This window comes from Myzus persicae, unplaced genomic scaffold (assembly GCF_001856785.1).
Source record: "Myzus persicae strain clone G006 unplaced genomic scaffold, MPER_G0061.0, whole genome shotgun sequence".
Classification (NCBI taxonomy): Eukaryota; Metazoa; Arthropoda; class Insecta; order Hemiptera; family Aphididae; genus Myzus; species Myzus persicae.
The window spans coordinates 182,829-243,776 of NW_019101601.1; the positions used below are offsets into that span (position 1 = coordinate 182,829).

The window sequence follows — 60,948 nt, forward strand, 5'->3', positions numbered from 1 at the left end:
TGTTTTAAACTATGACGGCTATTGAATACCATATTAATTTGTTCGACTTATAAGGTTGGTCAAACCTGAACGATGGTTTTGGTTTAATCACCAAATTGCGAACATTTGGTATTCTTCGATTGGTGATTGGCTAAAAATGTCGGCCCGGGAAATTACCGTGTTACGTGCTCATAAAATATGTACTATAACAAATTATAATAATTTTCCATAAAATAAATTTTTTTCAGATATTGTGTATTATTTATAATTTAGTATAATATACGTTTAACTTATAAGGACCTAACTTATTATTATGACTACCCAAATCACCAACTAGATTCGCTTTCTTGACAACAAAGATAATAAAATTGAAAATCGCAGCAGTTTTACTGCCTCAAAAAGTGATAAATTTTTTTTAGTTCGATTTAGTTCGATTTTTTTACTTTAAAATCAGTACATTCATCGCTCTACTCAGAATATAAAACATTAAAACATATTTCATAAAAATGTTAACCGATAAATGAACTAATGTGTTCTACTTATAGTGCAGCCAAAATCGTGATACGAGTATACGACAACAAACAACGTAGACACGCAGTTAAATATTATCAAATAATTTGTAATCCAGGTACATCGGTTCAGAGTTCTATTCTGAGGATAGGCTCAAGGTGAATCCGCCGCTGTATTTTGCCGTTCAGACAAAATCTACTCGTGGACATATTATGAAATTAGTTAAATCGACAATAGATAAAATTCAAACTTATAATATTTCTAGCTAGAGAGCATTAATTAGTTCTAAGCCTATAAAATCGAGAAGGAAGATGTAAATAATTAGATGGGAATCAATTCTGCTCAACTTAATAAAATACCTTTTTTAAACAGGAACCAATTCGGCTTATCTTATTAAAATAAAATTTAAAGGTAGTAGTCAAGTATTATACGTAGTACCGGTGTTGGGAATTTGCGCGAAAACCTACATACACAAAATACAAGTTTTCCAATCAAAAGTTTTGAGAACCACACCTAATGCTCCTTGGTTTGTAGGTACGCAATAATGCACTGCACAACGACTTCCAGCTACCCACAATAACTGAGAACATAAAACAATTAACAATCAACTTTTTCGAACACATCAATTCTACTCAGTGCGAAATTGTATAGACTAAGTGAATCACTTTCTGGCTTCTGTACGCCGGCTTGAGCGTGGACGCCCACTATACCTGTTGTTATAACTATTATTTATTTAATTTTAACTTTCTCCTGATTGTAAATACTTTAAAACGTAGCCAATAGTATATTTTATTACTAATATTAATTACTAATTATAACTAACTGTTATTTATTTTTCAAATGCTAAAAAAATGTATTTAATTAACACTAAGTTGGGATGAAAAACGTCGGTGAAACTTTACTCAATAAAAAAAATAAAAAAATAAAGTAATATTATTAGCTGACAGACCGCTTTCACCCATAATCGTTTTCCTCTAACAATGATTTTATATAACTGATATGCAAATAACTCACTAGACACCTTATGTACAGCAGAGGGTTACCCACTTCTTATAATTTACTTACCCGGTGGACACGAATTGCGTATCAAAACAGGCAGACGAACCTTTTTGGACGAATTGCGTCCCGGACGCAATTCGTGTTACCTTTTAAGTTAACATTTTTTTCGAGCTTTCCAGTGGTTTCCAAATTTGTTTTTGATTTTGATATTTTTAAATTAAAAAAAAAAAAAACAAAAATAATAATTAAATATTTATCATTAACATAACAATGTTAAATGAAAACTTGTTTTTAATGGTTTGTACTTTTGGGCCGGAGCTATACATTATTTGCCGCGTTTCAAACGCTGCGTATTCCGCGGCATTTATTAAAAATAAACCAATGCTTTTTAGACAAAATCGATGGACACGATAGTATACACTTTACACCATAATGTATAATGTTAACACCACTGCAGTGATTAGATCAAATCAGATATAACAAATAAAATTATAGTGACACCAGAATTCAATTCCTACATTATTTTGGACTGGTCTGCGACCATATGCACAGTGTTCAATATTAAATTGAATTATTAATAATATTATTAGTTAAAACTTTTTATTAAAATGAAAAATGAACTTATTATGTCAACAATGTTAAGTGAAAAAGTTGAAATATTAAAAGTTGTTAATGATTTTAAATTTGGTTGTCACAATAATTACTCAAATGGAGATATTAGATGGAGGTGTACAAATAAAAACTGCAGAGCTCTTTTACGAATAGATGCTGAAGATAAAATAAAGGTTAGTGCCAGTAATTTAATTCACAATCACGATAAAATAGAAGTAAATATTCTGAATCGCTAAAAATTTAGTAATAGGTTAAAACGTAAAGAGATTATAGACGTATCAGAACGACCAAGTAAATGATTTCATACACAATTAAAAGAAGAAAACGTGACCACACTAACATTAACTGATGTTACATATATAAAAAATAATATGCACTATGCACGTAGAACCAGTTACCCTCAATTACCAAATAATATCAATAAAGTTCATTCTATTTTAAACTGAATAGAAATTAAAACTATAGACAACGAACAATTTATACTATTTAATAACTCTGACAATGGGATAGTTATGTTTTCATGTCAATCTAACTTGAGCTTTTTTAGTAAAATAAGTGTATTTTACGTAGATGATACTTTTGATTATTGTACTAAATTTGTCGGTCAGTTATTCACAATTCATGGATTACATAATGGTTTTTATATTCCACTTGTATTTTTTTTTATTAAAAGATAAGCAAACATTAAGTTACTTTGAAGCATTTAAAGCAATTAATCACGAAATAACCAAAATAAATGTGGGATTTACTCCAAAAATAATTTACGTGGATTTTGAAAAAGCAATACATAATGACATTAATAGAATATGGCCAACAACCTTAATAAGAGGTTGTCGATTTCATCTCAGCCAATCTTGGTGGAAAAAAATACAAGAACTAGGATTGGCTTCAGACTATATCCTAAATAATAAAATAGGCAAGTACTTAACATTGACGTTTGGATTATCTTTCCTAGAACCACACGAGGTTGGAGATTTTTTTTCGTTTGAAATGTCTGCTATTCAACCAGACGAACACAAAATTATAGAATCTACTAACTATTTAGTAGATACATACATAAGTGAAAATTCAATATTTCCTCCAGAATTGTGGGCAGAAAAAGTTGTAGCTCACAAAGAACAACGAATGCATGCGAATCTTTTCATTCGAAATTTAAAAAATTTTTTGATTCACCTCACCCGAATATATATAAATTTGTAGAAGTTTTAAAAAATATGCAAACTGATACTACAATATTAATAAGAAGTAGTCTAGAAAAACAACGAGTACCTAGAAAAGCAATAAGACAAAGAATACTATTTATAGAAAATAAAATTAAACAATTAAACAATAATAAAATTACAATTAAAGATTATGTTAACACATTAGCCAATACATTTAAATACAGAAAATGATATTATTATATTTTTACAATTCAATTTTAATTTTTTTTATAAATAAGTATGTTATTATGACTTATAATTTATATTATTATGATATTATTATATTTTTACAATTATTAAATTAAAATTTTTTTATATAACGACATATCTTTATTATGGCAATATCACTTTAAGAACCCCTAACAATAATTAACCGTAGATGAAAAGGTAACACGAATTGCGTCCGGGACGCAATTCGTGTGTACCCTACTTACCATAAATAATTTTAAAAAAAATACCTGTGCGTTTTATTTTTTATTTTCAACTTATGAATCATATGACTTAAATACAATTTTTGTACTATGCCTATTTTTTTAATTTACTTTAATAACAAATTTAAAAAAACCAACATATTTTTAACCTTTTGAGGCAGTCCTAATACTGCATGAAGCACTCCTGTAGTGGGTTGCCGAGCGGGCCAATCCCCCGATATTTTATCACTTGTAAAAAAAAAACATAAGCATGTGCTGTTTTATCAGAGATATTTGACTTTGGCCCCCTCTGTTTGTATTTCTACGAGCGCTCTTGGTATGAACTATGAAGTGATAAGGAAATCGCTTTTTGAAAAACAGGAACCGTTTAGGATTCACCTTTTTGTAAAACATGAGCGGTTTAAGAAAAATGGGAGCCGATTGCGCTATACCCATGCAACTCACCTACCAAATACATCGTAGGACGCAAGTACTACGAACTGATTACAACCGGTGGGATTCTAAATTATTGGGAAAAATGATATAGAGGAGCGTGATATTATACTACTTAAAAACTACTTTCCAAGCCCAATATTATTTTAACAGCCCCTCCTCCATTCATCAATTTTAAATATTACATTTCAGCTTAGTTATAACATGTTTGTTGCTACTTTATTATATTAAATATATAATATATGTAACTATGTAACACATAAGTGGATGTGCACTTATATTCACCCAATTTTTTGGAATTTTTCAGAATTACATTTCATAATATCATTAATTTTTTTTTACTTTCATTTCATTACATTTCAGTCAATTAAAAAAACAATTTTTTAAATTATGTAATTCCTATTGTTTACATAAATACCTTAATGTTTCAGTAGGGAATGAAAAAAAAACATTTTGAATGATAGTCTCTTAATTAGTGGTTCAGACGTGTTACGAGATATCTCGTGCGTCGTCGTGACCAAAAGTCCACTGTCGAACCCCCGCAAGCTCCGAGGGACCGTGTGGTAATCTTTCCTTCCCACGTGTCCACCATTATGAATTATTAATTACTGTAATCATTGTCTTTATGTCGAGTCGAAATACCCAAAATAGCCGAAAAACAGTTATGTACCATAACCAAGTCTTTTGTTCTTTCGTGTTATCCATATCACAATATTGATATGGCATAATCCGTCTGTTTCTCGTTCTGTTTTTGTTATGTGTCTCGCCACATTGTGCACTTGACGTTCCAACATTTTTTTCTCAATAAATACAATAATACAATCGTCAACAGTGTAGTATTATCGCCATTGCGACCACCTAGTCTCCTCATCATCGTCCATGGGTTTCATCGTCATTGAGACCCAAAACGACGTACATGTGTCGTCGTGCACCCACACAGCCACGCGCTCGAGTTCTCCATCCACCTAACCTAACCGTACGAGGAACAATCGGTGTAACACTCCAGTCAAGTCCGTAGAGGTGCTTCGTCCAAGAGCTGTCCGAACGCGTTACGTAAGACCACCAGCGATATTATATCATTGTGTGAGAAGTCGCTCAAGTCATGGTTTGTTCCGGCCTGCCATTGATCACATTGCCCGACTTCGAGATTGGTGCCAGAGCCGAATACGTAAGTCCGCCAGCAACGCTCAAAGTACCACCGGAATGAACCTTAATATTAAGTTAATTTTAAGTGTTGATGATTCATTGTAAATAAACTCTATGGTCATTGCACTACGACGATTCGGCCACAGGGCTCCCTGACCCCAACTAAGTTGTATTCTCCTATATCCCAAATCTGTAAATTCATCCTTCTTCGTTCCTTCCGATTGCCGCCATGGAGTTTCGTGTTCGCTCGGTTGCCTACTCGGTCGTGATCATGAGCAATATTCGCTGTGTATTGAGTTGCTTATCGACCTAACTTCCAGGGACAATTGAAACTCGAAAACAAACGACAGGTCCTTCACAAAAATTCGAACCACTACAAGACGGTTGTGTCAATAAAAATATCATTACTAGTCCACAGATGTATACAATAGTTTAATATATATATATATATATCTGTGTAGCGTGTACACTATTGAACTAGGCAAAGAACAATCGTGATGTAATATAAATAAACTATAATAAAAATAGCAAGGTCTAATACCATAGCCAAGATAATGAACTAATATCAAAAATATTTTTGAAAATTGTAAAATTTATTAGGATATCATTGAAAAAATGTAATCCACATCTAAATGAAAATTATTTCGAGCATTGGTTTTTGCCATATCCCCGTCTTCGCAAAAAAAAAATAAGGAGGAGCTTTGTACTTTGCACACCCCTTAAATTCGAGCACAAAAAATGCAAAGATTCCCCAAAAAAAGTTCATTGTTGCATTGAGTGTACTTGAAACATATTTATATCTTGAAAAGCTTCATGTCAAGCATTCTGGAAAAAAATGTAAATGCATCAAAATCCGAATCCTATACTAATAAGTTATTAGTGATAACCATCTACATTAACTGCTTTTTATCACTCTAATTATTTCAATAAAAAAATTGAAACAATATTATTTGCATACTTGCAGTACCTAATGGATGTTGAAAAAGTAAATGCATTTAAATTAAACTCATAAGCTAATTGTTAATTACAGATAAAGTAGGTGTTTATGTACACAACAGAAAAAACGATTTGTTTTCATATTGTTTTTATTTAAGAAATAAAAAAAATACTATGATAATAAGTACCTCTTCATCCCAAACCCTGATTTTCCCGAAACTAATGTTTAGGTATACCTAATAGTCCTAATATCTTCATGATGACCCAAAGATTTAAAACTAATTTCATGATTGCATTATAAATATATTGTAAATGCTGCCATGCTGATATTTTCAATCGAATATTGAAATAAAATACGTTGAATCGTTATGTAATTCAAGAGAGTTTGTGTATAAAATAAAAATAAAAATAAATTATACTATAAGTAGGTTTATATTATTAAATACTTAAAACACGCAGAATATGTAAAATAAGTCAAATCGTTTTATATAATTAAAATTTGTTTGTGTATAAAATAAAAAATATTATATTATGAGCAGCAGCTGAAAGCCGATTAATAACTGTAGGTAATTGCTGTCAGATCATGAATGCAATTCGAGCTCTTTAAGTTTGCAGGCGATTTGATCACTATCCTTTTGATCTGACTGCTGTTTCTTGTGTTTTAATTTCACAATAATACATGTCATGTTATCGACACCTTTTGAACGGCGTTCGGCCGAGAAACATCTGCTGAGTAACTGAAAATCGGATGTATTATTAATAACCTATTATGTATTATATACTCAAGACAATAAAATTATATTTTCTCCTCACTTTTTCGCAAACTGACGACAGTTGTATACCAGGTTCATGGATGTGATTTGCTATCAAGTCTACAGCAGCTTGACTACTTAATGTATCCCATATACCATCACATCCCAATACGATGAAATCGCCGTCTTCTGCGTTTAATACTCTGCCCTGTATATCGGGTAAAGCGATAACAACTTGTTCTGTTTCCAGGAGCAAAGAATTCTGCTTATACATGTGATCACCTATATTATACAATATACATAGTAATGGAGTATGTTCGATGAAAATATATTAATGAGTTGTCAGTAAAAAGGGAAAATAAAACTTTTACCGAAAGCTCGGGACAAATTTAGATCGCGATTGATTCGTCCGTCGTATGTAACTCTTGCTCCAGCTGCGCGAATTCTTAATAACTCTGGTTCATCCCTAGGCTTATGGTCTTTTGACATATCAATGGCTTTAGTGCCGTGAACAGCAACGACACACCTGGAGTCTCCAATGTTAGCCACATAAAGTTTTTTCTTGTCCACTAATAACGCCACGACTGCGGTGCAACCACTGTAAAAGCCATACTGTAAACATATAAAAATAATTTCTGTTACGTAAAATAAAAAAAAATATTAAGCTAAATTAAAGCTAAACATTAATATAAAATCAGTACCTAACTAAAGTTTTAATGCAAACATTGAGTCAAGTACATTATTTTATTTACGTTAATGTTTAGATTATTATGTTAAAATAATATAATCTATGTTCGATCGGTTTTATATACAGTAATTAATTTATGTCATATTTATCGTTGAAATAATAATCAGACAATAATCCTTATAATAATTATATAATTAATAATAAATAATTTGTCTGATAGCAAACAGGCAAATAACACAAATAAAAATAATTTCGAATTTCATGAAACATATTACTGTATGATAACATATATTATAAAATACAAATTATTAGTAATATTTACAATCTAACTAGTTACCATTTTGTATATGTCTTCATCATTGTTTTCGTTGTTGCCATCTGCATTGACGCCTAATTCAACGAGAAAATTGTAATAGATTTAAAGATTATTCAATAAGTAATATGTATTATAAGAATCCATTTTTAAAATAACATTAATAATGGTAGCTGTTATTGAGTAAGTGAAGCTTATAATTTAAAATCACACAAATTCGTATAAACTTAACAAAATAAATAAATTCACTACCAATTATATAGTATTGTATTACTTTAAAAAAAACGATTAAGAAGTGACCTTTGTTAGTTGATTCTTTTTTTGTCAATACCGCAAGCAAAAATTACATCACCGTTTCCGGTCAAGCCAATAATCAACTGCATTAAAAGTAGGTATATATTTTTTAAACGTACCACCTCCATTCGTTGGACCATCTTGTTCTGCAAGAATTTTCATTCTTTCCAAAGCAGTCTTGGAACGCAAATATAGGTCGAAATCTAAATAGGCGTTTTTCAGAGCATTTTCGTAATCGCCAACATTAAAAGATTGGTTTTTTATCATACTAGGTAACTCTTCAACTGCTAATCGAGCTACCTCAGCTCCACCGTGTCCATCAAATACACCAAAAAGCGACATGTTCTTGTCAAAGTCTAGTAGACTGAAGTGAGCATCCTTAAACGAGAATAATATAATAATAATAACCATACTATATTTTCGATACTCGATGTATAATAATAGATATATAAATATGACGCATCATTTAAACTCGTAATTATCCGTAAAACCATAAATGAAATTATTTATAGTTGTATAATATAATCGGTTAACATCTACTTATATTTCGTCTGTATACCTAATAATATATAGTTACTTTAGACCAGGGACTTGACCCTTTAATTTTTGTAGTTTTCGATTATGGTTCTGGTATACAATACTTTCATTAAAAATACTGGTTCCGGTTCCTGTTTTTGGAAAATTTAAATTAATAGTCAAGGTTAGGGGTTCCGGTAAAAGACAGTGCGGTGAATCAGTCACAAATTATAATGGAGATAAAAACAAAATTAATGATACATGTAAAACCCGATATGATTGGTTTAAAAATATAGGCACCGGTTATTTAAAAATATTTTAATTAGGTTCCGGTTTCCAATATTTTCTAGTTTTGTAAATTCTCGTTCTTGTTTAGAACATGAGACGTTACGCTGTCCATATAGCTACCAATGGCCAACTTGAACTTTCCAGAAAAACACCAAACACAAGTCGAGACCTTGTTAAGCCGGAATATCGTTTATTTGTTATTGAGGAGAGAGAGAAAAAAGTAAATAAATAATTATATGTACTGGTTACATGGGAGATAATTATATTGTTTTTAATTAGGGCCGAGAAAGCTAAAGACCCTGACTGAAATCATAATAGGTGGGGAATAACATAACATAGGTACACATACTATATACGCATAAACCATAAAAACATAGTTTAATGTCCCCACACACTGCAGCGGTGGCGTTGGCGTTACCACTGCCACCGCCAAGAAAAAAGAATTTTACCAGAAGTGTGTGTGGTCCTTTATATGATGAAACAATAATAATAATTGACCACAATAATGGTGACGATGATGATAATAATTTAGAACAACCTCGAGAGGGGGCACCGGCGTTCGTAGACGCCGAGGTACACATTACATAATAATAATTGTTTGAGTATTACTCATATACCGGCAAGATATATGTTATCAAAACATGATAATATAAAAAAAAAATAGCACCATCGTCCACTGATTCTGTCCACTCAGTGAAAAAGCCGTGGACACGGTTCATAGATGGTGCCTACTCCATGATCACACTTAAATAAATATATATATCAGGGACTGGTCGTTCTAGACGACCATCTGACCGGAAAAAGAACGAGAGTGAGTCGCCGTGGTGTTTTCTATATGGTATTATCTCACTGATAACGACGTCGGCGGCAAAATTAAGTGTATTTAATCTCTACAAATATAATATTATTAAATTGTATCAGTCACCACATACACTACGTCTTTTTGACATAGAAGCGACGATCATTGTTAGAATAATATGTGATATTGGAATTTGCATTAATTATTAGCAGGTTAAACGATATTGCAATTTTAAAATTAGATGAAAAATAATTGAATTTCGAAAACATGATCAACATTTTTTTGTCTATAATACAATCTTAATCAACTATTGAAGGGGAAAGTGAAAGTGTCGAAGCTAGTTTATAAGAAAGTTGTTATAGTTCAAAATGGATTATAATAATTATGTCAGTATATCACGATTTTCGTTTCAATGAAAAATACTACGTAATAAACATCACCAGCTTTAAGATACTCCAGAGTCTTATATTAACTACCTATCCGTAAATTGTATATTGTCGAGTTCCGATCGATCATCATTATAAACGACGAACGTACTATGTTGTCAGGAAATAAAGATTAAGCAATAATATACTTAAATATAATAAAATAAATTGAATTTGATATTTAAATATATTTAAATAAAACAAAAGTTATAATGTTGCAAAGATATAAAACAGTAAACATACGTAAGTACAATATAATAATGTAGGTATAAATATAATACTATTGAAACCTCTCCATAGCAGACACCATAAGGAATTATAAAAAAAATATTATAATTGTAATTATTATATATAATATTAATTTATATATTATCTATTATAGACACGCCTTTATTAAGTGGTGTCCGAAAAAAAATCCAATGGGTATAGTCCAGAAATGTCCACTAATAAAAAGGTTGTAATATAATCGCAACCGAAAAAATAATGAAAAGTATTATAAAATATGGTAATATAACCTTATATAGTTTTGGCAGTGTTCAATACATATACGTTATTAGTTAACTATAATAATAAAGTGAAATTTTTTTTTTTGGGGGGGGGGGGGATATTAAATGTTTCAGAAATCTGACCCTTCTTCTTCCCCTCTCAAATTACTTTCACTTATATTTAACTAATATATAACAATTAATTACTATATTAATAATTGTGCTATAATAATGTATAACGTTACTTCTTGTCTGACACGCCAACCCTGCATGGAACTGACCCCACACACCAACGTGTCATCTTCCATGTCTTCTGAGACTTTGTCGGTTATCGGATTGTCGAGGTAAGTACCCATGATGGTCAAATATGTGGATATGAATGATGCTGTTGTATTGTACAACAATAATAATAACGATAATAATAGTATGTGGATGAGAGGAGAACGATCTATACGAACGTTAGTCACCCTGTATCGAATGACAACAACTGAAATCATAACGACGACGGTCGGACGGCGTGGCAGCTGAATTTTTATCCGACAACAAGATGGGTCAGACTGCCAGAGGGGATATTATTATAGTGCAGTCGGCCCAGGTAAGTGCAACAGTCATAAGGTATAGCTATAATATTATTTTGGAAACATCGATGATTCACGTTTTCGTTATATCGATATTGTACCTAACAGGATAATATCGAGAATAAACTTTCAAAGAGGGTAAACGATTTTATATCGACTGTTAGTTTAATATTTTGACGATATAAGCTCATAATCGATTTTTAAAAAAACACCAAACTAGAATATTAATATAATATATTATACGCTTATATTTTATACTCCTATTTCGTAGGGTTAAGTAAGTCGTAAAATATTGTTGTTTTTTTTTTTTTATTCGAAAAATATAATTTCTACATTTCAACCGTAGGCTTATTTATACACGTATCGCTTGTAACATAAATCAAAGCACGGTGTATATTATAGATGCACACGGATGTCAAAATAGTTTAAAGGCGAGAAAAAAACCGGTTCCATCCAAGACTGTGGGAATTCGGGATCTCTGACTGCAGCTGCAGGAGATTAGAACTGGTTTCGGTGCGTTTGTATAATATTACTATATTATTATTATCGAATATAATAATATTATGGTGTTTTGTAATCGTGGATAATAAAATATCCTTGTCACATTTACTCCTATATATCTACGTCGTTCCTGTATTATAATAAATAGGCGTGCGGATGCAGCTAATGGCGCTTTCACTGCTCCTGACAATTTTTTTTTAATTCTGCGAGTGGGCTTATGAATATTTATTTAAAAAGCTTACATAGTAGGTACCTATGAATAATTAAATATTATTGAATTGATAATAAAAATAAACATGACATATAAAATATTTTCAATTTTGATGGTTATAAAAAATTATAAAATAATTCATCAAGGCGAGAAGTTTAAGTTAAGTCCGGCCAGTCTGGGTTTTATACTGTCAGACGTATCTGAATGTGTCTGACGCACGCATGTAGACACAGTCATGCACATTGTCCATTAGATGCCATAACCCTTTGGCATTATACATGCAAGGTATTATTACAGTGGCGTATTTAGGGTCGCGAAACCCAAAGTTTGAGAGCCCTAACTAATAACTTTTATAAGAAAATGTACAATAAGACTTATTTTGGAAAGTTAAGATTTAACAAATTATTGACGGGTTATATTTTTGATATAAAATATTTATAAATATTTGAGTGAAACATATAACACATTTGTAATATGAATACAAACGAGTCGGCTATTTAAAGACTTTTTTTATCTGAAGAACTAACGATTGTGTTTTGTTTTTTCGATGAAGACCACGTGAACTTCAATAATGTTCTATTTATTAGCATGAAGTCTTAACTTTTAACTCAAAGTATGTAAAAATGAATATACTTTAATTTTTTTCGGGATCTTATGAAACATTGTTTTATAAATAAAAAATAATAAATAAAATAATAAATCAACTATAAATTAAATACAAGTGATGTGGTTTATGAGATTCTTCTACTGTTATACGTTACAAACTAAAATAAAAAAAATAAACACTTTTGATTAATTAAAATTGTTTTCTATAATTTTTGAAATTACAAATGTCCTGTTTTTAAATATAAACCTATAGCTTCCATCTAATTCAGCTTGTACAATTATAATGTCTTGTATAAATATTGCCGTCGGATCTTGCATTCTCTCTCAAGATTTGCTGTTCAATTTTTTGTTAGCTAAATGGGTACATGCTTACCAAATACCAATCGACAGGTGTAGAAATGTTACTTATCTGTAATATTCGTACAATAGTCTATGTATACTAACCTTTTCGTCTATGTATACTTATTTAATAAACTCTTCATTACGCTTTCTAAAAAAAAATATTTAAAGTAATTTAAGAGAATTAAGTCATTACTTCGCTTTTTCAGACTTATTTATTTCCACATTTAATTTTTAACTTGAAATGGCAAGTACGAAATTTTCACGAACGAATTACGAATAGGTACTACTACACTTCTGTATACGACTACCTATATACAAATCGAGCTGGTTTCCATAAAATAATTATAAATTTAGAAAAAATATTGATTGAACTCTACGTATACATGCAATACAGCGTAATAGACATTTTGTACCACATCATATTTTATCACTTTTTATTAGTAAGGTGTACCTACGCTGCAAAATCTGGCAACGTCGCACGAAAAAAAGCAGGTGAAAATATTGAAAACGATTGCATTCGCGCAGGTGTGGAGAAAGGTATATATGTTCTCAAGCATGTATGACCGAAATATTTATGGTGCCTATTGAGGGAGGCTACAACAGCCAGACTACACGAACAGTCACAAAGCATTTGATGAATCGTCACTGAATGACCCTTCAACATATTTTAGTGGCCCATGGTGTGGCATTGTTCGTCCATTCAATTTTATCGAACCATTAAATTAATAAATTGTTCATGCAACCCGGTATCTTATTATTATTATATTTATACTGTTAACTGTTAATGGAAATGTGGCACTACTTCATTGCAGTATACCTAGGGTGCCATATTCCTAAATACACCACTGATAACCTATGTTAATACAAAATTATGTCTTAACGACCTTTTACGCTATACCATATTATAATTGAATGATGGGTATACCGTATAAATACGTGTAGGTACATCATTTTCACCTTGTGCTCCTGTCGATTCTCCCAATGAGGGAAATGCGTTAGCTGTTTATTGTACTATCAAGCCGGTTAAAAAATATGTTAGCTGTGCATCTGCAGACACAGAATCCTGCGCACACCCTGTATAATATTATATCAATATAAAGATAATCTATAGGCCATCGTCTGATTGGACAGGGCTCTTACAACGATTTCAGCGAGGTGCGTCGTGTTCGTTCGTGACAGTGAGAGGGTGCGAGGAAGGAGTGGGAATAGGTGTTGCACCTGCCCGGCGCGGCGTTCACCCGACACGCACCGCCTTTACACATATTAAATCTCCTCTCCCCCCTCCTCCTCTCACTCTTCTGCGTCCTACGTTATATGAAAGCATACGATATTGAATATACCTAAATATTATTATACCATAATTTAACATGACAGTCGCAAGAGGTTTTAGGCCTAGTATTAAATCGGGTATACTGTATATTGTAACGCAGGTACCAACGGTCGACTATAGGAGTGTGACCTTCGTCATTATATAGTCGTTAGCATAATGTTTTACATTTTTTTATCGGCTATACATCTAAGACCAGTGATGATGTTAATAATAATAATTTATTCTACTCGATACTAATATAATGCTAGTGATGGAGAACACCGAAAAACCACTCTGGACATAATTAAAATTCCTTGTTGCGTCACACAGCGCCCATGAAGATATATTACAGTATTATTATTACACAACCACGGAACTCTTTCCGTGTAAGCCGACGAAGTGGAATATATTATTAATGACATTACTATATATTAATAGGTAAATTATTATACCCACACTGCTACACGTGGCGTAAACGGCCAATCCGGCCGGATTCGTGTGTCATTGATGTAGCGGCGGGTCCGTTAACCCCAAATCTTGATAATGATAGGATTATATTATAATATATGGATGGCTATAATATTCTAAACAGTACAGAATGTCCACGTAGGTTGTATAATTAGTGGTGTATGCATAAATTATATTCTAGTCGTAAATTTCAACTATTCTACAACACCGGGCTGTGTCTGCTATATCGATAGTTAGAACAACTTAGCTGTTGCAGCAAGCGTCACTTTTATCTTAATTATAATTATTCAGCATTAATACAATGCCACCAAGAACTAGTATATAACTGTATATAATATATCGATTTCGAAATTTCTAAATCACATTATATTAGTATTCAGATTTATTTTCTCATAGCGATGTCACTTATGCCTATTTTATTTTTTATTCAAATTTGCCATTAAACTTTAAAAAAAAGTGTAAAAGTATTTTTGGCACTTAAATTTTGTTAAGCGTCACTTACAAAAGTTTGACTTCCAACCATCGGTATTGTTTATGCGAGTGCTACGTGATTTCCAACAGGCTATCTGTGTCTTTAGTTATAGGTCATCGTAAGCTACCTCGATGTTCCAAATAATAATATAATTCACATTCATATATAGGTAAGTCGTGCAAGTTATATTTTTAGGTATCTACTCACTCAAATAATAAAATTTACATCTAAGATATTTATTTTTAGTCTTTGAGGATTATGTGCTTTGTTTTGAGACTTCGAAAAGTGTATGGTTTTTTTTCCAACGCTGCAGTTGGGCCACGAAAATTATGGACACTTATTCAATTTACCAGAATAATGATTACAATAAATTATAATTATCGATTAGGGTTTAACTTTTATTCTCCAGCTCCTATTATATATATACAAATGAATAAATTGTCAATTAGTCACCAGAAAAATAACAAAAACTTAGTTGTAGCAAACAGTTTTGAATACCATGATCTACATTCGACACATTAAATAATCAAGTTATTATGGCGAGCAATTGCCCACATGTGGCATTATTTCACGAGGACCAATAACTGATCCTAATTCAATTGTTGTTAAAAATCCATTCAGTATTAGGTACATACATCGCAATGGTCCAGCATTGTTACTGGTGCATTCAAAGAATCAACATAGTTTCACTTGTATTTACGAGAAAATTACAATAGGTGCTTATATTGTTGTACCTTATTTTTGCTGACAGATAGTATACATGACATCTGTGTGCCTAATCAAATATTTGTATTTTATGAACATTGTGTGCAGTGTCGGGGTAAGGCTATAAGCTATAAGGGATCACTTTCCGTTCAGAAATTGTGTGGGGGTTAAGGTACATTTCATATCCCCCCCCCTCCACTGAATTTCCAACAGTAGCCATTTTTAATTTTTCTAAAATAAAGAAAGCATGCAATACATTTAACATTTAATATTTTTTTAAAGTTTATGTTTATCGTTATTTTTAATATTAATTCGGAAAATCATTTTTGTAAATATTGTAACAAATGAAAAGTTTGTTCCAGAAATTGATAAACTTTGTTTCAGAATGGTCTGCAAAAAATAAATACATTTAGACAAAAAAATAAGGAAATAAATTATATTTTTTGAACGCTGGTAGTTTGTTGTCGACAGTGACACATGTCACGTGCAGGATCGCGTAGCTATTTCTTTTTCACTATACTCAAACAAATGTCGGTCTATTTATAATGATCACTTTCTACTTATGCAGACATATGACATGCATGAAAACACTTAAAACTCCAATATCAAATCATTTTAAAATCAAATTTAGTCACTTGATTTAAGTGAAGTTAAAAGTTAAAATTTAAAAAAAATGTGGGAATCTTTCTTAAATTGATTTCAAGAGTAATTCAGATCTGTTTGCAATCCCCTTGAGAGGTTTCAATATCAACCATTTTTGAGGAGTTAAAATATACACGAAATTGCATTCTAAAGTGCACGCGGGTGGTACGCGTGTCATGTGAATCGTGAATGCGTGCGTAGTAAATGATTTTAAGTATGTGCGACGTGACTAGTATAAAAGAAATGGCGTCGTGTTCCCGCACATGCAAGCTCATAATATAGGTAATTGACTCGAAGTAGGACGCTAAACGAATAATATGTATATCGTTTTATTGTTTGTTTAAAATAAATAATTTTTCGCCAACTGTATTGATAGCATTTTCGAAACCATTAAGACATGTTTTAATTATTTTTTTAGTTCAGTTTTATTAACGTTTTAAAATCCTAAATATTCTAACATTTTTTAATTAGATTTTGAATAATTTAATTTCATTAAATCTTTAATTTAAAATAAATGGATCAGGTATAATTGTATTGAATTTCATGAACTACAAAGACATTAACAACAAAAACTTTCAAAAGTTTTATCGATAAACAAATTATAATAATCTGTACACTTTGTAAGAGATGAGTAAATAACAGTGAAACCTCTAAATACCGGGCACTCTCAGTCGCTGAAATTTCGTCCACTATTTTGATGGTGTCCTCTATTCAGAGGGTTCAGTTTATAGTATATCGCTTTTGTCATTAAAAAGGTGGAATGCACTATATACAGGCAGAATAGGCTGCGAGTATATAAAGATAATGATCATAAAAAATTGTAGCAATATTATAAAGGATCACCGAATATCAAGAAAGAAAATTTAAAAACACAGTTCCCCACCAACTCAAGAATATTTTTTTGCAGCGCAAAAGCCGTATTAGACTTTAAAAATATCGTCACTCGTCGGATTCTCTTAGTTGGGCGTCTTCAAACGCAGCTACCGATTTCGTGTATCTAGCACCTCCGCCTTGCGTTATACAACGTAATAGGTATATAATAAAACTTTATGCCACATGTGTAAACAATATATTTTTTATATTGTGTACGACGTTGACCGTCGGGCATAAAATACATGACACACACACCATGAACATAATATGTATTACGAATATTACAATTTAGTTAATTTTATCATTTTTATTAGCTACCTATCAGAGTTCTTGAATTTTCAATTTATTTTTATGGTTCTCACTTATTTTCAAATTTGCATAATAACCTACATTGTTTCCGAAAGGCACTGTTAATGTAAGAAGTAGTACCGAAAGTTCCGAATTCCGAATATGTCTATTTATGTAAATAAACATAAAAAATAATAGTTAATTCGAATATATAACCACATATTATGTCTTATTTCTTATATGGCTATTGTGAGTTCGAATAGTTTGATTCAAATAGAGGAATCTCAGATTTTTATTATAACACACGTTCCTAGTTTTTAGTAATCATCTTTGCAATGTTTAATTTCGTATACTGGTTTATTTTTTATGTAGGTACCTATATAAAAACAAATTACCGGAGTATATAAATTGGTTTAAGGTCATTTTGTTGTACGGTCGAACATTAAAAACGTGAAACGTGGACACTTTGTAAGGTTGGGTACAAATTAAGAATGCAGAACCCAAACACTTGGTACTGATAGCTAACAATTAAGATTTTAAAACACGAAGACTTTGTACAATTATATGCATATTATATAATATATAATTAAGTTAAGGTTAGCTATATAATATAAAAAGCCTGAAGTCACGACTAATTATAAGTTTAATTTTTTATTCTAATTATTATAGATTTAAATACCATTTGGTAGGTATAATTAATTTATTATTTTTTAATTATAATGTTCTATTTATAACATCTTTAATTTACATTTAAATATAAAATTAATAAATAATGTTCAAATCTTATCAAACTTTATAACATTATATTATTTTATACTTATATACTTATACTTTATGTATATCCTTGAACAAAAAGGTCGTGTTCTGAAATTGACATAATTACCTGCCCGTACAAACCCGGATCGAGTACCCAAAAAGATACTAAATCAATTTGGACGCAGTCAGTTCGGCTCTCGTTTTTCCTAAACGGCTCCCGTCTTTCAAAAAGGTCAATCCTCGAACGGCTCCCGTTTAAATAGGTTTTATGAACAGGTAAATTCCCAAACGTCACCGGTTTTGTACAACACAAATTCGGAATTCCTTCCCCCATCCTACAGACTTAGCACTGTCTCGAAAGAGGTGTGTAAATAAGTATGATATATAATTTATTAATTTTGGTATAGAAATTATGTTCAATGTTTCGGTATTATCAATTTTTTTGAAGTCACTAAAAAACTGATAACTTTCACGGGATGTTTATATTACATTTCTCTATGCACAATTAAATTTTCAAAATAATTGGTTTTTTGCGCTATTTATAAAACAATTTCGATTTTTATTTGTTTTTTAAAAAATTATTGTTGATATAAAATTTTCTTTCGGTCAAACTACATGAAATTTGAAACAAGGCTCTTCATGAGTTGCTATTTATAGAAATTAAAAAAAAATCTACGATAAGCTTTTACGAACATCTGAAGTTAGAATTTTGATTAAATTCGTCAAAATTATACGAATATTTGCAAATTATTTTAATCTAGAAATTCATAAAAAAAATTCTATATATATCCTAGACTTGAAAATTTAATACAAGATTTCTTATAAGTTTTCCTGCCTTCAACAAAAAAAAGTTTACCCGTGAGTTCAATTAATTTTTTACGAGTGGTTGAAGTTTAAATTGCTTACATTGGATATTCAGCCGTAAAATAACGATTTCTAATCGAACGTTTGTTATTTTGTTGTAATTATTTGTAGCCGTATACTTAAAAAAAAATGCATACATCTTAAGCTACTCAGGTATAGACATTTAAAAAGTTTTTACAATTTTATTTTTTTATAAAATGTTTGTGTTTTAACAAAAAGTTTGAAAAATTAATACAAGGTTCCTCACAAATTGTTAGCAACAATTAAAAAATATTACAGATACATAGGCCCGAGTTTTTGGAACCTCCCTATAAGAGTTGCCAATATGAGCCTGTATGAGGTAGCTGATTTCGATGAAAGTCAAAGGTCTAGAGTCATAACTTAACCCCTAATCGTACGGTGAAAACGGAAAATAACTAAACATATTTCGAAACATCGTTGTTCTGTAGGCTAAAACTTTTGATTTGCAAAGAAATGCGGATCCATACAAATAACCCATTTTCCCTCATTAAATATACTGCTAGTAGGTATAGACTATAAAGGACAATGCTACCTTTGTTACTGGAAGCCCTAAATAGCAGACACATTTCAACGCCCCTTAGGTGTAACGCATTTCTAAAGTATTCACTGTATATGTATATAAGTTTTTACTAATGCCAATGACTACGAAAAATGTAATGACCAACTATCGCGAAATCGATGCCTTGCTGCAAAGTAATAAATAAGTATTCTCTACTTTCGGTGCACAAAAAATGGTGGGAAAATGATACCGCTTTGCTGTATAGTATACTGTAATTACGACTTTTTTAAAAACTAATAACTAAAAACTACTTGTATTTTTCTATTATTATAAAAATTACTTAGAATTAATTACTTGCCCCCCCCCCCACATAAAGTACCAACAAAATCAAATTTGCTACCGGACACCAATCTTAAATTAGAAAATCGATGTAGTTTTAGCAATGCCTTTAATTCTTGAAGAAAAAAAACACATACCTCAATATATCATTGTAAAACCAATCTGGTAATCGCTCCTCTCACTTTTTAGAATCCAAAAATGAATATGAAGATGATGAAATTAACATATAATAGTGAAAAATCATACAAAGTGACTTCAGTACTTCTGATTTTCAGGTACATGATGTAGAGCTGTAGTAGTCAGTACGTTCTTAATTACACAAATAGTTTGCATTTATTTTGCTGCAAGGACTAATACGAATATTTTTGAGAATATCTCCAGCGAATGTATGTTTAACATTTTTTCTGAATATTATACCTATGCAATACGTATACATATTACTTTGTTTTTGTATACATTAATATTTTTATGTAAGTAGACCAGCGACAAAATGTAAAGTAAGTACTAAAATGAAAAAACCGGTAAAGCAGTCCACAACTATAACTAATTTTTACATTGGATTAAAAAAATTCAACGGGATGTCCAATATTGTACATAGGTACAGGGCTGGATTTATAACAAGTGCCGTCCTAGGGCCTCTTAAATATGCCGCCCCTACCCCAGGAAAAAAAATGTAATTATTTCAAATAAATTTATATCATTTTAAAGAAATTAGGTCAATAGTCATTAAAAACGAAACAAATAATTATAAATTCTAACTAGACATTAGTTTTATACATTTCTAATATTATTCCTATATTATCTATAAAATTGTACGACGAAATTTTTTAGACGCGAAATCATCGATTATATCACCATAATTTATACTTCGAAGAATCTCAGATTCTATGTGTAGTATTGATGTCGCGTTTAATCTATCAGACTCCAAAGTTGAACGAAGATGCGATTTTACTCTTTTCAATGCTGAAAACGACCGTTCCGCTGTACAATTTGTTGCAAACGTGCCCAAATAAATGCATACGTAAATCTGTTGTGACGTTTGGGTAAATATCTATTAAATCATTTGTATACAAAATCTTAAAAAGTCCCTTGGGCGTTTCTTTTTTTGTCAGATTTGAAAAAAAGATAATCACGCAAATGAAGACATTCATTTGTAAATGATTTTTCAATATCATTAGGACATTGTTCTATTAGTGCCCTAGTTTTTTCAGAAATAATTTCCTCGTAAAAACTACATATACTCTTAAGGAAATCAAACTTGACACATAAATCTTTATATGAACTGCCACGTCTTTCAAGTTCAGCATTCAATTTATCGATTAAAACGAAGAATACATTTATTCTGAAATTTTCCTTGCCTGTTTCTGTGATCACTTCATTAATTGTTGACAATTTTTCATTAACAGTTCTCTGCTGGTCTTTTTTATACTGTATTTCACCGTGTATACTGTATATATTGTATATCTTTTCCTTCATATAATTCAAAATTATTTCTAATTCTAGATATACACTGCTCTAAGGATCCATATAATTCAACGATCATTCATAATTCAATATTAACTGATTGAAGTTTTTATTAACTATATGAAAAGTTTCTAATACTTAGTTCCAAAAAACAGTCATAAAGCACATTTCTATAGTATAAAAGGTTTCAAAAAATTTGCCAGCCTAGGCGTAAATACAGCCCTGTATAGGTACTTGGTTAAAAAATTACGATTTTTATAGTAGAAATTATGAAAATTATGGAACTATAGTTGTAATACAACTTTCGTGAAATATCGATTTTGTGATTTTGTCGAAATGGACGTAGGTACTATGCCTTATGCAACTAATGTCTTAATAATAAATATTAAATAAATAAATAGTGGCTTGGTGGTTAGTCTCTGTCACTAACTTGTTCTGGAATCAAGCATAGGGCGGCGTTGCTATTTCCGATGACGAATACTCTCATCACATCTGAGTGTACGTGTCCTTCAATCAACCGTAACTCCCCTACAAAATGCTATAAAAAATAGCTGATCAATAAAAAAAATTACAAAGAAATAAATAAGTATGTAATGTAGACTCGTGTTGTTTTTTATTCTTCTTTACAAAAAAATACTACACGTAGAATATAGATACATACGCGTGTTATGCATTTCAAAATTGAAAAATCACTCGGCGTCTTGAATAGGCCATTTAGCTACACCGTTGTCGAAAATGTAGTATATTATAGTTTATAAGGACAAACTACAAAGGTAGTTGAAACATGTTATAAAGTAATAATATCTTACATTCCTAGGACCATATTTATTTTATAATTTTGAAAGTGCATTACCGATTATACCAGGTTCTTGCATGGTTTAAAATTATTTACTATGATATGCAATAGTAAAATGTAGGTACAACGGCCTTAGAATTTGCAATAGGTGTGAGTAGTCCATTAGATTTTTCCGACACGAATCAACAAGCATTACTACTGTTCATCAGACAGCTAATAAATCGGTGCCAAAAATGCTAAGGTCCTTGGAGAGAGTTTTAAGGTTTTCGTTAAAAAAAATTTTTAAATAATTTTGCGTTTCCGATAAATACTTTCAAATTTCAATAGACATTTTCAGTCTACGATATTTAGTTTTGCTGTAACAAACATTTAAAGAAATTACGCCTATTCTTACGGCTATGATATTTTTTTAGTGGATTAATAAACAGTTAATGATTTATTATGTATAAGAGGAACATAATTGCTGTACCAAGTGGTAACAATATATTTTAATATCGATCACAGTCCCGAAGAATTCTGTTGAAAGTCATTGTTCTTCATGTGCAGTGATCTGGTTGATTGCCTTCAATCGCCGACGAATTATAATTTTCACTGAGCAATATTCAAAGATGAAATACATTATTGTTTTATTTTTACAATTTTTACACTGAAAAAAGAAAAATGAAAACTAATCGACTATTTTTTATTTGTTTCTGTGATCTATCGTTTTTTAGGAAATAGGTAACAAACATTTTATCTTATGAATGAGTTACAATTAATCAACAAATATACATAAAGAAGTGGTAATTATTTGAATTGTGAGCAAATAATCCTAGCCATGATTGAGTGTGAAGAAAAATTAAGGGACCCGGTAGAAATAGAGTTCAATAGACCAATATTGTTAAACACTCTAATAATTAGCTATCAAGCTAAAGTGACTAAAATTTTAAGTTAGTCAATGAATAAATTCAAATATTTTTTGAGACAACAGAAAAAAACATCATAAACATAAAATGAACGGGTAAGACGTTTACTAAATTTAATTGGTAGCAATAGTGTAAAAATATTTAAAACCCTTAACGTTGATCGTAAAGAAGCGGTTTTGAAATTATATGTTTCTTTTTTAAATTAAGAAGAATATTTTACGTCTTAAGGAATAAGAAGATTAAGCACCACGAGTTCTTAAATAGGCAGCAGCCAGCAAGATATATAAATTAAATATTCTACAAATTGTATGTGGGTCTAATAATAAATAAATGCTTCAAAAAGTTGAAACCTTTAGTGAAGTGAACAAATAGCTATTGAGAACACAGTTTGTTCTGAGCATAACAAGAATCGTCCACTAAAATTATTGAGGGAATATTTTTTATTGAATAAAGTAATAGGTACCTATACTATTATTAATTGTTATTTGAATGTGATGTATAGGTATCGTATCTGCAGATTTCGTAATAATAATATAAAAACACTTTGACTAATAAAATTAAATGTCTTACTTCTTGGTATTGTTAGTACTCTCATCATTATAATCCTTATCCAAAACATAGAGTTTGCGTCTACGACACATTGTCTGCCCCAAGCCTAAGTTATAAAAAATGTATGATGTTTAATGTGTTTTCTTTATAACTTTTTATTTAGGCAATACTATTTATCAGCCGATAAAAATTCAAAGACGGGTGGATCGGTTCCTTGAAAAAGTATCTGTCCATAATCGCACGGACTCGCATATCGTAACATTCATTGTCTTTGTCTGTAGTTTCTTCGTTTAACGAGTCATTACAATCATTTCGTAGATACAAAGGGTCAAGGTCTTTTATCGTCTTCAAAATCTTAACATTTTCCATCGGATCAGTGTTGAATGCCATTTGTACCACAGAGTACTTGAAATCGTCCCAAAAACTTAAATTAATTTTATCAATTAAAATTAAAATAACACAGGACAAACAATTTTCAAAATAATTTACAGGGATGGGTTCGTTATGTCAACATATTACTCATATATTTATATGTGAATAATTTGAAAATGAAATAAAAATAACATTATTATTATAAATTTTCTTTGGCGCTTTCATAGATACTATGAAAAAGTATTTTTTTTACTATAGTATAACTGCTGTGAGTTTGTAATAAAATTATTTTTAACTTTCTGTAACAACGTTTGAATCGGGTATTAATAAATTCAGTTTTGAAACTTTTACTTTGCAACTTTTTGCATTTTCATATTCTGAGTAAAGCAATGAATGCGTTATACAGGCATATATTTTTCTCTGTCGTCACTATTTAATAGATCCTCTATTTCTATGCAAAGTGCATTATTTTTTTGTTTTTTATTTTTTTTATTTTTTGGAATCTTTTACAATACAATATAAATGAGGGGGATGTGAGACCATATAACCGGGCCTACTTACAAATGTAGAAGCCTCCTTAAAAAAATGTAAAACTTAATTTTCAACTCTCGGCCAACTCTAAATTTATAACAAACCCACACAAATATGCTGGTGAGTATAATATATATATATATATGTACGCTGCAGCTGTTTATACGAACATTTCATGTAACGTGTTTGCGATAATTGCAACTATTTGTAAAGCAGTCATGGACTTGTTCGAATCAGTTACCGCATCCACGTTCGTCTCGTTCCCCTTGCTCTTGGTCGAAGACACGGAACTCATAATACATTCCGTACTATTTGGAAATGGTATCATATTTTCTTCGGCGTTTTCTAGCGCAGCAATGATGTCCATGCGTAATTTTTCGAACAAAGTTACTTTACTTATATTTTCAACTAAACGTAAAAATAATTTGTTATTATATATTTTGTTAAATATGTCTTGCTCAATGTTAAATACACTCAAATCCAAAAAAAAGTAATCTTTCAACATTACAAAATCAAGCTATTATATTATCTAGATAACGATTCACGGGAAAAAATATGATCTTCAATGTTCAATTTTTAAATTTAAAAATAATTATCAATAGTACCTATTATTATCAACCACAGAGAATATGTAGGTGCTTTCATCGGAATATCGATGAAGAATGAAAAAATACAACTTAAGTCTAAAAGTCTTTGATTATAGAATATTTTAGTGCATAGTTTTAGTACTTATAATATTCTAAAACCAATAGTAACACTTAGCATTATCTACATAGCTAAATTTATACCACTTGTGAGTTGTGATACAATTTACAGTCTTATGATAAATTCTTAATCACAGAACAAATGATTAAAGAAAAGTAACTAGCATTTAAATTAATTAGTTAGGTAAAAATTTAATGTAGGTATAGCAATATATTACCATATCGTGATGAATATATAATTAATACAATATAAAGTAATATTTATGATTACATTGTTAAGGTAGTATTTAAAATGGCCAAATCGCCCCCCCCCCCCAACCAAGAACTAAATTGACATAATATACGACAGTATGCATAACTTATATTATATTTTATACTACCTAATTTATACCTTTAAATGTTAATATTAATTAAAATATTATTTAATAATAATCATTCGTCATACCGATCACTAAAGACGTATAATAGACAATCCAACGTACGATAATGACTCCTTGTTGAACACTAAAACGCGAGAGTTGTATGTTTTTTACCATGCTGGATAGCCTGTCGGCCAGCCAAGCATGAGTGAGGTTCTCTTCAATATTATCAAGTTTTAATCTAGACGCAACTAACCTTTTGCATAATTTTGAACATTAGAATTCGTATAAATATATATTATTATAGCTTATAGTTAGATTTAGGTACTAAATTTTAATGATAAGGTAGAAAATCACGTCACCATACATGCACTTAAATTAGGTATATCAAAATGCATAATAATTAAAGTTTAAAGGGTATGTACTTACGTTACGCACTCTTGTGGTTTCATATTTGATAACTGTAGTTTCAACAAGTTTTCAATTTGTCTTGAAGTGAAAGCTATTTGTTTGTTGACCCTAATAATTGTCTTACATACCACGGAACTTCGATTGACATTGATGTTAGAATCAGACATTTCTAATGCAATTTAGTCATAACGGTTCTTCAAAACAATACCTATCGCAGATTATAGTTATTTATTTATCTTGTCGCTATGGTTAAGTATAATATTTATATACATTTTTGAAAACTACTCTTTGAATTTGTACATATTATGTATAGGGTTATTAATGTGAAATGTTCACTTTGAAATAATTCAAAAAAACATTGGAAAATATATTTTAGATTCTGAGAGGAGCGATAAATGTATTACTTTTACAATAATATGAGTTTTTTATTTTATTCTTTTATTTTTGTGTCCATCATCATGGTTTAAGGCAGAGAAGTGCTTCAATTTTCTTCAACAGCAACTTTTCTGGTAGAAGAGTGAATTTTATTGGTTTGAAAGGTCAAAATTTGAAATTCCCAACGTTTTTCAAAATCTACAGGAAAAACAAACAAAATATTAAGGAAAACCGGGAACTTTTACACAAAACCAGTTTTTGAAAAAATCGATTTTGGTTTTAATTGAAACTTTAAAAATAATAACCATAGACACATGACATTTTCATTGAATGTTTGTTTTCGCATTTGCTACACACCATAACATTTTCAAAATATTGTGACTCGTGTTGAACTTTTTATATGAGCATATGAAATTTTCGATCATTATTTGTTTTTTTTAAACTAATGTCGATAAAAAATGTTTAGCGCTATCAAAAAACTTGAAAATGTAATACAAAATTCCTCATAAGTTGCAGTTGTTAGTGGAAATTATAAAAAAAGTTGAGCTTAAATCCGCAATAATATTGTATGACCTTTTGAATTTAAAATTTTGACAAAATTCGTAAAAATCACGAAAAATTGCAAATTATTTTGAGTTAGAAATTCATAAAAATGTTTCTTATTATATCTTAGATTTTAAAATTTAATACAAGATGCCTTATAAGTTTGTTTACCTTTGTCAAAACAAAAAATATTCTACTAAAGCTAAATTAAATTTTATGAGCGTTTGAAGTTGAAATTAATACAACATTGATCATTCACTCCATTTCTCATATAGCAATTTTCTTATTTTGTTGTAATTCAAAAACTAATAACTATAGATGATTACCTAAAAGGTGATGTCAGACATGCAAAAAAAATAAAATAGAATGAAAACGCATTGTAAAATCAATAGATTCATCGTTTTGCAGCTCAGAATCAAAAATGTATTTAATTATTCGTTCAGCCAAAAACTAAAAATAAATTATTGTACATCGCAATATGTGAGCGCTTTGGTTTGTAGCTAATTTTAAATTGAAAAAAGATGGGACAATGGTAGAAACCCCTTGATGTAGATGTCATAGAATATTTTAAACATTTCGATTCCACGTATATTGTAATTATTGCAATCTGTCAAATGTAGAGTAAGAAATATAATGATACTTAAACTTATTGATACACGCCGTGCCACTTAGGATGATTGGTCAGATGATTGTTATGATTAAACTACAAATGTCAACTTTTATACTTGACCTCAATTATTTCCAATTTAAAATCCTTTATGAGTATTATATTGTTTGTTGATAATCATTTTATTTATTTAAAATAACAATATTAAGTCATAGGTTATCACCATATTATTGATTGTTGTTAATTGTTATGCTGATCAAGTTATTTTTATATATTTTTTGCATCTATACCTAACAAATTGGAATTTATTGAAAACTGCAAAATTACTTAGATATCATAATGATATTCGTAGTTATGACTTATGAAATTTGGAAATCAAAATGACGATCTACTTTACTATAAAGGTTTTAACCAGTAGCTATTTCAGGTTCTTAGGTTCTAATATTCGAACCATATTGAGTAATTTATAGCAAATTGTAGGTAAGCGTCAAGTATCATAGAAGTACGGCTATATGAAACATATAGTATTTTATAATTGATTTTAGTTGTATGTCATTTATAGGTGTATAAAAATATCTAAAATCGTCAATAATCAATGTACCTGTGAAGTAAAATTATAGTCTTGATGATAAAATAAAATAAAGGTACCTATTATAAATAAAAATATATATTTTCTACTGGTTTATTTTTCAAATATTATATTCTACTCGTGTGATGTCCTAAATTTCGAGTTTGTAGAAGAAGTACTCATGAATATATATTTTTTTTACTTTATAATTTTGGTAAGAAATCAATTACTAATATAAAATGGACTGAACAATAATCAATATAAAATAATTGATATTTTAAATGCCGTTGATTCACCTCCGTATTTTGTAGTTCGTATAATATATAAATTCTTATCCGAAATTTAAGATACAATTTCTGAATGATATGTTCTAGAATAATATCTGATGTATATTTCAAAAATGTAACCAGTGGCCATTTTTATTAAATATCAATATTTGTGCTTATTAAATAAAATGCATTTAATTAAAAAGTCTTTATTTAAAATTGTTTTTATAAAATTAATTGCTGGCTTGCCTTAAGTAAGGTTTATACCAATTACTAACAAGATAAAATTATAACTGTTTTAGTAGCTGGCTTTGGTCGGTATTTTTCTGGTTTGTTAGTTTATTTTATTTTCAAAAGTTGGATTTTTATCTTCTGTTGACTTTCATACCTAGAAATTCAGAATAAATTTCAAAGTAATTTTTATCCATTTCAAATTTGTAGCATATTTTTGGGAACAACTTGTGTTGCGGTGAAAAAATTTGTTTTTTGTGATTATGGGAATTAGTGCGAGTTGACATTTTATTGAAATAATCAAATAAAAAACTATTCAGAAATATTAGTAGGTCGCAAATACGTTACACAGTGATACACAAACTGATACTAATTTCTTCCAAAATATCTCAACTGTTCAACTTATTTAATGGGTAGGCACGATATAATTACCAATAATGCTAATACTGTGAGTACTGACCATACCATGGAGTTTTTCGAGCAATTTCGAGTATTTTTGGAATAATCAAACATAGTTATCATATTATTAAGTACCCACATGACCACGTGTAAATTATTATAATCAAGTTACTTACTTAAATTAAATTTATGAACTATATTTATATATAATATTTATGGGGGGTTGGGGTGAACCCCCAAACCCCCCTCATATTCGAGCTTGACTGTAACTTAAATAGGCTTATTATAGAACCTTATTAGAGGTACGTCTAAAAACGTCTAAAATATGTATCAGCAGTACGATTAAAGATATGAGGAACATGTCTAAATATTTTTAATATATAATGTGTACTGTGTAGTATGACCTTTAGGCTTTAATATATCTTTAATCGTGATCAGCAGTAATATTTCGGATATTGGCGGTAGGTATATAAATATATACATTTGAACCGAAAATCAATTACTTAAAGCTTATTCGTACTACTACATATTATTATGATGTTATTTTTAAATCTTAACAACAATTTAAAATTAATTATCGCACACGTCACGTTTAGTACAATGCCCGACAATCAGGAATTTAATTACAGAAAATACTTTCGTGTGTACTCTATAGGTACCTACATATTGCATAAATAATACCTATAGGTTTATATTGCATGTGTGTAAGTACGACGATTCGAGTTATTTTCGGTATCATCAGTGGCCGGAAATATATTGCGTAGTAGTGATGAGGCTATGCTGTGAGAATCCAAACTATGCGGGCCATGCAACCGCCGTAAATGCTAAGTAGAAAGGACGTTTAAACTTTTGACAAAGGTGAATTTTATTTTTAGTACCGTTTCCACATCAGGTTGAGCGTTTTCCTCTTTGGTTTATTTATTTTACATATTATAATTATTCGCTAAAATATTTTGAATCTTCTCTGTCCACTACAACTGTCCACGACAATATGTTGACACCCCGTTAAGCATTGGTAATAAAAAGGATTATTAAAATGTTTTTAATTTGATCACAAATTGTGTGTACCTAATCGTTTTCTATCTATAAAATAGTTGGTTCAATAGAACTTCTGTCTATTAATAAATCACCTATCTAAAAACATTTTAAAATGTGGTTAGTTCACTGTGATTTAAGTACCTAGTAATAATTACACCGATTTTAAAAGTAGGTAGTTCATATAAGTTATAATAGTACGATTCTTATTTTTAAATTTTTATGTAGCTTTTAAAATTAATGAATAACAGTTGAGAACAAATATCTAACACAAGTTATAACTAGGTTCCGTGTTCTATGAACTTATAATATATCAATAGTTAATGGTTATACAAATTATGATAGGTACATATGGTTAAGATTCACGCTTGATTTTCAGATCATCTCTATATTTATTGTATTTATATGGTCATGTAGAGCTTATAGGAGAGTGAATCATCAATCAATAATAATTAGTACCTATGAACCAGTAACAAGTAACTATATTGCTCTAGTACTGGCACTTTTTTTTATACTTAAACAACTTTTTTATAACTTTATAGGTTAGTTTAGGGCGTGAGTGGCTGAACCGCTTAACCAGCCGGTATACGGTAGAATACAGTTTTTAAACTTAAAGTATAGAGTTCAGAACGTTAATGCTACAATAAACTTATAAACATAATTTTTAGTGATGAACAACATAAAACTTTTAAAATAATTACTTTGTGTTAGTCTTAAGTGTATTCAGTACCTACAATAGTAGATTTGCTGGTGGCTATCAGTACCTATGTATAAAAGTTAATAAATAAATTATGATTTTGAATAAGTAAGAAGAATCTAATAGACTAGGTATAGTATTTTATTATAATAGAGAGCCTATAAAAGCTGATGGATAGGTAAAACTCAACTCCAAAAAATAACCACAACTTGGTTATTTTTATTTATTATTTTATCATACATCACTAGGTAGGTATGCAAATTTGTACCTCCACATAGTCATCAAGTTTAGTTATACATACAATATACAGGCATAAATAAGGTAGTTCGGTACCGATAATTTTGACACATATAAATAGGATTACACTATGAAGTCAGAATAATCTTTTTCTATATTTTTATCAATATTTAGTTTTTAAACGAATAAAAAATAGCAAAATACAGTAAACAAATAAAATAACTTTAATTATAAACAACTGTAATATAACATTTCCAAAGAATTCATAGGATAAACTATGAAAGTAAATCAATTAAATAGCAATTAAATACTACGTACATTATAATATACTCCTACTTTTGATTATGGACACAATATCGTCTACAATACTAGTCAACAAATGTAAACTATAAATATTTAAAATCATAATTTTGCTCGATTCAATAACAATATTTATCCTTCTAATAACCAGGTAATCAAATGTTTACAATTTAGATCAAAATAATCACAGCGTTGATTTACTTAAATGACTAACTTATATTAGCATAAACATAATATTATAATAATCGTATAATAATTTTAGCAAAACAAGGATTGAAAATTTGAAAAAAAAATTGTATAATTTTATTTAAGCTTGTATATTATATATTATTTTGAACCAAAATATGTATACCTAACCAGGCCAGCAACCTGTAGGTATCGAATGTTGCATAATAGTTAACATATAAACAATTATTATAATGGCACTTGACAGTTGACACATCATTCGTATTAAGTCTAAGAAAATACAAGATTAAAGGCTCGATATTTTCAATAATAATAATAAGAACTATGGTAGATAAATATAGATGATAGATTAATAACGGGAATCGGGAAGAACGGTATTAAGAACACATAGTTGTATTGTAATTAATAATAATTTTTTTTAAAAATAAGGTTACGTGATATCATCGTCCCTATTTCAGTTTTAATTTGTATGTATATTATGTAATAATGTAATAATAATAATAATAATAATATCATAACAATAAAGAATGGATGAATTACTTAACAATTATAAAATATACATTGAAAAGCTAGATATTTGATTATTCATCAAATAATTATTCTAAGTAATTTGAAAACATTCAATAGTTTTGTTGATATAGTATGATGTTAGTACTAGCAGCAGCGAAGAAAGCGTAATTTGTAACACGGTATTAGGCTTATTATTTTGTCCTGAATTACACCCATCGAAATCACAGGTGAGAATACATCCGTTCATGGTGTGATCTTGGTATTTGAATTCACCGCACTGAGAGTCCATAGTTTTCATGGCACATTGTCTGATGACCATAATTTCATGGGTTAACACTGCAACATAATTAAGAGTTAATAGTTAATATTTATTTTAACTAACCAACAATGACACACTCATTATACAGCCCACAGAAACACAGCCGCACAGGTAAGTTAGTATGTAACGATTTTTCGATTTTTCAAGAAATTACTTTATACTTGATTAAAATGTACATATAAATATATATTATATACAGCCACGTAATTAAAATTCTTGTGCCTATATAAATAATTGATTATTGGAAAATTCCTATAAAATTGTTATGATATTTTGGATTATTTTTAGTACCTATTTGATAAATTAATTTAAAATATTGATGAATAGAGTGTGAGTATTTATATTTTATACTTAATATAAGTACATAATTTGATACAGTGTTTAGTGTGTTACCTTCTTGTGAATTTAAATAAACACACTAAATATCGTTTAACAATAGATTTGTGTTTGACTTACCATTTCTTCCAATGATTTTAGTACAAAAATTTGCTGGAAACATTCCTACATGACCTCTTTTTGGAACCATGCACTTTTCTATGTACGTGGACATTGCTGGGTTAAACGGATCTTCACAATTTGCATTACTTCCGTTCAAAGATGAACATTTAAAGCAATTTATACACGATGTGCCTAAAACGATAAGTATATAAATTTATTTATTAAAAGTTAAAACTCAATCGACAACAATTATAATAGGGCTCGGATTTTAAAGCATATGCTTCTCTTCATATATAGGAGATAGAAATCTAATTCTTCTACATAAATTATTCGTTTCATGACATTCGGATTCCAAATGAACCCATTTATTTTTACTTTTTTTTATTTAAGTAAATGCTTTTTTTGCAATTATTTCAGCTGTGGTATTTTAATATGTTTATTGTGCTATAGTCATAAAAAAAATGTAATTGAATTAATAAGAAATGTAAAGACCATTAAATGATTGGATTATTATTGTTTTCGTTTATCGGCTTGATTATTAAACGTATTAAACATAGTGTAGTCAAAGATCATTTCGTTTGACAATAATCATTTTCACTACTGAGAATCTAGCAAAAAATAAAAACGAAGTATGTGTGGTAGTTATTTTTTTTTCCAATTAAATTTTATATTTGGTTTACGTAAATTTTTGGTCGTGTTTTTTTTTTTTGGTTTTTTCAAACGGTTTTATGTTTTTTTTGTTATTAAGTGTGCTTTAAAATCTGAGCCCTACTTATGAATTATAATTATGTCATTAAAAGTAGGTAATCTGTTATGATAAATCAAAAAATTAATGAGATAGTAAATATTGTTACATGCACTAGTAATATTTTCATATTTACCTTGTAAAATACTCATTAAAACTATTGAGATATCTAACAAGTATATGATCATTCCTTTTAGAATTTGCCTTTGAAGGACAATACCACAATCTGCAAAAAAAATAAAACAACATTTATAGATAGATATAGCTGATAGGACCTAGCCACTAATCACTATTATATAAGTATGCTCCTTATTTTATTCATATACGTAATAGTGACATTTATACAGGTATAGTAAGCTTATCTATTGTACAAAATAAATAATTATTGTTATAAATTTATAATATTCATACTATGAAGAATGACCATAGGAACATTTACAAGGAATTCCAAACCAAAGATCTTGAAAGAAACCTGAAACCACATATTATATCCCTTTGCTCTTATGACCTACATACAAAATATCTCAAAATATAAAAATGAAAAAGACTGACTAGTTAACATAGTGTTCATTTAATATAAGTTTTTAATAGTAGTTCATGTGGTACATTGTTCCATAAATTAAATATTGAGTTTACTTAAGTCTTTAATTCAATTGAATGTACCAATTATATAATAATGCACTAATGCAGCTTTAATTTCAACAGTGCCGTCCTGAAGGGGAGTGTAGGGGTGTCTCACCCCCCTCCGCACACACACAAACGTACATTATGTATGTTGTATGTATCAGTTTGCAAATTTATAGATTCAGTACCTGTTTGAGTTGGCATTCAGTAAATTACCATTTTTTTTTACAAAAAATATTGGAATAATATTATGAAATACGAAAATACCAATTTCATAATAATATGTTATAATTTATAGGTACGTATATAAGTTAATTTTCCGATTGCCAACAGTTCAACACAAATGCTTCTAAAAATATATAGGTATATTATTATATCCTTTTTGCAAGAAATATGTAGAGAAAATACAATGGAGCCCATATTTGTCAACTCAGATTTCTATAAATGGAAATTATGCACCACAAATTTAGAAGTATTAATAAATATAGGTATGTATAGGTCTATAGGTACTACATACCTACTAAAAATATAGTTTATACAATTTTAAATGTTGTTTTGCTATATTTAGTATATAATTATTAATACCCATGTATTCACTTACTTAAATAAAAATAATTTACAACTTTTAAAGCTTTTACTTAAAATATTGAATTTTATTTGCAAAAGTCTCAGATATTTTAAATATCTGGAATCACTGAAGTATTTGAGTAAAAATGTTAAATGCTTATTTCACCTATCTACATTAGTAGCAATATCATATGATTACATTTTTGGAAGGTTAAAATTAAAATTATAGTTTTCTATGGAATTTACTGTTGTTAAAAAGAAAATTGCTAAAGTATTTATTAAAAATTTCCATACTGAAACAAGAACAACACAATACAACAATATGATATATGAGATGTTTAAAAAGAAATGATTTATGTTTCTGATACCTATGGCTATCATCAATGTAACAATGTAGAATACCTACACCAAGGTAGGTATTGAAAATTATATAAAATATAAACATAAATAATTTTCCATATTATGCAAAAATTAATAATAAAATAATATATTTATTCTCAGTTGTTAAGTAAAATATTTAATTATTATTGAATTTTCAATTTTACAAATTTACAATGTTTATTATAAACTTAATACAAGGGAGTACATTTTTGAAAATCTCGATGAGATTTATTAATTAATGCAAGGGTTATAACTCATAACCCGTAGTATAGTTTAACGTCATCGTGGTAATCAATCTACTACCTATCCACATTCCACTAAACAATCATAACTATACATTTATACAAAACAAATAGATAACCTATTTACCTATGTATAAAACTCAAGACTTTTGACTAACTTATTTGAATTTTAAAAGCCAAATTCAATCTTGTAGGAATACTATTCCCATAATTTAAGTGTAATAAATATTAAACGTTACATTAATATTCTTTAGTCTGATACTAATTAATTTTTTCCGAACACGATAATTAATTTTTAAAGTAGATACAAAATATAGGAAACTAGAAGGGAACTACGTCGTATTTTCGAAATGCCTACAAATTCAATCAACCATTACTATTTAACATTTTTACCAGAGCCTTGGATCAGTAGGTTTTTACAAATATACAAATACTCTAATAAAGTCTATAATATAGGCAATAGTGTACCACTAATGTTTTAAATATCTAGGTATTCAGATACTAATTTTGATTAAAAATAATATAATTTTGATTGGTTTATTAATAAAAACCCTTAAAAAAAAAAAAAATGTAAATGTCTTTTCCCACCTCACTATTCGTTGCCGGGTGTTTAATCTATAATATAAATGTATTATTTAGTTTCTTATAATATATATTAAAATAGCTTAAATGCTTCCAAATGATAAGCTAACTAAAATGTTTAATGGCAATATTGCATTTAAAATAGTATACGATATGTCCAAATTAATTTCGTTTTGACTTTTTGATGTAGGTATACAAATACGAGAAAGATAAATTAATAGATAACACGTTTAATGTAGATAAAATAATTAAAACTCACTGTGAAAGATTTTTATTTATTATCAGAATATCTGAATAAGTTAAGGCAAACACTTATTTTACTTTGGTCTCTAAGATAATATATGTACATTGTTTATACTGAAGTAAATTTTAGTTTCGTTTAAGACTGTTAAAGTAATGGCAATTGTTTTACTAAAATAATAGAAAGAATTTTTTTCGTACTTATTTAGCTATTTAAAGTTTCTCATGATGTTAATTTACGATATAAAAATTAAATAAATCAACTGTTAATGAAAATAGGAAATGTATACATCACCAATGATCGAAGCTTATTTGCTGAAATTTTTGTATACAAACGAATTGACCAAACGCAATGACAACGATTTGTGCAGCACATTTAAGTATTTTAAAATTTAAATCTATTTCCTTCGCACAAAATGAAAAATGTATGCGAATTAATATAATAAATGTGTCGTGAACTCGAGTACCTATTATACAATCGCCAACTAATCAAAAATCGTACATCACATAACACGGAGCAAATAGATCTAAATTAACATCCAATATAATATTATAAAAGCGCGTATACTCACAGTCGTTTATCGAATCACATAGGTAACTGCAGTATATTCCACTGCTGCGGCGTACGATTTCGCGTTATAGACGTTCCGCTGGAAGCTGCAGTGTTAGCGTCGACTTATTCGCGATAATAAACGCGATAACATTTTCTCTTCACCAAAACAATGGCTGTGAAACATCGATGTATGTAAATGATTTGAGTATACATTCTTTAAAATAATAAAAATTACTACGTTAACGTAATATTATCTACACACCCAAGAGGGTAGTCGGGTGCCGAACGTAATAATCGAAGGGATGATGACGTAGGCGGCGCCCTAGCAACCGTTGCTAGGGATGGGATACTGGAGCAGTTGTCTCTGTTTACAGTATAAAAAGAAAGAAAAAAATATCCCATTAAACTGTTTACCGGGAACTACTATATAGGTATATATGTGATACATGCCATGTATAATGGTCAGAGCTTTTATTATTTTTAATTATTTATATACACACGCGTGCCAGTGCATGTGTGTGAATAAGAGAAAAAAATGTTTTATTACGACATGAACGAGTATATTATGATTCTGTATATTGGAGAGATTATAGTCAGTGAACTCATACATATATATATATATATGTATACGTGTGTGTGTGTGTGTGAGTGTATATTCTGTCGAGCGATATGCGATGCAACGTGTGTGGCGGCAAACTGAATTATATTTATATATACCTAATGTTATATATATGTATAGGAAGGACCCCAGTGTGAGCTTTCGGATTGATGTTCACAGCTGGTGTTTTGTACAGATTTGATTTTCTTGAATAAAAAACAATTTTCAGTACCTGCCTACACATAAATCGAGCTCTTCATCTGCAATGTATGCTGTTAAAATAATATTTTTTAAATTATGTCATGAACTAATGAAAATTCTAATATAAATGTATAAATGTTAGTGAATTATACTGAATTATACGTCAAGTACTCAAGTGTTATCGGTAATTCCGTTATGGAATCGATTTTGTCGAAAACGGGTGTCATGTAAATATTTCTAATTTCCTACTTAGTTTTCTAAATATTTTTCTAAATTATTATTTACTAACAAAAGTACTAGAAATCTCCTACTTTTGACCAAAATACCAATTTGATAATTAAAATAGCAACCAATATAACCCTCAATGTTGAAGATCAAAACAGTTTTACTGTTCAACAAGTATGGACAAATCGAAAGAAAAAAATTATAAAATCATTGTAATACCGCTCAGAACCTAAGATCTCAATTAAAATGATATTACCGTTTATAATCATTATTATCGTAGTTCTGAATACACCTATAACCTAAGCTATAATATATTATACCTGTATGGCTGTATCGACGTACCATACAATGTACTAATAAGTTTTGAGTGTTACTGTGTTAGGACAATATAGCTATTGGTATTTTGTGATTTCATATACACACTTGACACTGTGGTCTGTGGTTTGTGGTTATAAAGGTAAATTTTAGAATCCGAGTGGAGTGATAAATGTACTGGATTTGTTTTATATATTTTTTTTGGTGAGCAATAAAAATAAATCAATCATTAACGTTGAGAGTGTTGTTTGGTAGGTAATTTGATACTATTATACTTTATTGCCTTTATTTCTATAGAAGTGGTCAAAAGTAAATAATTTTTAGTACTTTTCAAATTATCTGGTAAAACAGCTAAAAAATTACAAAAAACGTAAATACTCACGCAAAACCAGTTTTTGATAAAATCAGTTTACTTTTTTTGTTTTAAGTCAACAATAAATGACACTTGAGACTTGACTACATTTTCCACTCTTAATTGTTTTTTGTATGTCATGAATTTTGATTGGCATTGAATTCGAATTAAACATATCCATTTCAATTACAGCGACCTACCTATTAAAAGTTCTACACTCGTGTACACTCGAAATTTGAGTCACGACCTATTACAGCAGAACGACTTATCCTGGTTTGAAACGTACATTTAATAAATGACTTAACACTCATGCTCATATTTTAACTTTCACACAATGTATCAACTTGACGTGTATAGGTATTTATAATTTATATTAATATAATAAACAATAAATGTCCAAATTATATTCCTTAAAACACTCTACACTTAGACCCCTCATGAGTGTATTATTTTTCCTACAGTTCAGAAGTTGTAGGTATTCTTGAAATTAACTGTTATTTTTATTCATTAGAATTAGAATTTTTAAATATTTAATACAACTAAGTACATATTATTTATTCAGCTATTTTGGGTAAATAAATAAAAGTAAACCAACCAATCCAATTTCACCAAAGGTGGTTAGTCAGCATATATATTTCTAAGGATATTTTATATTTTTAATACATTATATTTGTAAATACGGTAGGATGAACTAATTTTGTCAAAAACAAATCGCATGTGTCATGGTAATAATAAGTAACTATTACAATAATGTCATATCTTATAATATTACAAGCTATAATTAACTTATAAGTCAATGAATGGTATGAATAAGTTCGTATTATAAATAGCATAAAATCATAAAAATATTTTGAAAATATCATTGTGCATAATACATATAGTAAATAATCATATACGCTGCAGTAAGTAGTAACGAATATTTTTTAATGTATTACAACGAAATAACTAAAACTGTTATTTTTTGTTTATAGTGTCCAATTTTGTCAAAATACACTTTATTGTATTACCTACATTTTAAGCTTTTTTTACTCAAAAATAAAAATGTTTGTGTACTTAAAAAAAATCATTTTTATCAACCATATTATATTATCTCCATAACTCGATAACTTTAATGAAATCATTTCAAACATGAAACAAAAAATGTCACCAATATCTGGCGATAATGAAGTAGCATAGCAGAAGATAACCTAGTTAATATATTAATACAATAAAAGATACCTATATGCAACTTTTGTAAAAATTATTTAAAAAAGCATGAAAGTATACAACAAACCTAATATTCACACTGTTTATCAGCAATTCAAAATTTTACGTGGCAACAATTAATTTAAATTACCGTATTACAAATAGAATAAAAACAATAACACCGATATAAATGTAACATAATTTATCTTTAAATAATTATTTTTAACTGAATAAGTTATTGTAAAAATATGAATGTATATAATATAATGTCATGTTAATGGCCTGAGTCGTTGAAGCGAAAATATATGATTAAATGATCAATAAAAAAAATAATATATCCTTAGAAATATTGGCAGGCCGTGACCGACACAAATTATTTTTCGTAGGTATGTACCTAACATTGATTTACTATTACATTTAAATGTAACATGTCCATAATCCATTACACTTTTACAGTGATTGAACGACTAACTCAATGACATTCGATACCTGCTAATATTACTACAAGTTTATTATACAACTATACTGGCATACTGCAAATCTACTTCACCCCTTTTATTATAATAAATTTTCGTTGCACACAAAATAATTTGTTTGCGAAAGGTTAGAAATTTAGTAAATTGTATTGAGTATCTACTGCCTACTAAGAATTGAATAGTAAGAAAGTAAATATGAGGCACATAGACACATAGAATAGTTAATTATTTGCTGGATTAATTACCTTCAATTTTAACTACTTATTTTTACAAAACTTTAGAATTCAATAAAAATGTACACAAAAATATGGTCGATTTTAATATAGTATTATTTGTTTAATACTTATAATATCGAAGTTATTTCTACAGATTATATCAATAATATTTGTGTGAGCATAAACGTGCTAAACAATTGTATGTAGTTTCAAAAAACTTCTTTAAAAAAATCAGAAAACCTCATTACTATTTTTACAACCTCTAAAAATAGGTTAAAAATTATTCCAGACACATAGGTAGCAAAAAATATAACAAAATATGTACCTTATTCCCACATTTTTCTATATGCTGATTTATTCTGGTGTCATAACCTGCAAGAGGAAATAAACTAATAATTAATAAATATAGGTGTTCTCAAAATAGACTTCTGTTCCAGGCATCCATCATTCTTATGGCTTGAGTCATCTGTACACAATTAATAATCTTTCGATCGGTTAGACATAATGATGGATTAAAGTACCAGGTACCTATTGCGGAGAAAGGAAACGGGGCAAACCAAATTTGATTCAGGAAGTTAAGTTTAAAATCTTAATAAATATAAAAAAAAATATATTTTTAGTTTTTTTATACATTTTTTTTTAAGTATATAAGTAGTTATGAAAATATTTTAGATTCTGATATAAATATTCAATTAGAATTTTATTTATTTCTATTTATTTGTTTATTTTGTATATGCGTCTATCATCACCTTTTTAGGCTTCAAAAATACTTCAATTTTCTTCAACATCATCTTTTCTGGTAGCAAATTGAATCTAGTTGTAATAACTTTGGTAGTACTTTTGGGGGTCAAAAGTATTTCCAATAGAAAATTTTAAAGAACATTTTCACTGAATGTTTATGTAAGCAATTTCCTTGCACTATAACATTTTCGAAATATGTTGAATCTTTCTGAGATAGGTATTTGCAGGCATAAGAAAAATTTGAGTTTTTTTAGTTTTTTTTTATTTATTATCTATTTGAATTTTTTTTCTCGATCTAAAAACAAACTTAAAAAAGTAATAGGAGGTTCCTCGTAAGTTGCTGATAGTGGAAATCCAACATAATTATTTATGAGCGTTTCAATTTAGAATTTTAACAAAATTCGTTAAAATCACGAAAATGTTCAAATTATTTTGATTAGGATATTCGTAGAAATTTTTCTCTTTACATCTAAGATATTAAAATTGAATACGAGATTCCCCTTACATTTTCCTACATTTATCAAAAAAAAAATTTACAGGAAGGTTAAATTAATTTTTTCTAGCGTTTAAAGTTTGGCATTGGATATTAACTGAATGCAAATTTAATGCATTCTAATTTTCAATTTTTTTAGTTTTTTATTCTATAAATGTCAATAATATTTTATTTGGATCAAAACCTTGAAAATGTAATACAAGGCTTCTTATAAGTAGTTATATTAGCAGTTGAGAAATTTTAAAAATCCGTAGGCCCATCATAATATTGACAATTGCAAATTTACTGTAGTTAAAAAATTATAAAACATTCAATTTGTATAGCTAAGGATTGAACATTTAAACAAGAATTCTTACAAATAGTTCAACTGCAACCAAAAAATATAAAAAACAGTCAATTTGTACATACATTTTAAGAACAAATTTGGACGAAATTCATCATAATCTTGACAATGTGTAAATGTATTGTTGTAAAAAATTGTTATTATTTATACATTATTTTATTGTGTACAGTATTACTAAACACAATGAAATTTCTAACGCAACATTTTGGAAAAAATTAATCTAATCTGCTGTGGTGCGGAACTAATGCAGTAATGCATAATTGTAAAATAAATTACCTAATACCTAACTTAATAATATAACAGCAATATCGTCAAATATCCTAAGTAAAAGTAATATTATTATAAGCTGACAGACCGTCTCCTTACAGAATCGTTTTACGTATATAATGATTTTATATCATTGAATTCAAATTTAACAACATAAAATTCAGTGACCCACTTTTAACCTACTGTACAGCAGAGCGAAATCCATACATTGCCCCTTTTTTTATTGCAGCTGTCACACAGTTATGTGAGTGTTGTATATTATTTTGAAAATGGTCAAAAATAATATTTTGATTTTTTATTAAACTGAAAATAGTCGCATAGATCTGTGATAAACCTCTAGACAACCTTGTGTCTACGATGACTTACTGAAAGTCTGTCATATTCCACATGATATCGCAAATATTCAATTTATTATTGTTTTTCAAGTAAATATTTCCAAAAAAACAAAATATAACAACAAGATAAATACTGAAAAGTACCAACCTACTTATCAATAAAAGTATAAAATATAATAAGGTATTAAGTATCTACCTATATCATGTATAATACCTGTAAAAACTATATTAAAATATTAATTTGATGCAACTAATAGGTATTAAAGTCTAGTGTCTACATATTTGTGAACAAATTCATTACCTACGAAATAATAGTATTACTTATAGAAACCTATTTATCAACGTCGTAAATATCATTGAAATTAAGATTACCACTTGGAACTTACCAGTTACCAATAAAATAGCATTACTAAATGTTTATTTATCATCATAGTGATAATAGCTGATAAGAGATGATTTTAGTTTTTGATATCAAATGATTGTGACATCGTGTATCTAATCATGTTTGTTATTATATGGATAAAACATAAACATTTAAATAAACCAAATAAACTAATTCTAAATAGTAATTAATTAAGCTGTGCAACTCGTTATTACTATTTTTTCAGCTTATTATTAATTATTATTATTATATTTTGTATCATATAAAACAATATTTAATGGTATGTTTCACTTTGGTTAAATTATTTTTCTTTAGAGTTAAATTTCAATTTTTAGATTTTAAAAACAGTATATACTAGTGTAAATATTTATATTTTAGATATTAAGTATAATAATTTTAAATTGTTTATTTATTAGTCATAAATCAATACAACAATGGAATTCCAAACTACAAGAATAGAGAATAAAGATCTTTGCAATGTTCTACTGAAATGGGTTCGTTTTATTTTACTAACTTATATTATTCTTTAGCTAGATAGTAACTATCTAACTTAGTAGGTAATCTTTAACAAAAAGATATTATTTTAAATTCGCAGATTCAATAGATCAATAGTTTGATAAGCTAATCATTATCATTGTAATAATATATATTTTTTTAATATTTTAAATTTCTAAACTATCAGCACAAGGTAAATAACACACTAATTAATGACAATAGAAAATAAAAATATAATTAACCTAAAATGTATTAAGCTCGAAGTTGTACAGATGATGGTCTGCGAAAAAATAGTGGCTAGCACAAGATATGAATATAATACGTATTTAGTAACCAGAAAATGTAAAAACTGTTATTAATTCTAAATTGTATTTTGTAATTATTATTTATTAGTCAATTTAATAATTATTTAGTATATGTGTGTTTATATTTTAAATAATTTTAAATAATTTTAGTTGCAAACATTACATCTCAAAACTCCACATCGAACTTTATATGAAATTACTGATGGTGTAGCATTAGCTGAAGCATTGAATCAAATGTAAGTATTTTCTAAATTAAACCAAAATTGTTCTAAGTAATTACAAAAATGTATGTTTATTAGAATTTAAAAAAAATTTTGCTAGGTACCTAAAGTTAGTGAAGCTGACATTTTATTTAAATAAATAACGGTTAATTATTATTTAGTTAAGGTTTATATTTTATTTCCAGTGCTCCTGAATGTTTTGATGACAATTGGTTTTCAAAAATAAAAAAAGATGTGGGAAATAATTGGAGGCTTAAGGTAATTATATTTTGTTTTATGCATTTTTAAGTAAAATTAATGGTTAATTGATTGTTACTGCAACCATGTGTGTTGTAAATATATTTACAAACATTTTGGGTATTTTAAAAGTTGCACTTAATTGTGTCAGTCAAATATTTTTAAAGTGGTATAACTTACCATTCAACACAATTAAAAGTAATTACAAAAAATAAGTTTTAAAAGAATAGTATGTACATTATTACATTTAAATTATAATCATTATTCACTTACAACTAACTTAAAATTGACACTTTATTTCAGGTTAGTAATTTAAAAAAGATTGTTGAAAAAATTCAAGATTTCTATCAAGATTGTGACACACAACATATGGGCAATTTTGTAAAACCAGATGTTATAAAAATAGGTAATTTATTAAATTATTTAATATTTAACTTATAGGGTGTGTGAGAGGGTGTGAGCAATTTTTTATTAAACATTAAATGTTGGCTTCATGAGCTATGTCCTAATAGCAATACTTAGATTGGCTGTAGAAGAAGACAAGTGTAAAGAAGAATATTGAAGCTTTTAACTTATTTACTGAACTCATGCATCCATAGTATTAATGAAGGGCTCATTAAAAATATAGATACCCAAATCATGGGAAATAATTATAAAAATGCCATAATTTAAAGAAATTAATAGTATATTTTTATATTTTTATGAATTATTTTTATTTACTTAATTTTAATCTTATAAATATTTTACACATTCTGTATGCATATCGTATTAAATTAATAATGACTTAAACAAAGAATTTCATATTCGATAGATTTATATTTTTCACATTATGATTCTTTTAATTATACTTACAATGAATTATATACTGAATTTGTTGAGATTTCAATACATTTATAAAACTTTTAGTGCATTTGTTGGGATTTATAAAGCGTTTTATAACACTTGAGATTTTAAGGGTTTTTAATGCATTATATTGAATAGCTCAAATTATTAACACAAATCATTTGTATGAATAATGTGTACACCTATGCCTATGCTACAATGTTGGTTGTTTACAAGTTAAAAATTATTGATTCTGAAAATATAAATAAAAGCAATAATAACCAATTTCTTATCAAACCTGTACCTTATCGATGACATTAATTATTCTAAATTACGGACTCTCATAGTATTTTATTTGTTTCAATCAACTAATACATTATATGTTGAAAATATCTTTGGTTTCTATAGAATACCTTTTATGTTAAGGTGTGTGGAGAGCCCCCCATTAGTTTGCTTAAAATTATATGCAGTTCCTCAAAATTTGATTTAATTTGTGCCTATATTTAAATGATGATTTACAAAGATCTTTTGATATTTTTAGAAAATTAAAAATGTCTATAAATAGTTCAATGAGTCAAAATATTTTGAAAAGTGTACCATGTTTATAAGCTTATAAAATAGTTTGGTGAAAATTTCAAGTATCGATGGTTATTAATTTTAAAATTATTACAAAATAAGAAAATCGATTTAGTCAAATCAAGATTTATCTATTAATTTCCATTTTTGACAATTTTTTTTCTCCAATCATGAGTAAGATATAGTTTGACCTCTGAACCACTTATAGATTCACTTTGCTACCAGAAAAGATAATATTGAAGTATTTTACTGCACCAAAAAAAGTACAGGAGACAAAAATAAATAAAAATGTCATCATTATAAAATCAATATATTCATTGCTAAGAATCTATAAGACAGCAACTTATAAATTAAATTATTTGAAATAAGATATTTGTATTCAACCAAATATGTATGAGAAAAAATAAAATATTTTTTAACAGGAGACCAAGATGATACAATGGAATTAGCTCGTTTGTTGCAACTCATATTGGGATGTGCTGTTAACTGTCGTAATGCTCAAGGTAAAAAAATAACTTATACATTTGGCTTGGAAATAATTAATTTAAATAAGTTAACTATTATAGATTACATAACAAATATTAGATCAATGGATGAAAATTCCCAGACAGTAATAATGCAGTCTATACAAGATTTGGAAAGGATACAAGGACATCCTCAAAGTATAATCGCTACTAGTCTCGGAGTAGATACCGATCACCAAGAACAAATTCAACAACTTATTGATGAACTTCAATCTGTTACCAAAGCTAGAGACCAAATGACTCAACGCTGTCTTGAGCTTGATTCTCAAGTAACTAAAATATATTTATTATTATTAATATACATATGTTTGAACTTTGTACTATAAGGCATAACAAATAGGTTATTTATATATATAATTATAACCGATTGTATAACTTTTTTTCAGATAAGTTTATTACAAGAAGAAAAAACATACATTTTAGATGAAAAAAGACATTTAGAAGAACGACTTTTAGAAAGTGTTGAAGATCCTCTAAAGGGTAGTGGTCAAAGAAGACAGATTGAAGAACTAAAAGAAGAATTGTACAAAGCTGAAACGTGTAAGTTTTATTTATTAATTAGTTATAAATATTACAAATAAGTATTAAATTAAGTATTATTTTAGAACAAAGTTACCTATGGCCAGCAGTATGCAAAATCATTTTTTCCTATTTGGGTGAAAATAATACAATAAGATTTTTCTTTCTTTTTAATCTCATTATCCCTTCCCACCGATAATTCAAAACATTCAGCCCACCTTGAAATGTTGGAGACCCCTTTTATAGTATACTAATAATATAATACATATTTCAGCTAGAGATGACTATCGAATAAAACTCAAGACACAAGAAAGAGATATGGCTGAATTGAAAACTAAATTTGATTTATTACAAGAAACTGCCGGAGAAGCTAGACTTCTCAAAGATGAATTAGATATTCTTCGAGATACAGCTGATAGAGTTGAAAAGTATGAATCAACCATTCAGTCCTATAAAAAAAAACTAGAAGAACTAGGTGATCTAAAACGACAAGTGAAGATATTGGAAACAAAAAATATAGCTTATATTCAACAAAATATGGAATTAGAACAGGTAAAGTTTTTTTTTTTATTCTTATACAGTTAACTCAAATATCTACAGTTGTACTTCTTAGCTGTGTTTAGCATAGAATTCTTAATAGTTCATTGGTATTCAATCCCTTTAAACTTCAATTTCAGTATTATAAGTTGATATTTTATTCACTTCTTTATTCTTATATTAATTTTAAAAATATATAAGTATGTTCATATTTTTGTTTATAGGAAATAAAGAAGTCCTCCGTGTGGAAATCACAATTAGAAATGTATAAAAAACAAGTCACTGAACTACACCATACATTAAATGATGAGACAAACAAAATCGATAAATTGGAATTTGAATCAAAAAAATTATTAGAAAACTTAAACACTTTGCAGAAAGAGAAAGATGTAAACAATAATATATTTTTCTGTTTTGATATTCATTAATTTTAAAAAATTTTTAGAGATTAGTTATTGAGAGGGATTCATTAAAAGAAGCAAATGAAGAATTAAAATGTTGTCAAACTCAAATGAAAAAGACGAGTACACTTGAACATTCTCAAACAACTGCTGACGATGACATGGAATCAGCAATGGACCTCAAGTTTGTTAACATGATAAAATTAATGTTCTATCAATAACTATCTTGTTTTATGTAATTTTATAAATATGTAGACAGAAATTAGTAAGGCTTCAGCACGAGAACACAATGCTAAAAATGAATCAAAAAGAACCGGAAGAAGATAAAATTTCAGTTCTTCAAAGTATGTTGGATAATACGAGACAACAGTATAATGAACTGCGTTTAGATAACAGGTACATTTTTATGTATTTCTTTAAAAAAATTAGTTTTTCGAGTTTATTAAATTCATAATATAATAAAATTTAATTAGATTTTTTATATTTTCAATAACTTGCTCGGGTATCAAATTATTTATATTTGTATTTAATGTTTATAAAATTATTGCATTTTAGAAAAGCTAATCAAAAGATTTTAGAATTAGAATCTGAATTAAAAGAACAAACAGAAAATACCAATGAATGGAATTCCAAAATTAAAGAACTACAAAGTCAATTACAGTGTGAAAAAGATACACGGTCATTGGATATTGAAGAAAAAAATACGACCATATCAGATAAAGGTGGGTGAACAAATATTAGGTAGCTGACGCGGTATGTAAAGAGCCAGTTTAAAGGTACAAAATACAAGCACAATAGCAACCCGTGTACAATATCTTCAACCATACACACTGCCATTTCGGCCTAAGTAGGAGAATATTGAAGTGGATATTATGATAAGATCGCTATGGCTCACTGTTACACGCCCGGCGAGTGAGTTTCAGGTTTAAATCCTGTACCATTTCTTTTTTTTCCATTTAATTCTTGATATTGTGGGTTAAATAATAAAAATCACTCACAAGTATACTCCAAGACATGTCACAGAACTTATGGCTGTAGAGCCATTATAGCATGTAGATTACCGATTAGTAGAATGTAAATTATCGTGTTCAAATAAAATTTTAACTTAATTTATCTAAATTCAAACCAATGTATAATTTTATATTATTTTTTAGATCAATTCATAAATATTTTGCAAGTTTCTCTACATCAGAAAGATATAGAAATACAAGAATGGGAAGAGAAACATAAAAAATTCATAGAAAAAGCAAAATCAGTTGTTAAATCTATGGACTCTAAAAACGTATCATTATCTGATGTCGACACAAGTGTATTAGAAAATAGACTATTAAAAGCCAATAAAGAAATAAGTGATTTGAAGGTGTGTATTGTAACTAGTAAATTATTATAGATTTATACATCAAAAACTCTTATTTAAAACCTTAAAGCCAAACTGATTGGCTGTTGAATAGTTATGTTCTTTTAAGTATGTTAAAAAAATGTAGTATTAATTATAAATTGTTATTTCAGAAAGAACAGGAAAGCTACAAAACATCACAAGAGATTGAAGAAAAATTAATATCTACTGCATTTTACAAACTAGTAAGTTGTTTAACTATTATCTGTGCACAATTACAGTTAGAGCTGGTTTATGGGGAAGTTTGCACTCCATAATTGTTAAGTAAAAACAAAAACAAACATTTTTAAATACACATAACTCTTATCGGTAAGCTTATTAAATTGCTGGTTTTAAAGAAAATTCAAATCAATACTGTCCAAAGTTCGACACGGTTTCATTCCTGGTAGATTCGCAGTCACTAAATGGCAGACTTCAACATAATATGTTTAAGATGCTTTTGAACTCCACTTACAAATAGATGTTATTCATACAGATTTCATTTATTCATTAATACTTACTTTAGATAAGCTGGGTGTGGAAAATCCACTGTTATTGTGGATTCAATCATACGTCAGTGATAGATTTCAATTTGTCGACATGCTTAATAATAAATCGGAGAACATAAAAGCAACAATTGATGTAGGTATCTCAAGATGCACATTTATCACCACTTTTATTTAATATTTTCATTAATACCTTATTGAAGATTATCTCCCCTTATAAAATACTATTATTTGTCGATGATTCTAAATTTGTTCATAAAATTACAACTCCAGATGACTGTACTGCAAAATTCTCTACATAAACTAGTTGGTTGATGTAATTTGGTTGGATTCTCTTTCAATTTTGATAAATACCAGTTATTGACATTTTTCAGAACACATAAAAAGATTAATTTTGATTACATAATTCATAACAAATGCCTGCCTCGAGTAGATCTTGTAGAATATTTAAGATTTATATCAGTACCATCTCTATCTTTTAGTACTCATGGCAAATTCATCACTTATCAAGCTCTACCTATATTGGGTTTTATTTGTTGAAATGTGTCAGACTTTGACCAAGTAAATTGCCTCTTAATGTTTTTCCCATCACAAGTACAATTGGTTTTGGAATACGGTTCTGTTTAAGGTCTCCTTATATTGAGGAAGGTGTACAAAGGATTGAAAGGGTCTAAAAACGCTTCTTTCGCTGGTTATACTTTAGAAATGACTGACCCTCCCCATAACTATATACCAATATCAGAACTTAGGAAAACTTGTCAGACTGTGAATTCAGAAGAAAAATGCTAGAAAAATATATATTATTTTGTTTATCTAGTATCCACTAATAATATTGGGTTGGATACTCATGTTAAACCAACATGAGAGCCACCACTGACTTGAAAACATTAAACATGTTTTAATATTTCAAAATAATTACTCTTATTTGTTTAATTATTGCAAATAACTATGTAATTACTTTTGTATAATTGTTTGTATTATTTATAATCTTTAGGCCCAAACTAAGATGCAAGAATCTGTTGATCAGAGAGTAATGAATCAAGGACTGCTACAAACTCAAACATTTCTATCAAAGCACAGACAACAAACCAATAAAACAGTTGAGTCACCTATTATAACCAAGAAAATTATTTTTTAAATCAAAATACTGTCTTCTTGTACACATTATTTGTTTTAAAAATTTTCCCCAAACATAAAAATGATACATATAATAACAAGCAAATATCAAAAACCTAATGGGTTTAATGACCTTGGGACCCAAAAGATTATTATCTGTTAAGAGGATGCCATACCCCTCTTACAAACATAACATTGTAAATAGTACATTCTAAACAATTCATTAAACTCTGTTTTGCTCAAGTTTGTGAGTGCATTGACCTATTACCAAATTTAGAAATAAGAATATTATCCAATGGATTATGTAGGTTTTTATTATTTTAATTATAAAGCAAGTTGTGAGTATTTAAAAAATGTACAAAAAATTTAATATTTTAAAATGCTCATAACTAGCTTTAAAATAAAAATATTAAAAAAACCCTATGTCACTAGATAATATTGTTAATTCTAAATTTGGTAATTTGTCAATTCGCTCTAAAATTAAACATAACAGAGTAAATGAATTATTTAGAATGTACTATTTTGTATGACGAATACTATGCATGCAGGCGTCCTCTTAAGAGTTTAAGCCTAATATAGTGCCATCAATTCAGGCTGTGTCCTACTTGTAACAGTTTTCACATTTATGTATCTGACTAAATGCCTAACCTGCAGAGGTATGAATCTCCTATTATTTAAAAATATCTTAATAATAAATTTCTTATTGTTTTTCATTTATTATAGGTATTTTAATAAACAACTTTATTATAAAAGTAAAACATGATAAACACTTTTACTAAATTTTGAAGTAAGAAGTTTTTGAATATGTAAAGCTAACGTTTTTAAATTTGCATTATTGTTAATAATAATAATAAATACTTTAAGTAACAAATTCAGTTCAAAATAATAATAACAACAGTTGTAAATAATACTTATAAAAACATTGAAAAATTGTAAAGAAACTTCCCTGGTATACTGTCCTTAGAATGAAATTTTAAATAATAATTAATCTATAATAATATGTATTTAATGTATTTATATATATATATTTTTGTTCCTTGTTTTTAGGTAGTACAAAATCATAGAAAATATAGAGGTAAATCTCCATAAAATAGTACTTAGTTTGTTTTTCAAATATTCTAAGTATACAAGAAAAAACAATAAAACAACTAATTTAACATAAGGACTGCAAGTAAGTAGTATGCACACCAGTTTAAAAACCAAATTATCATTTTCATGTAAACTATTTCCATTCTGACTCCTGTATCACGTTTTTGTTTATTAATAGCTAGTAAGTAGTTATAATTATTAGAAAAGCTAGTTATTTAAAAGGCTCGACATAAAATAAATCCTGCTTTAATCCTAATCCTAATACCAATTTTGTTTTGATGATAACATAAAATAATTTTGATAACTCATTAGTCGCCCCTAAGCTTATTTTATACATAATAACATTTGTAGTTATGACTTATTTTTAGATTTACATAATCTGTTATCCCTTCTAAGTAAGTCTTGAATGCAGTACTTCCATTACCTATTATTCTGATGAACTATTTGTCAAGCCGAAGTATTAATTAATCCTTAAACCCTTTAAAATCCTACCTCAACTAACAAGTAACTAGGAGAAAGCATGAAAATTTCAGACTTAAAAATATATTGTATATCTAAATTATTTGTTCGAAAATAATGTAGTGTTCTATTAAAATAAGCTATTTAAAAAATACATTGATGTATGTTAGATAAAAATAATAAACTTGATTTGAGGGTACCTAAATAAATATATTTGAATCATAGGCTATAAGTTCAAGAATTCGAGCTATTGTACTTGAAACTTAATTTTTATTTTAAAATAGTTTTTTACTTTTCCAAAATGTCCGATTATTATTTATTTGAATACATTTCATTGTTGTTGAGTTGGGTAACAATATGTTTATCAAACCAAAATAATCAGTGCTCAAATTAGAAAAATAAAAGAAATAGGACTGCTAGACTTGAAAAAAATACGACCTACCAAGATTAAACTTAACCCAGCCCTCGGGTTACACTAATCCTTGACAAAAAGTTCTGTAGTACAAAGTATTCTTTAACATTTTCATTTATAACAAGGTACTTATATAATATATAACTATACATATTCCATGTATAATTAATATTTATCTAAAAAACGTAATTAATTTTCTTATACAGTATTGTATTTGATAACTATTCCTTATACTTACCTACTTACCTTTAAACTGTGGACAAGAGAATATTTTGGTATATCTAGTCAATTGTTTAAAATTAAACTACCATTCGCCTAGTAACAGTTCAGGTGTTATAACTCGTGGTATTTGGCAGACATTTGTGAGTCCTACTCTTCAGTCCATATCTTAGCTTGACCACGTTATCGATTATCTAGAAAAAAAAATCATTAAATTAAATTTTAATTTCTTATTAAATAGTTACGGTACAACTTTACGAAATTATCATTACAATATTATTTTATCAAAACAAAACGCTCTGTCATTCCGTTTTAATGAAAATAATTAAAAAGGGTGCTCTCAAAATATAAAAAAAATTAAGAGGAGCTCCATCCCTCTCCGTCCTTCTCTAATTCGAGCACTGTGGTGTTTAATGAGATAAAGCTTAAATGTACAATGTAAACTTCAGTTAAATGATATCACTGTATCGGTGAACCTAATTGGAAATTTTTCAAACAAAAATAAATTCATTTATTTATTATATCTAAAATATTTGAATCAAATGCTAAATTTCCGTACACATTTCCACATTGCCTTACTTCCGCCTCTGTCTGAAAAAGTTATTTCATTACATTTACCAGCAAATAGTAACAATATACATCACTCTATCAGACTATTCAAATTCGCCACTTCAGTAATTGTTTTTTGCCACCTAGGCCTAAAATGTCTCAAGTTACTTTTAATCAATTGTTCGAAAAAAAAATGTATATTATTATAAGATATGTAGGTATTAAAATATTATAATTGTAAGTTTATTTAAACAGTTAAAGAGCTATTTGGAAAAATAGATATAATTCAATACTATTTTTTATATGCATTTCGTTGGGTACTAACTACTAATAGTTATTAGATAGGTATTGTAATTAAATATGTACCTAATATATTAATATGCACTTAGTGCAGTGTTAATAATTGTGCACAATAACAGTTTATTTTAAGAACTTCAATTAGTATTGTTTGGTATTCATTATGTTCTTTAAATAAAATTAATATTTTTATAAAATAATTTAAGCCATAAAGTTATCATAATTAACGTTTCTAATTAAGGTGTATATGTTATCGATGTTTGTATTTGTAAATTGTATTATTATTGCTCAGTAAAATAGAATCATCGTTTAAATTGAACTTTTTTCGGAAGAATATCTTTTGTTATATTAATAACAGATAAACAATACTTGGTTAACATATATTTTGACAAAGCTATTTATTATTGAGTTTATTAATTGCCCTTCAGTTATTAATTATTATAATATTTGGTTTATAATTATGTATTTGTGTGAAGTGTGTGCTTACACTACTCATGCTTGTTTTGCAATTATGAATAATTGAATAGGTACCCAGCTAAAATCAATTGTTATGTTATTTACTGTGTGTTTAAGTCCTTTGTAAAATAATTATAGTATATATTACTTGTAGACATATTATTATATTAATTAGTTTATCAAAATATTGTTAAAAATAATTATTGTAAAGTTTGATACCGGCATACTGCAATTATGTATTGAATCAGGGTAATTTTTTTTTAATTAAACATTTGATCTTTACGGGACACAATCACACGTTTTGTTGTGATTAGGTACCTACATACGTTTTATTTATATTATTGTACATGTCAAAATTAAAGTTAATGTTTTTAGTGTAATACTTTTTTTTATTATGCCATTTATGTTGAAATCACTGAAATTGTTAATTTAGAAATATTATATCATTGTAATTGTATAAAATATAAAAATAATAATAATTTTATAGTATTCAAGTTAATTTTGTTTGTGATGTTTTCATACACCTTGTATTTCCTAAAGACGAAAAGTTATTTACTAGCTTTTGTAGCTATTGACATTATTACAAAACAATTAAATATTAATTAATTGATTTATAATAAATTATAAATAATAATGGAAAAGCCGATAACATTGTACGCCTGTCACTTTAGTTGGTATACGTTGTTTGGCTGGCCAACATTTTATTATTTTACTTGCTGCGTAGTTAGTGTTTAATTTATTGAACTATTTAAGGTATTTTTTCGATCTGTAGTCATTTATTTATACTGTCAACTGTGCGTAGCAGACAACAATATACAGTGTGCCATGTGCCCATATACGATTGTAAATAATAAAATCTTCAAATACCAATTAATTATCTGTTTAATTTTTATTAATTGCTATTATTAGTTCTTCTTTAAACATGGCTCTGTGAGAAAATTAAACATCGACACACCGTGTTAGTTAAACACGATTATACTCATTTGTTTGTGAACAACATATGTTTAATATTTCATTGTAATTTTTATTAAATGTGATATCGCTAACTAAATTCAAATGTAAATTGTAATTATTATACATTTTGATCATTAAACCAATTTTGTTTTTTTATGTTTAGTTTGTTCTCATCTTGAGAAGTAATGTAAATTAATAACTTGAGCAATAAAAACAGATAAATCTGTGATATAAAAAACCGGTGTGATCGCAAAGTTTTAGATTTTGTTTAAGCCAGCACTAGAGCACAACACTTGATTAATTTTTTACCAATATTATCATAAAATTATTATTTATTTACGGTTTCACGTACTTACCGAAGGATTTGACCGACAAAAAGTTCCGATTTTTTAACGCTTATAGTTGTTATACTTTATGTCGTGGACACGAGGACACATTTTGGTAGAATAAATTTAAATAAGCCCCGTGTTGCCTCATTAATTTACTTATGTAAATAATGCTTGAACAAAATATTTAAATACCAAGTAATTATTTACAAGCAGCAGATAATTGTGTTTTATATTTTGTATATAGTCTCCACTTATTCGTGATTATCATTTCAACTAGGATGTTTATGCATTTTTGTTTTTATATTAATCTAAACGTGGCGGAATGCGACAAAAATCAAAATAACAACAGGTTAGCTTGTAATATCCGAATCACAGTTTTTAATGCTGTACGGCTGTACTAATAGGCTATGTATTTTATTTATTTTGTAAGTGAACATTTCGTGTCTCGTTGTAGGTTGATATTTCGTATTTTACGCGTAGATACCCAAATAATATAATAATTTACCCTTTTTGTACTATAAATAGATGATTTACATAATTAATCATATTTAATAGTTAATAGTAATATAGTATGCTCGCTGTTAATATTATTTATAAGGTAAGTAAAACATAGGTTTTAAATTTATATAATTAATATTTGTATTAAACGGATACAGGATAGGTAGGTACTACGCCTCATAGTACTCATCAAATGTCAATCCATCTTGCATCTTATGACTTTTTTACAATTTATTGTGTTTTAATATAACATATTAGCGGTATTATAAAAATGTAGTACATAATTAGAAGTCACTTACTATAGTGTACTCCGCAATATCGGTAGTTTAATAGCGATTGGACAAATCGCAAATCGTATGGTTATAAATTTATTGTAATATTGTACCTATATCTAAATTAAATGGCATTCGTGTAGCGTGTGACCTATACTGGCCCCGCCGTGATGTACTGTAACAACTATTACTGTCACAAACTCCTATACAAACAAAATTATTCCAACATTTTCCAAAGGTGAAAGTTTTCTGGGGACTACTGTAGTATCGGATGAATGAAAACCATAATATGTCCACAGTCTGAAAAATATTGGCTGTTTTTGTTTTATTTATCGATCATTCAGAACATTATGTAAGTAGGCATTGTAAATAAAGGATACACAAGCAAATGAAAGTATAATATTAAAATTCATGGAAACAATGAAAACTATTACCACGTCATTTAGTTGTAAATATTAACTCAATGATAACTCAATAAAAAAAACCTAACTGCTCTATAAACAATTTCAACTATTTATCTATACATTTTTTTTCATATTTGTGAGGTAGGTATAAAATATGTCTTAGAAGTTATGATTTCATATTATACAATATTATATTTTATATTTTTGTATGATTATTTGTAGGAATAATTGTTTTCGTTCGATATCAGAAACATTTGAATCATATTTTTTTTAACTATATAAACTGTATTTTTTTCCTTTAGGTCACAGACTAAACCTAAAAATGCCTGGTAGGGCATACGATGAATTTACCTACGCCAATTAAATAACTTATCAGTGCTTTTACTGCTTTTAGATATAAAGACGCCTGTCCTAGTGACTTATCCAACTCTGACTTTATATTATATCACAATTATTAATTTAATTTTGTTTATATTTATATAATATTACTTATGGCTGTATGCCTGTATACTGTATAGTATGCGACGTTGACTGAGAATAAATGAATCCGAGAAATTTCAAATAACACATCCTTTTTATTAATCATTCAAATCATTTGCAATGTAATATTTAAAACATAATAACCATTTGATTAAAAATAAAAATATAATTGGTTTAATTTGTTTAGAACATATTTTGGTAGGTTTTTGGACATCAATGAATACATATTTAATAGGTTTCAATAGTTTTCGGTCCTAGTAATAAATAGGTAACTCTTTTTCTAACTTTTAGGAGTAAGTCACCCTAAAATAACTGGTTCAATCTGTTATCTGTAAACCTTGAATAATCTAAATGAGTCAAGTATTTTCCAATTCTGCCTTCTATTTTTAAGACTCTTACGACCCGTCCGCAATCCAAAATAATATGACGTGTGCAATATTTGGTGCAAATTGGTCAAAAACCAATTAAACCCGGTTTGATTTGCATATGCGTAATTAAGATGTATCGCTACAAAATAAATAATATCTTTATTAGCTGACTAGGTGTCTGTTATAAATTATAATCGATCCACCTATCTATTGTTTCCGGTTTGCTTCAGTGGAAAATATATTCTCAATTGTTTTTTTTATCAAAAACGGTCGAGTATTTTATTAGTAGGTATATGCACAGCACAACCATACACTTTGCCTCTAATACCTAATGTATAACAATTGATAGCTGTTACTTAGTTTTACATATATACAGAAAGGCAAATTAGCCTAAATGACAGAATATAACTGAATGCAAAAAATTGTATCCAATCATTTTATTATTTTTAAATGACACCATTAAAATAAACAAAAACATATTGAGCCTAACCTAACATAACCTTCACTTAGTCTCAAAGAGTTTATTCCGAGTATTGATATAATTTTTATTGAAATCGGCGAAGTCGTTCAGAAGTTACACGATTACAACAGACGCGCAGGAGAGTTATTTATATAAAGATGTATAAAGTTACACCTGGTTACACACGGAGCGATTCTAAGCGCGTCCGAGTTTTTTAATTTGTCGCGATTAACAATAATATGTAATATAATATAATATGTATTATTATTTATAATATGTAGGATATTATCTTTATAGTTTATATTATGTTTTAATTAGGTGATTTAGCCCGATTTAGGGTTTATTTTAATTGTTTGAAATTCTTCCTATCGTGCAGCTTATTATAGGTACCTACCTATAATAATATACAATTATTATCAAATATAAACTTTATTGTCTTTTTTCATATCATTCTTAATTTGCACGTCATTATTGAATTACCATAATTAATTGTGGATAATCAATTTAAAATGACAATACTAAGAAGGTACAAGCTATTCCGTATAAAGAACAATCGTATAATGAACAATGTTCTCATATAAAATTATCTAAATGTATGCGTAATCAACGTCTATGTAGGCATATAAATATTCTATATGAGATTAAAAATCGAAATTATTTTATTTGTCTTACTTTTATAGACTCCGATAGTCCAACAGTATGCTAAATAGACATTATACTATACGTCTATACATATACAATAGGTTCAAACATAGAACATGATAGGTATTATATATTTAACTAGGTGATTACTATGTAAAGTATAAACTAACAAAACGGTACCTACTTATAAAATATATATTTACGCTGCACATTTTTATAAATGATCAAAACTTTAATATATATGACCTATAGCAATTTGAGTTATTATAGTATATTATTCTACAAAATTAAAAATTATTTTATATATTTTACTTTGATAGACTGTGATAGTTTAACAGTATGCTACCTAAATAGATATTATAAATATACCCTATACAATTGGTTCAAACATCAAAAATGATATAGCCATATATAGGTATTATATTTATTTAGGTACTCACTGTGTAAAGTGTAAACTATCAAAACGGTACCTACTTATAAAATATATATTTACGCTGTACATTTTTATAAATGATCAAAACTTGAATATATATGACCTATAGCAGTTTGAGTTATTATAATACATTCTACAAATCTATACAATGACTTAAATTACTTATAAATTGAGCTCTAGATATGGATGTGTTCGGTGTAGTTTTGCGGGTAGGAGGAGGGGACCTCACAGTTCACTCGTATCAATGCTTTTCATCATCGATTTCTAATCTGTTATAGATAAGTCGTATTTGGTTGTAAGTTCTCTTAGATACCAAAAATTCCTTTTTGTAGGAAAGAGGGCACTTAAAACAATAATTACGGTCAGCGTATAATTAATAATATATAATATATATGTATATATATTAGAACATAAATTAAAACAATTTTAATAAAACAACAAAACACTCTGCCACCAGTATCTTGGCACCATCAGGACCACCTGGCCTCAGAATATATTAAAATTAACATTAAACAGCTAAAATAAACAAAATGCTGACGAGCGATCGGGGCTAAAATTACCGTCGGAGTATACAGCATAAACTATAGTAGTATAGTCTACTACCACTACATAGACCATCCGACAACCGATAAGAATAATAATAAATAATAATAATTTGACCGTTCGCTGTTCGGGACATCCAGTTACACTTTTAATGTTCAATGTTGTTGTCATGGTTAGGTCGCCTAAACAGATGCTTAGAAATTTTAGATTTAACATTTTTCTTTAAAGATATTTGATTCCTAATTTCTTTTATATACTAGTTGCAAGTAACTATATTATTTGATGGGATATGGTTGGGTCGGTAATTATGTTAGTAGCATTAAATACTTGATTAACTATTTGAACATTGTAAATAAATAATATATAACACACTCGTAGGTTATTATAGTAGAATCCTCGAATAAGCGAGTTATTGTGATATATATGATTGATATATATATAATATATATATGATTATAAGTGAGTTTTGAATGTTATGAGTATAATATAGAATATTAAAATTTCAAAAGTTGGGTAAGTGGGTACGCTTCGATGTAATTACATTGGGTGTTGAGTGAGTCACTGACCACTGTATTTGTAGATGTATTAAATTTGAATTAAATGATATAAAACCTTTATTCGTGGTTACAGTCAGTTATTACTTATCTACCTAAGTATATATCCAAAGAATTATTACCAAGTTGATTACTAATAAATCTAACGGCGGTGGTAAATAATAATAATACAAATCATCAGTCGTTGCTCAACCGACACGAATATATGCATTTATTTATATGTATTATAATTATGTAGGTACCATGTCCTATAGATAGGCTGTAGGCAGCTATAAAATCCGTATAATAGTAATGTCATTATTTTAATAATAATTATGAAATTTTCAAGATTGTAAATAGATATAATATGTTTCTAAATTTGACTAAATGTTCATTTCGTATTTCTGTTTTATCTGCATAAGGAATAATAATAATTATTAATTAATAGGTATAAAATGAGGGGGGGCCCCAATTACCATAATTAGATTAGAGCCAACCCTTCTATTTGCAGTCAAAAAGAGTCAAAATGTTTTGAAAATTTTATCAGGTACAGAATATGCTAGTATATACATAAGGTGAACACTTTAAGAAAACTATAGTAAGTATCCATATGATTATTGGTTTTTGAGTTCTATACCAATACTATAGTATTTTTCAATAAAAATCTATGTATTTCCTTTATTTTTTATTTTATTTTTCCCGACACCTTTGAAAAGTAGGTACCTACTAAAATTTTAGATTCTGAGCGAAGCGATGTTGATTTTACAATGAT

At 28.3% G+C, this 60,948-nt stretch overlaps 3 protein-coding genes across 6 annotated transcripts; 1 reads left to right on the forward strand and 2 right to left on the reverse strand.

Moving 5' to 3' along the window:
* Nucleotides 1-6,708: 6,708 nt before the first annotated feature.
* LOC111029816 (probable protein phosphatase CG10417) lies at nucleotides 6,709-11,362 on the reverse strand. Its single transcript, XM_022309011.1, has 6 exons — nucleotides 11,053-11,362; nucleotides 8,414-8,672; nucleotides 8,025-8,077; nucleotides 7,371-7,611; nucleotides 7,061-7,281; nucleotides 6,709-6,984 (listed from the first exon to the last, which is right to left on the reverse strand). The coding sequence occupies exons 1-6, from the start codon at nucleotides 11,302-11,304 to the stop codon at nucleotides 6,829-6,831; spliced, it is 1,182 nt and encodes a 393-aa protein (XP_022164703.1). The 5' UTR covers nucleotides 11,305-11,362; the 3' UTR covers nucleotides 6,709-6,828.
* A 19,940-nt stretch (nucleotides 11,363-31,302) lies between these two features.
* LOC111029824 lies at nucleotides 31,303-38,666 on the reverse strand. 4 transcript variants are annotated; one of them, XM_022309021.1, is made up of 5 exons: nucleotides 37,280-38,666; nucleotides 37,037-37,190; nucleotides 33,965-34,054; nucleotides 33,102-33,275; nucleotides 31,303-32,662 (listed from the first exon to the last, which is right to left on the reverse strand). In XM_022309021.1, exons 3-5 carry the CDS (start codon nucleotides 34,014-34,016, stop codon nucleotides 32,418-32,420), a joined length of 471 nt encoding a protein of 156 aa, XP_022164713.1. In that variant the 5' UTR covers nucleotides 34,017-34,054; nucleotides 37,037-37,190; nucleotides 37,280-38,666; the 3' UTR covers nucleotides 31,303-32,417. The 4 variants fall into 4 exon arrangements, with proteins under 4 accessions (XP_022164713.1, XP_022164712.1, XP_022164715.1 ...); XM_022309020.1 differs by having other exon boundaries at nucleotides 37,037-38,666; XM_022309023.1 differs by lacking the exons at nucleotides 37,037-37,190; nucleotides 37,280-38,666 and adding an exon at nucleotides 36,760-37,002.
* Nucleotides 38,667-43,368: 4,702 nt separating this feature from the next.
* Nucleotides 43,369-52,113, forward strand: LOC111029814 (protein Hook homolog 3-like). The gene is made up of 17 exons (XM_022308999.1): nucleotides 43,369-43,425; nucleotides 43,562-43,639; nucleotides 44,096-44,181; nucleotides 44,352-44,424; nucleotides 44,707-44,809; nucleotides 46,224-46,304; nucleotides 46,368-46,594; nucleotides 46,712-46,865; nucleotides 47,119-47,396; nucleotides 47,606-47,770; nucleotides 47,827-47,966; nucleotides 48,038-48,178; nucleotides 48,338-48,504; nucleotides 48,937-49,142; nucleotides 49,292-49,363; nucleotides 50,658-50,762; nucleotides 51,827-52,113. The coding sequence occupies exons 2-17, from the start codon at nucleotides 43,580-43,582 to the stop codon at nucleotides 51,866-51,868; spliced, it is 2,100 nt and encodes a 699-aa protein (XP_022164691.1). The 5' UTR covers nucleotides 43,369-43,425; nucleotides 43,562-43,579; the 3' UTR covers nucleotides 51,869-52,113.
* The last annotated feature ends 8,835 nt before the right edge of the window (nucleotides 52,114-60,948 follow it).

Coding starts and splice junctions, on each gene's coding strand:
- LOC111029816 (XM_022309011.1), bottom strand. CDS start 11,304: ATGATTTCAGTTGTTGTCATTCGATACAGGGTGACTAACGTTCGTATA. Junction 7,612..8,024: donor ATGAAGACATATACAAAATG/GTAACTAGTTAG, acceptor ATATGTTTACAG/TATGGCTTTTACAGTGGTTG. Junction 6,985..7,060: donor TGTCGTCAGTTTGCGAAAAA/GTGAGGAGAAAA, acceptor TCCGATTTTCAG/TTACTCAGCAGATGTTTCTC.
- LOC111029824 (XM_022309021.1), bottom strand. CDS start 34,016: ATGATCATATACTTGTTAGATATCTCAATAGTTTTAATGAGTATTTTA. Junction 33,276..33,964: donor TTTAATGAGTATTTTACAAG/GTAAATATGAAA, acceptor TTATCGTTTTAG/GCACATCGTGTATAAATTGC. Junction 32,663..33,101: donor TAAAATCATTGGAAGAAATG/GTAAGTCAAACA, acceptor ATTATGTTGCAG/TGTTAACCCATGAAATTATG.
- LOC111029814 (XM_022308999.1), top strand. CDS start 43,580: ATGGAATTCCAAACTACAAGAATAGAGAATAAAGATCTTTGCAATGTT. Junction 47,397..47,605: donor AAAATATGGAATTAGAACAG/GTAAAGTTTTTT, acceptor TTTTGTTTATAG/GAAATAAAGAAGTCCTCCGT. Junction 49,364..50,657: donor CTACTGCATTTTACAAACTA/GTAAGTTGTTTA, acceptor TATAATCTTTAG/GCCCAAACTAAGATGCAAGA.